The sequence below is a fragment of the Echeneis naucrates genome, chromosome 12 (assembly GCF_900963305.1).
Source record: "Echeneis naucrates chromosome 12, fEcheNa1.1, whole genome shotgun sequence".
NCBI lineage: Eukaryota > Metazoa > Chordata > Actinopteri > Carangiformes > Echeneidae > Echeneis > Echeneis naucrates.
In genome coordinates, this window is record NC_042522.1 from 17402922 (window position 1) to 17472945 (window position 70024).

At 42.5% G+C, this 70024-nt stretch overlaps 1 protein-coding gene across 4 annotated transcripts; it reads right to left on the reverse strand.

Annotated features, from left to right (window-relative positions):
• Nucleotides 1-25308: 25308 nt before the first annotated feature.
• On the reverse strand, nucleotides 25309-43519 carry olfm1b (olfactomedin 1b). 4 transcript variants are annotated; one of them, XM_029516171.1, is made up of 6 exons: nucleotides 43148-43519; nucleotides 36260-36409; nucleotides 35402-35557; nucleotides 32892-33111; nucleotides 29291-29397; nucleotides 25309-27011 (listed from the first exon to the last, which is right to left on the reverse strand). In XM_029516171.1, exons 1-6 carry the CDS (start codon nucleotides 43211-43213, stop codon nucleotides 26337-26339), a joined length of 1374 nt encoding a protein of 457 aa, XP_029372031.1. In that variant the 5' UTR covers nucleotides 43214-43519; the 3' UTR covers nucleotides 25309-26336. The 4 variants fall into 4 exon arrangements, with proteins under 4 accessions (XP_029372031.1, XP_029372032.1, XP_029372030.1 ...); XM_029516172.1 differs by having other exon boundaries at nucleotides 36260-36399; nucleotides 43144-43519; XM_029516170.1 differs by lacking the exon at nucleotides 43148-43519 and adding an exon at nucleotides 37854-38743 and having other exon boundaries at nucleotides 36260-36399.
• Between the last annotated feature and the right edge of the window lie 26505 nt (nucleotides 43520-70024).

A 70024-nucleotide genomic window follows, 5' to 3' on the forward strand; every position in this document is an offset into this window, starting at 1 on the left:
TTAATGTGCTTGTATGCATACGCACGCCTAAGTGAGTTTACATATGACTGATGATGAACACAATCTGCATTTCCACCGCAGCATCCTTTCAAATTAATATTCCAGAAGACAAATTCGATTTTCTCTTCTTCTGCCAGAATCATCGCAGGAAAGGAACATTAAAATATGGAGAAAGGCTTTAAGAGGAATCAAAAGATGTTTTAGGCTTTAAGGTTCACCCGAAAGGTAATGCAGATTATTACTCCAAGCACTGGAAAATAAGAGTTTAATTACACTTCATAAGCATGTGGTATAAAGTCCCTTTTAGACATGCATAATTCATATTCAGTCCAGAAGTTAGGGAAATAAACGATTCTGTCTCAGTGTCATTGCTGCCAGACAGCACCCATCTGTGCTTCCATGGGTAACATTACATTAGTGAGTGGTGTGGTAGTATAGGCTGGCACGTCTGTATTTGTGCAAGGGGGAGAGAGAAGGAGCAAGAGGGAACGTGCTGCCAGTGAGCATCCACAGCTCGAGTATATTTTTACAGGCTTCCCTTAATGGCAAAGATCGTCTGGATGCTTCTGGGTGTAAGACGTGTCATTAAAAGTTTCACAGGCACACTGCATAGCTGTCAGAGCCCATGCCAATTAGTGCCACTTTAGGTGTCAGTCTGGTAGAGAGGAGAGACGAAAGGCGAGGCGGCGGAGGGGAGAACCAGGAGAACCCTGCTGACTGAGCCTTGCTGCTCAGCTGAGCATCCCACAAAGCGTCGGTTCGCCTCGGTACAAATGAAGGAAGCCTTTGTCTCATCCTCATGACAAATTTCGTTCCATTCAAGTCACATGCACTTTATCTGTACATCTGAGGGAAGCCAACAACATTGCGTCGACGCCGAACAAATCCTCTCCTCTCCAGCTTTCGGCTGAATTTTCTCCCAGGCAAGTATTCGGTTTAATTGAAATGGGGCAAGAAGGCGTAACAACAACATCCAAAATTCAAGGAGGATACATACAAACACACACACACATCTGCCGTCCGTTTGATCTATTGGCCCATATTAGCTCTGACATCCTTTTCCAATGTTCTCGCATCAAAAGCACCCCGTGGACTGTTTGACCTCCTGTGCTGATGAGCAGAGTTTTGATGAGCCAGAGATTTTTATTTTCCATGCACTGTTGTTGTGCGCTAATCGCGAGCACGTGGGTGACTTCAAACCCATTTCTACAGGAGGTTATTGGTGGTAATGTGCTATAAAAGGAGGCAGAACGCCAATAAAAGGGGAGGGGAGGAGTAAACAATGTGGGTTTTAAAATATTCAGAAAAACACTCTAGCAGGAATGTTTTATCACACCTGGGGGACCCGAACTGTGTTATGGTGGGAAACAAATTCAAACAAACTTTCTTTGTTTACAATGAAAACTCCACATGGTACAATTAAGATTGTCTTGATTTGATAAAAGGGACTGAAGAGTGCCAAACAGGGTTATATTGGTATTTAAAGCAAGAGTAACAACTTATATTTACTGTGGACTTTGCGCTATATGCTGTCTATAAAATCAGATATCAAACCAATCATACAAAAGTCAAAACAAATCAGCCGTCTACTCAGAACGCTACAAATATTAAAGGCAAATATTAAGGCAACATAAATGATCTCGTTCTAAACAAATATCACCGCTCTATTCCCAGACACCGGGCGTGCAGGGGAGTAAGCTGTCCGCTCAGAAAATAGTACGAGAAAGGAACGAGAAGGCGGCTGTGGCATTAACCTACTTAGAATTTCACTGCTCAAAGGCTGCTAGCAAAAGACAAAAAGTTAAGCCCCATTTTGAATTCATTCTCTGTGACTCCATCATTGTTTCCAAATGGCTCGTCCAGGCTATCCCCTGGGTGTCCAAACAAAAAACAGGGCCAGCGTTTCCAAGTAGGTCAGTTTTCGGGGTATATTAACTTGCAAACAGCAAAAGAAACGTGTTTAGAAATTAAAACATTGTGTGAAAGTAGCTTTAGCAAGAGACGCAGCACTGACACATTCCTCATTAATGCAATGCCATCAACTCATGACAAGCTCACTAAGCCACTCGGACGTCCTGCTGCTTGTAAAGAAAGTATAGCATTGTTTCAAACGTCTGCACATAAAGAGTTAGTTCTTCTACACTTCTGCACAACGCGGTAAAATACCACAGAGTGATGCATTATGGGATTGTCCGTAGCTTTAACTTTTCATTCCTAGACCAGGGTGAGTTTTCACGTCAGTCTGTGTTGTTTCAGAGTGGACAAAGGAATAAAACAAATAAATAAATAAAACCCTGTCAACAGTAAAGATTCAGGGCTGTCACAGAAAAATGAAAATGCTAAATGTCAGAGAACAGGAGAGTTTGAGTGTGTGACTGACAGGCATTGTGCACAAATCTGGCTCTGTATTACTGCGTTTCATATTTCACTCATACCAAAGAAAAAGGCGGTCAGGATTTTTCCGTGGATCGTATGGTATCCAAGAAAAACTTTCCGTTGATGGGACGGAGGTAAAAGTGTCTAATTGATATATTAGAGGTGTTATTAAGGAAAAGGGGATTGTCTTGTTTTAAATTCAGCCTAAGTCGTTTGTTTGGATACTTGCTAAATAAGGACCTTTCCCATTAGCATCACTGTTCTTTGCGTTTCGTGCTAATTTTAGTACACTAACATGCTAATTTTGGTTGGCTCTTTGGAACTGCTTTTACTATCAAAATGTTAGCATTCAGATTGGCGACGTTAGCATTTAGGGTGAAGCACTGCTGGCCTTCATACTAGCATGGCTGCAATATCTATCAATACCTATTAATAATTGATAATTCACAATATTCAGACCAAAAAAAGTTACGATACAACTGTGTGCATGTTTGTTTTTGTATACATTGATAGCACGAAGTAGAAAGTTAAGTTTCCGAGAAATGTTTCACTAAAAGTCACTGTGTGGTGCTATCGCACAGCGGTAACAACTACACACATGCAAGTTTGAATGGAGATGGAGCTGATGAAAAGCTTCCAAAACCAAAACACCAGCAGAACCAACTGAGCATTGTCTTGGTTCCAATTATGCAGACCCTTTAAGAGATGCCACACAGACTTGTCCACAGCCTGTGTTGGTTAATTTGTAAAATACAGAAACTGCTAGTGGTCTCATTTATAATTACACTTCTTCCAGCTGTCATCCTCCCTCATAAAAGTTGAGCAAAATAATAAAAAAAATAAAATAAAAAATAAAAACACGGTGGCCTTCTGTTGCTTGTGCAGTTTTGAAGTTCTTCTCTTCAACCATTTGTCTCATTTGTACCTCTCAAACATTCTCATTTATAATGTGGGCCTTCATTAAATTTTTTGACTTCACAGGATGGTCGGACACATTTACTGACAAAATATAAATTGGTGTCAAACCTAACAAATGAGCTCCTTTGGTGTTTGGAGGAAGGCTGTACTGATGGCAGCGTCCATCATGCTAACACTTCAGTCCGGGCATAAAACATCTTAGAGACAATATTGACTTTTTTGAAAACGAATCCTCCTGATTTCGAAGCAGCCATGAGTCCCACTGTCGGAGCACATTTTCTGTAAATCCATTCATGTGTGACTTTTCCTCCCTTTGTTATGAATATAAATAAACTAACTAATGACTGCTGTTAGATTTGCTGTAAAAATCTGCATCCTCCTCAGGATACAATGAATGTCATTGTAAACATCTCGACATTAGCATTTAACTCAAGGTTACCTCTCCAAAATGCTGCACAACCTCACAGAGCTGCTTACACGTCTTCAGCGACTGAGGATTATCTTATTTTTTCACAGAAAAAAAGAAAAGAAATCTGCGGAATTAAAAGCGCGGCCACTCGTTGTTTTCTATTTTCAGCTGGACAACAGAACTGCAGCCATTCTAATGTAGCAAAAAAACAAATGGACCTCTTTAACAGCGTTTCATTCCCAGAGAGTCTAACGCGCCAGGAAGAATTGACTTCAAATATTAATAAACATGAGGACCTGCGGTTAATGGAGTGTCTTTTACAGTTTGTTTGAAGTGTGTGTGATTTGTGTGGGTTTGTATACATTTGAACATCTATCTGCTGAGGCTACGTCTCAAGCTAAATCCCACAAATCACAGCCTTGTGATGAATAATAAATCTCTGTAGCTGTTATTATTAGATGTTTTTTGGTTGTTGTTTTTTTTTCTAATTTAACAAAAAATCCCTTTATGTCAGTACAGTCAGCACACAAACCCAATCCTCCCAGTTTGCTCAGCAAACATTCTATTTAATTTGCTGTTTTAGACTCGGAGGAGGGAATGAGGAAAGAAGCATTCAGCGAAGCGCGAATAGCAGCGTTTTTTCATGCAGTGCCAGAGAGAAAGCTTCATCTAAAATTGGTTTTGTGCATATAATGATCATGGGTTTCTTGATATGACACTGATTAGTTTGGTATCTGAATGTTGTTTGCCTTCTTAGTCATCTTGCAGTTAGACTCGACTGGTGTGTTCATCAAAAAGAACATCAGCTAGCATCTTCCTCCAGCTGGTATCTGCAGAGATAAATTGATTGCTGCTCTCTCAACTTTTCTCAGAGTGGCACAAACGGCCAGACGCTGAGAGTTTCCTCTTGACCTTTCAAACTTTGTGCATTCGTGCTAGCATTAAACTGGATCCTACTCAGCGATCACCTCTGAGACCCACAGATGGGAAGTCGTCCACGGTGTCCACTGGTCACAGTGCGCTAAGGTTACTGGGACAATTCTGGACCTCTATTTAAAAACGATATGAATTATACATAATCGCCAGTTCATTACCATAAACACTGCAGAAAGTAATTATCTCCAGGCTGCTCAAGATGGAATTTAGTTATTTAAAATGTTCTTCTGTCAATTGCCTTGTTCATTATTTGTCAATGTGAATATTACCAGAGTGTAACATGAAATGGAAATTGACAACATCCTTCATCCGCCCGTAATGAAGAAACTTCTTACATCTGTCTTCATAATTCTGATTTCAGGCTGTGATGTATGTGTACACGGTGAATGCATTGTAAGGATCTAGCTCCTAGAGGGGCAGGACTATAGTCACTCTACATAAAACGTGTTTTAACCAGTGTTTGCTTAAAACTGATTTTCTGAGCGTGACTGTTTACACCAACATTAATTTTATTTTTTCTCATTGAAATAAGATGTTGCAGCACCTAATTTGGATTTCAAGGCAAGAATGTGTTAGATATGCACAAACGACCATGATGATGGATTTTGCAATAGCATTGAAGTTCAGCATTTTATGTGGGCTACATGAATCACTCTGTTTATAAGAAAATCTGAGGTTAACCTCGAATAGATAAAGAAGTCACAGAGTCACACAGTTTAGGGGAAATACTCCTATTTGGCTTCTTATTAAGCAGCGAAAAATAAGGATGAGAATATTGATGCTACTCTCTAACAGGTAGTACAGTGTAGAGATGTGCAAGCAGGAGTAAATAGGACATTCCCGTGGATGTGGCTCATGGAGGACTTACAGTAGCATTAAAAATGCATAAATAAAAACAAAAGGACGTAAACAAATGCAAAGAAGTAGGACACTCCAAAGTTTTCTCCTGAGTCCATACTGACGAGCCAACAACATTTAAAGTGCCAAAAAAACAAAACAATTCCCATTAAATGAGTGTGAGTCCCAACGCAGGGATTATTAAATAGCATCATCCCTGTAGATTTTTCTTAAAAATAGCAGATATGGAGACGTGCTTGTCGCCTTCGCTTGCGCCACCTATTGTCTGCCAAACAAAACGATTCTGTTTACTTTGCTGTGACAGAGTGAAATATGCAGCAGGCGGAGGGATTAAGATGATCCCCGTCAACAAGAAAATGTAATGATCCAGGCGTGGAAATCAAACACAGAGCAGAAATCCCCGTTTTTTCTCCCTCCGGCAACTCACACACACACACACACACACACATATATGTATATATACACCACAAATAAATGTCTTATTGCTTACAACTATTATGGACCAAAAAGCACCTGAAGCTAAATTTGCCAAACAGTGAGAGCAGCAGAGGCCGGTCAAAGGAGGCCATTTTGCTGCTGCCTGCTAACCGTCTTTGCCCTCTCAGCTCATCCTCCCCCAGACACAGTATCCTTAATAACCTCTTAGACGCTATGTAACAGCACCTCCCATGAGAAATGGCTGCCTGCTCAGCTCACGTGTGTGTGTGTGTGTGTGTGTTGGGATGGGGGGGTATCTTTGGAGCAGAGATGCATTTATCAGCACAGAAAAGAACGCTTTTCTTTTTCCCCACATGGAATTTGAAATTGTATTCGGTTTATCTGCAGAATTAATTTCACGCTTTGCATCCATCCACCTATCTGTCTGTTGGTCTGTCTGTGCACCTCAATCATCCAATTCAAGGTAAGAATAGTCGCGCTGATTAAATGCTAGGTATTGTAAACTAATCCCAGTTTTGGATACTCGTTGATCATAATGACAAAGGGAGCTGCAGCTACTTCACCACCACTTCAGATAAGAAGAGCTTCACACCCCCTGCAACCTCTCAATAATGGAGCAGGGCCCCTTAAGTGATCTTTAATGGAAGCTCTTAGGGGAGGAAGCACTCATTCATGTTCCATATTTCATCCTGCAATACCTTCGCTGCTCCAAATGGGTCAAAGAAAATGCCATCGCACACAGGCTTTTGACTCTCCAGGGAACTGCCATGGCCAGAGGGGATGAGGTTTCCGGTAATCCAGATTATATTGGGATTTTTTTTTTTCTCCCGTTTTTCCTAATCTGTATTAATCCAAAACAAGCAGTGCGTGGCGTAAGAACAAGACAGGGCATATGTGATAGTGTTGACAAATATGCCAAGACGGGCTGAGGAAAATGAGAATAGTTTGACATTTGGAAATATGTTTCAATCGCACCTCATGTTCATTCATGGGCAGTTGCTCAGCCAACTGGAATCCATTCACCCGGGTGACTCAAAAAGCTCTATGCAATTTGCGTATTATGCAAATGCTTCTCGTTGCAACCTCAACCGCAATTTCTGAAATTAATCACCACTGTTAGGGTTTAGTTAAAAGGAACTCATTGAGAATTACGACATGCTAAAATGAAGGATTGGAGCGAGGTGGGGGCCGGGGGTTCGGAGCTCCGCTAATTAGCCACCTGCAAACAAGCACACTGATCATCCTGCTATCACGTGCCGTTGTGACTTGTTTTCTCCATTAACCAGCTAGTAGAACACAGCTCAAGCCTAATGCCTGATAATAGACAAAACCGCAGCGGCTGTTCGGCCAACACGGATGCTGTCGCCAATGTCACCAGAATACAAAATATCAGAAAGGGAGACAGAAAGTACATCAAATATTGATGCGCTTTACAACAACATCTGCTGTGCGCCGTTTATGAAATATTCAGGGATACACACAGAGAGAGGGAGATGTGCTGTGGTTTGTCACGGTCTGGGAGCTCTATATTTTACAGTATATGTGCTGAGCTGTGGAACAGAGCTTGAACACAGATCTACCAAAGTCTGAGGTGGGAAGACGAGCCTGGAGGGGGAGGGAGAAGAAAGGGATGGAAAATCCTCTTATGGCACACCGAAGGGCCGGCGTAAGGGGAGAGAGCCCGCGGAAACATTAACAGTTAACTCTCAGAGGTAATTTGGGCCAAGAGTTTTGGCATTTTATCGGCCCTTTTATGTAGACTAATGACAGCAGCGTAACAGTGAGGCCAGTCTGCTGGAGGAGAAAAGGCTGTTGTGTTAAAGTCTGCCAATCTCTGCCTCACCTCAGCTGGTAAATGAGGGAGAAAGAAGAGGATCATGGGAAAGCATTATTTTCTTCCAGGAAAACATCCCACCCCCAACAACAATATCTCCATCTATCCATCTATTGTGCCCTCGCTCTCTCTCCATAAACGCCCCATTCTCTGTCTCTGCTCTCCTCCTTACACCAGCTTATTCAAAGCCCAGGCAGCACCTCATAACTGCAATCAGCCGGGTTTAACAGAACTCCCTGAGCTTGTCGACACATCCCAAGTTCAAAGAAGACAAAGGAAAGATCGGCTGTGGGAGGAGCCCTAACCCCCCCAAACCAGCTTCTATTTCCCTTGATGAGGCAGTATATTCTTATTCTCCTCCTCTTTCCTCTTGTTTTTTTTTTTTTTTTTTTTTAACACCTCCCTCACCCCCGGCAGTGATTCTCCTTCCTTCTCCTCACCAACCAGCTGATCCCTCTCGTTTTCTCTCCCTCCAATCCCTACTTGCCATCGTTGCCGGCCTACTGTAGAGCTTTAATGAGTACACTGGCAAAGCCTGTAAATTATTCAATAACTGGGAGAAGAATCTGACCCCCCCCCCTTATTCCAAAAATAGACTTTATCGTATTGGGAGTGAATCATTGTCAGCTAGAAATTGAAATGCTCATTCTTACATCCTGAGAGATACAATCAAAACGACAGCAAAGTCTGAGACACTGGGAGAGTTACTTTTGTGCTTCTGGTCATCACTATAAAATATATAAATGTTGTGACTGTGAAAATGAGCTGTAGGATGAGAAATGGAAACTCACAAAGCAATATCACATATTTATTTTACACTTAAGGCAACTACTCCATCCTCCAACATATTCAGAATTCATGTGACTTTTAAAAACTAGTATATCACTATAATACATATCCTTCACTTTTAGTGTGGCTAAAAGACAAGGCAAACAGGGAGACTGAAAAAAAAAATCTGCTCAGTTGCATTATGGGAAATGTAGGAAAACACTGATGCTCTGCACTACTTTGACCAGACCTCTTGCAGCTGCTCCAGCTTTGGGAAATGGGAAATACTAAATAACTGCAGACCTTCAAAAAACACAAGCCTCAGCATGCACATGCATTCAGAGTAGATTGTTGGTCACAGATATACAGAAACATATGTTAAGAAGAAGGAAATAATACCCTCACCACAATCAGGATACATCAGTTTTATTTAAAAATGTTTCTTTGGAGTGTTGACCAGGTGAGATGTTGTGTTGCAATACGCAATTATTTACAAGTTCTGTTATAATCTTTGTAATCTAAGATGGACGAAAGATATTTACTGGAAGAAAATTACCCTGAGAGGGAGGGTAGGCGATACCTGAGCCCTTCGTTTTGTCGCGGATAAAAGCCTTACTGCTGGAAAAGTTGTGGTCCAAGCAAGCTGGTCTAAAAATGGATCACGTAAGATAACGTATAAATGGCTTTTATGCGCTCTACAGTTTATAGGTTCTATTTATAAAGCTGTCTAAAAGGTAAATCACATTAGAATCATAAGTATAAGTCAATTAGGCCCATAGTATTAAACTTATGGCATTGATTTATGCTTCACTGCACGGGTGAATAACGCTCTGCCTCAGTTTAAAAACTTGGCTAAATGCTGCAGAGGGCTTTTGTGTGTGAACGTAACAGTACTATGTTTCCACCTCACCTTGCGTATTTTCACAATCTGGATGTCTGTTGTGTTTGTTCGTGCCAATTCCCGTCGCACATTTTTGGTCTTTTTATCGTTTATTTATCTCAACTTGCTGAAAATAGATACTGAAATTAATAATTTCTTTGCACAAAGAAAGACTCTACCCCCTAACCCCATCTGCAGCAGCTGACCTACATCGCTTCAGACCTCATCTGTGTGGCACAAGCACACCGGCCAAGGTCAGGATTCACATGCGTCGGCACTTTGGCTGCAGATAACTGGCCTCTCTGGAAGATTCCTTTCTCATTTAGATTTGAAGTCACATAACAAAGGGCTCAATTTCCAGACCTCCTGGCAGCTCACTTCTCTCCATTTCCACGTATACTGTATATACCTGCTCCTGCAACGCTATTATCCTTTTGTTTGCCTGCAGTGTTAATGGGGAAAAAAAAGATGGCTCGTATTTCACAGAAGTTAGTTCACTAGATGATGCAACCACATAGAGCTCAGTGTTAAACAAGTCCACATGCTGCACGTTATTAGTATTATTTAACGATTCTAAAGGATATTTATTTGAATTTAGTCTAGCTTTATATTGGTTGGGTGCACTTCGATGAGGTAGTTTCCTCCTCAGTGATTTAGTTATATGTGGATATCAGTCCTGGTTGATGAAGCAGCGCTTATTGTTTCATTGCTTTCTTTGAAGAACAGATTATTTGTTTGAAATATTATATTGGCAACTATTGCACCTATTTTCTGTCTAGACATACAAGGAGGAAATCACTGACCTTTTCACACCATGCCAGCAGAAACGTGATTTCCTTCACATGGCACAAGTCATTTTCCACGCCACGTTAGGCCACAGTCACATGAGTGGTTAGTTTGTCGAGGAGTATGAAGACTGAGGTCGCTGAGGCTTCACTTCCTTCAATTTCTCACTGCAGAATTACTTTTTTCCACATTTCCCACAGGTGCATCAACAGGGGAGGTGAATCGGGAGGTTGCACAAGCCACCTAAAATACAGGACCGCTGCTGACCTGCTTCCTGTCACGTCTTCACAATAAAAGCTTTTTGAATGGCTATAATGTCGAGAGCAGGAAATGTTTGCATTAGTGGCAATTTAATAAGGCGCTGCATTGGCTGAACAGCTTACAGTGTGCCTGACATCACTGAGATGCAATTACAAAGAGTAATACCAGATTACAGTCATGCATTGTTTCCTGAGTCTCCTCTGTGTGTGTTTGCGAAGGCAATTTGAATCCAGGATGTGAGCTAATGGCAGAAAACTATTATAAAGAAAGCTAATTGCTGACTGTAAATACTTCTTATGTTTATTGCAGACACAACGCTGACTCTATGTAGTATTAAAAATTAGAGGAACATGTTTTATGAACAGGACTCTAACTTTAAGCTGAATTGTCTTTCAGTAGAAACCTGGTGGGCAGTTATGTGCAGTTATGTGAAATAAATCATCTCACTGTTATGAAAAAAAAAAAAAAACTGCTTCCCTGAAAGCAGGCCACTAAAGACCACCGAAGGAATTGACATTTGAATGGGCTCAGCATTATCATCACAAGCATTCACCAGGCATAGTACGCACACACAACTCCCTCAGAACCAAACACTCCATCATATTAGGTGTCAGAAGAGGGATCAAGAGATGATGAAACAGCTTCATGTGCTGTTTAAGACACCATGCTTTTGATCACCCCCCCCCCAACACACACACACACACACACACACACACACACACACACCTTTCCCGCCTCTTTCTCCCCTGCTGCTTCTCTTTTATTTTCTAGCTGGAGTGGGGAGTAAATGTACCTCCCTGAAAATGAAACAGAACAAACAAATGAGATTGGGTGTGTGAGACTGACCTTACTATGTAATCCCCCCATGAAATATGACTTCTGATGCAGATGCGGTGTTAAAGAAGAACGGTCTGCCTCCTGGTGAGTATGGCCTGTTTTGTTGCAGGAGCAGGAAGAATGAAAATCATAATTTATGATTTTGGGATGAAATGCATGATCTGATTAATTAGTGGATATGGTGAGAACTCGGGGGGGGGGGGGGGGGGGGGGGGGGGGATGAGCTGGGAACTGAGGAGTAGTGGGATGGAGCCAGAACATGATAACAAAGAAGATAGATGACGGTGGATGTGTGCTGAAGGCGAAGGAGTATTAATATCCTGTTTTTTTTTTTCTTCACTTTGCATGAGCATTTGCACACTCACAGCTCACACGAAGGACTACATCATGCATGCTGCGCATCAATTCATGCCCGAGAAACCTCAAATAAGCAAATCTAATTTTTTCCATGTTCCCACTGTCAGCCCCTGATATTGTTTTTGTTATTTCATGCCTTTTACTTCTTTGTCAAAGCCTGCAGCTGACAGTGCCCATAATGCAACTCATCTGCTGACAGTTTGGTTCATAATTTTGTTTTAGTATAATAATCGTGCCCATCTTTTTTTTTTTTTTTCCTGCCTTATGTGACACCGGTCGAGGCGTTTTCGACTTTATACATTGGCCTCTTCCAAGAAACAAACTGTAAAGTTCCCTTATTCTATAAAGAGACCATCTCAAAGTATTCAGAAACTGTACTTTAGAACTATCTGTCAGGACTTTTGTAAAATTGTGATGTCGCAAGGAAGTATTCACTGTCCCCAAGCCAACGCTAACATGAAACCTGTTATATTTTCAGAAAACAAACTGAGGGAGTGACACTGAGATGGTTTTTGGTTCTTAAAACCACAAATGCATCTCATGGATATCAACACTCCAAATAAAGCACAGGAAAAACATTTTTTAAGTGTGGGAAAATCAACCCAGCATCCAAAACATAAACAAAAAACTTCACATTCTGAGAGCTGAAAAACGATCGCATCCTGAGCTACAGTGCCGTAGACCACAAAAACCTCGATGTTGAATAGATTCACACACAGCCGACTGGATACTGAATCACCTGAGAAGAACCAGAAGGCAGATCATGGCCGTTTGGCTTGTTTCACATCAGGTATTGTTAGGCAGGTGCTGTTCATGGTTAAGGTTCATATTTAGGATTCAGGAGGTCACACGTGTGTCTAGTTTCTAGTTCCTGCAGAAGTTTCTCCAAAGACAGGTGTTGAATTTTTTAAATGTTATCTTTCATTCATGCTGGCACCACCAATAAAATTTCCTTCACACCACTGGGTAGCAAGGTAGCTCATAACTCAACAAACAACACAAAATTTGCGAGAAAAACACAAAACTATGAGCAGGTGAGAAAAGATACTTTGTGATTTAGTCAAAATAAGCTCCTGAAGGCTTTGTGAACTTCTGACAATATTTTATGCCCAACACATGGATGGCTTCATCAAAGCGGCACAGTCATTCGTGAATATCTCACTAATATATCCAGGGAACGAATCTATTCAACAATTATTTGTGCCTTGTTGCGACAACACAATTTGATCAGCGTCACTTTCCCCACATTAACAAGTTTGCCTCCCTTTTTATTAATATCAACGTGGATCCACAAACCTTCTTCTTCTTCAAGCACAGATGAGACAGATAATCAGAACAAGCAGCCACTTTCTCTGTGTAAAGAGACGGTGATATCTCAGAAAACACAAATTGCCTCGCCATTACTCTCTGTTTGTCAGCTACTTTGTCTATTTGCCATTATGGTGTTCCAGGTTGCCCTGATGCTACAGATGACAGTGATATTGCACAGAAACTACCCAGGCTTGGGTTTGGCTTATAGAGGATTTGACTAGAACAGCTTTTTCTCAGTAGGTAGAGATAGTCGGAAAACAGAAAATATGATCTCGTATTTCCAGCCACTGGTCTCCAAAATTCAAACAATCCTTCCCCTCATATCACACAAGAAATCTCAATCCTAGCAACAAATGGGCAATTTAGATTATCCCACAGCTCTTTGATATGAATTTGCATATGAAGGCAGAGCTGGTGTCTATTAATGGGAAGATGAAATGAAGATTGCAGGATTTCGTTGTTGCTGATAAAGGTGGATGAAATAAGCAAAAAGTGGAAGTTATAATTGTTCTACTTTGCATAATTCTGATTGGTGAAAAAAAAAAAAACAACGCTCTCTTCCTGCTTTGTTTGTCTTGGTACAAGTATAACACAAACATATCTGTGCCTTTGTGTTTTAGCAGGGCAGGTATGTCGGATGTGATCCAAATCAACTTGAAACCTAATTCGATTAGAATCACTGGCAGCCTTTTGCATCTGTTTTTTTTTTTTTTTTTTTCCCGAGGATTCTCCAAGTATATTGCCTTTGGTTTAAAGTCTGATCTAGATGAGGCTGGCGCTGCCAATTTCCTGTCTGGGGTTGTTGGAGGTTTCAGCAGCTCCGATCTGTTGCACACGAATGTGCTTCTCTTGTTGAGATAAAACTAGTTTCTGGCCCCAGAAGAGCGAATGTAGATCGCCAATTACAGGTGCTGGGATGAGAGCGCAGAGGTAATACCGATATGCCGAGTTCTACTTATGGAATGGTGCTCATGAAAAGCAAAAAAAAAAACAAAAAAACTATTTCTCTTTTAGATTTGGCATTTGTGGAAGGTGGGAACTAATCAAAAAGCAACTAAATGTTAGTTATAGTGCGACCCATCAGCTTGTTTTCTCAGTGAGCCCCCCCCCCCCCCCCTTCGAGGGTTGTCTCAGTTCTTCACACATCAGTCTGCAGCTCTCCACAGTTTGCTGCTGCTTCACTTTGTCTGCCAATGTGGTTGAGCTTGATACTGCGAGCAGGCCTGCCAGATTTCCAAGAAAATAAAAACTAATCTGCAGAATCATTGCACATCTTTTTCTTTTTTTTTCTTTTTTTTTATGAGGCGTCACCTTATAGTAATATTAGAAATATACTTTTCCACTCAGAATTACAGAGAGCAGCAGTTGAAACGTATCTGCCCGTTGTCGGCCTCGGGTGTTTGTCAGGGGATTTTGGCACTGAATGCTTTGGATCAGTAACCTTGGTAGTTTTAAAAGAAAAGAAGAATCTCAAAGACGCCAGGACAGAAGGGTTTTAACCTTGAGTTTGTAAATGAGACATTTTAAGAGATTCCTAGGGCCACCCCAGCTAATTAAACGCAACCTACCACCGCGTTGCCATCATTTTCCTCCATCTACAAAGAGGTCGGCAGCAGTGGCAGCTCTCAGCCCAGGGAGCAGTGGGGGGTATCCCTTCACTTGCCTTAATTAAAGGACAAAAGTGCAGCGGCTGGAACAGGAAATTTAAAGGCAACGTATACCCCCCCCCTTTTTTTTTTTTTCTAAAATCGGGAATAAAAAGATTTTTTTTCTTTTGTTTTTTTAATTGGTAGCCCATTGTGATGTTTTCTGTTTGCATAGTTGGTGGCATCTGCATCTCTTCTTCCCATAGAGAATATAAACAATCAGATGGTGAGGGACCTAGAAATCCTCCCCGCATAATCTAAAGCCAAGAACCACACACCCAAATCATTTCAAACCAAAGGGACATTTGGGATTATCTAAACACAAAGGAGTGTTTTTCTTTTCCTGTCTTGCAGCCATATTCGCTTTATATGTGCCAGCCGCTGAGGGGATATTTGCCAGATCAGCCTTCACGGGCCAATGGAAGCACAACTCTCCAGTTTTGGGGCAAGACATGAACCTCCCCCCCCGTGTTTTCTGGGAGTTCTGCCTTACGAAAGAGATGTCCCAGCAGGGCACAGAGGGTGACATTCCTGCTTCCTCAGAGACACTAAAAACATCCTCTGTGTTTTACAGTTGGCTGTTTTTGCAATAAAATCTTAATTTCATGTTTATTTCCCAGTTTTAGAGCTGATCAGCCCTCCCACCTGTTTTTATCTTCAGCTTTAGGATCGTGTGCACAAAAAAAAACCTCACAGGAGTGATGGAGTCGAGATTAATTTACAGGTTGTTCTTGTAAAAGTAGCGTGATCTTCCATTTGGTGGCTTTCATCAATATCACCACTGGATGGCTCGGAAATGACTATTAAACTGTTTTCAGTCGCTCTGGAAATTAATTACAGGCTAAACCCTGTCCCTCCAGGACAGCACCTGGCAAGCAACCGAAGACCAGATCGCAGGAGCTGCTGCTCAGAAAAACAAAAGGGAGAGCGGCTCTGACGCATGCGGCAGGGAGCCCACAATTTTTTTTTTTTTTTTTTTAATGCAGAAAATTCTGAAACCTTCAATTTTCAGCTGAATGAAAAAATCTTACATGAAGCAAATATCAGTGTTAGCTAGCATTTGTGTTGGCAATAAGGTGATTTTGTCATCACAGAATTTATGCACATTGCAATTTTTCTTCCTTTGGTTTTGTTTTCAATCTCATGTGAGTTCCGCTCCAAAACGGCAGTCATTGAGAAAAGTCAAAGAAGGATATTTTAAATGAAAACTAATAAGAAATCTTTCACAGAGGCAGTTTTTTTTTCTATGATTGGAGGGGTGTTAATAACCAAAAGCCATATGATAGAAAATATTGATGTATTTTGATTGGCTTGTTATTCCTAAATGGGTTTGCAGTAGGCAAATAATAAAATTATATATATATATTCTATTTCCTCTTTCCTAACTATTTCCTGTGGCAGTGTCAGCTTCTTTCAGTTTGCCAACACTTAAAACCTGTGAGCAGATCTATCTTCCTGTCAGTCAAAATGCAGTTTAACGTTGAATCCCTGCTTGTTGCAGCATCCCTCACAAGTAAAAAAAAAAAATACTGCAGCGGCGGTGCGGTGGGGGCTGCAGTCTTTATGTGTATTTCCGGGTGACAGATCTCAGTTTCCTTCTCTTCATTAATGAGCCAGAAACACATATTTTCCATAACGTAAATCAAATCTTATCCTGTTTAGCACAGGGTGAAATGGGAGCCTTTGCTATGCATACTGACTTGATGAGCTCTCACAAAAGTCTCAGTGCACTTTCCTGTAGCTGGCAGAGCGCTCCCCTTCAGCCCTGGGGCTAATGAAGCCTTTGCTTGCCTCCCCACATTTTGCACATCTTTCAATTTGGGAGGCTGATCATTCCAACCGGTCTCATATCTCTGGCCAGCACTAATTCTCTTTTTTTCTTATTTGTATGCATCTGTACCCGCTCCTGCATGATCTTCTATCCGCTGCTTTTTTTTTTTTTCCCCTGAACTAACAGAGCCATAACAAATTTAAATGGCACCTTGTAAAACACCTTGTTCAACAAAGTATGAAGCGCAATGAAATCTTGAGGTGCCCACAACGGCAGAAGTAACGGAGGACACATTATTTACCCAAAAGGGGAACGATTTGGCATCCTTTAGTATCTCGTTTAGAGTCTTCTCCTTGCTTTAATTACAGCCTCTGTGGAACTGCATGTTTACAGCACAAAGCAAATTGGTCAAATGATGCAAATAAACATTAATAACACACGCTGTGTTAGTAGACATGTTTTTCGGTTGAGACAATTAGAATGACATTGTGAAGTTTATCGAATTTCTACTAAAGCCAGTGGAATGAATCATCACAGCAGACACGTTCAGGCTCATTCTGCATTGCAGCCATGCGCTGAATTCAAGAAACTGGCAGAAATTACACTTGATGTTATATATTCTGAAGTAAAGCACTGACAGCGCTGTCACACGCAAAAGAACTGAGAGTGTGATAAATTTTATGTAACATTTTCTTCCCATGGGTTTGTCATTGTATTTTAAAGCCAGTGGAGGCAGTTTAGGCCGGACCGGATGAGTTTGAAGTCCAACTTTAGCTTGTTTTCACCCGTTTTGCGCAGCTCATATGTGGTTGACAGTGAAAAGAATGGAAACAACTGACCCTTGATTTGAGACAGATGTGGACAAAAGCAGCTTCCTCGTGTCGAACTGGGGGCCATCGATGTTGCCTAATGAAACGACAGCTGTTTGGTTTGCTAACTAATCAGGCTAAAATGACTTCCATGAATTTGTTAAAAATTCTGCTTGTTGGATGAGATTAAATTTATTATTTGGCACATTTGTGCTGGAACAACTAGAGTGTACTTAATGTTATCCTTAATTTTAATAACCCATGAAACAAACTGTTAAATTAGTTAATTAAATGCGGCTTGGAATTCAAAATGACAGTTTTTTAACAGAAGTGCTTTGGACTTGGAAAGGTTAGGAAAAAAAATGCCATCTTCTGTAAACATCACAGCTTCGTGTACATTCCTTCTACATGTGAAGAAATGGCAAGCTGCGTGGCGATGACTGGAACGAACAAACTGTCACCTTCAAAAACCGAGAGCCTTTTTAAAAATGTGTCTATCTCTTGGTAATTTTCTATCGGAGCTAACACACATTCCTCCAACTGTTGTTCCATCGGGGCCTGTCATGACAAGTGTAATGACAACACGTTGTGCCTTTTAGAATTCTTCAGACAACTGAAAGCTTGACGACAAGAACTTTATGGGCCAGATAACGAGGAGGTGCAGTTTGCCAAAGAGTTTCTGAGTTTGATACAGACTTGTAAATGAAAAGGATGGCTGACATGGGAGAGTTTTGGGAGGCTCATGGCAAGACAGTAAAGAAAGCAATTCTGGATCAAATGCAAGGGGCTAAATGCAAAGTCAAGGCAAGCCAGTGAGGAGTTATAGACCTATTCTCACAGACGCAGTGGCTGCATAAAAGTCAGATCAGATCGGGGCTGATGTAAATATAAAATGAAATTCACCTGCTTCAACTGGGAGTCAGTAGTAGCAGTATTATTGTGTAATTTCTGAAGCTGTAAAATGGATAAAAAAAGGGGACAGGAGAATAAAAAGATAACATTTGTCGCTGGACCTTTGTAAGTTCTGCGTTTTCCTAAAAAAGGTGTCCTTTAGATTATATCATTTAAGTGCTTTTACAGTATATTTTATTTATTAGAATACTCTAATAAGCTATTCAGTTATATAAATCACAAAGGCAAGTGTCCTTGAAAGGTCAACAGGCCAGCCTATTAGCTGCTTGGGAATTGTACTGCAGAATTTGAATGAGGGATACCACGGCTTGCCTGTCGCAGAGGCCACGGAGGAGCGGTGGGAGCAGTGATGGAGGTCAGAGCGGAGCACGGGGATGTAGATGGAAAAAAGGACGATGAAAGAGAAAGATACAGCAGCTGCGTAGAGGTGATATGTGTGGGAAAAGTGGGTAACGAGAGAACAGGTGAGAGGGAGACGGCGGAAAATGTGAGAGCTGGCGTGTGGGACGAATGGAGAGGGTGCGAGAGAGAGAGAGAGCGCCATCCTGGAGTAAAACGGTTGGCGCTGTGCTCTCCTGTTGTATGCACCAGATGGTGTTCATTGATTATTCATTGCATGCGATGGATGTCACTGTCGCCGCACACAGCTCTGCTCCATTGTGCTCTCTGCCTCAGTGCACCTGGGGGCAGGGATGGGGGTTGGGGGAGCTGCACAGGGGCTGCAGCAGGCGGTGTGTACATGTGGTGGGACGGGGTTTTTAGACCAAATTGCAGTGTCTCTGAACGTAACATAGATACGTAGAAAAATGAATGTAGATGCCCCAGTTTATGCATGCACAGATGTATGTACACGGATCAGCAGGATTTGGAGCGGAATGTGATTGTGATTGGTTTGGGATTAGTCGTTGGTCAATGCCGATTGGTGTTCGGATCGGCGCATTAACCTGCGCTGCTCTGTGTATCTGATTTCAGTTCGACTCACTGTGCATTATGGGTCATAATGTTTCAGAATGAAGGACTGATGTTGGATTGCATTTCTAGCTGACACCAAATATGAAGACAAAATGATACGCAACCGCAGACACCGAAGAGTTCAATCTCTGACTCTCGGTCGACCCCCATCTCTCACAGATGTCAGCTGAGCCCTATCTATCTTTCTGTGATGGAATTCACGATTGCATTGTCACTCCCAATTTGCATTCTTGATGACTGAGGCGGGAAGAGATCAAATGTGGCGGGCGGGGGGGGCGACAGAGACGAGCAGCAGCATTACAGCGCTCTGAGAAAGAGTGGCTTCAGATCTTTGTGCGTGCCGTGTAACCTTTGGAGCGCAGGTCAGAAGCTGTACATGTGATTGAGGTGGAGAGGTGGAGTGCATAATAACGTGTTGATGGCGCACAGTGGGGGCAAATTGCCTGGAGGTATCGATCCGGTTACATCTAATGCTGTTATCGCTGCTTCAGGTGTCAGGTGAGTAGTCAGGATACGCTGCCAGAACTCCTGAAGAACAGCAGCTGTGTGAAATGGACAGACACAGCACTGAATTAGTTTCCAAATTGAAGATATTTGACAATAGCAAGGCATGCTACGTGAGGAGGCCCTCGCGGTATTAAAGTAATTGTGATATTGACATCTTTTGCTGCTGCCAGATAGCCACAAATCAAGGAAGACACAAAACAGCTCCACCGCCATAATGAGCCTCTCTACAGGTGAGGAGTCTGTGCGGCTCCATTTGAAGCCCGCTATCAGAGGCAGGCGATGCCTCCGAAGCAAGCGAAGGAAGGCAGACTTTTCTTTGTTGCTGCCACTCTTTGCTTGGAATCACCCATATCATTTTTGATTGTCACCCTTTGGTTTCACCCCAGGTGAACAGCAGATTTTGAATAATTCATTGTTGCGTCACAGTCTGTCCCGAAATCATCGAAATGACGGATTAGAAACTGAATCAGAACACATATGACACAACAATCGCACGCCACTCTAGTGGATCATACCTCACCACTGACTTATCTGAAGATCTGAATATTGCATCCCAGTCATTGCTTATCTGATGTTGATAAAAACAATTAAGTGCATGCATTAAAATGAAAAGAAAAAAAAAAAAAAAACCCAAACCCAAACCCCAAATTAATTATTAAGTCGAATAGAACTTTATACTACTTCAAGAATCAATTTGTGCAACCGTACGCTAAAAATGATCAGGCACAAACAACGATATCTGCGGAGGTCACATATTATTGAAAATCAGTGCAGCGAACATGTGACCAGCTAACAGGCTGGAGCTTGTTGCTCTTTGCTTCCCTGTGATGGTTGGCCAATGTCCCTGATGAGAATACTGGCACAGCTCAGACACGACCACGAGTGTGAAATCTCCCGTGTGCACAGATGGCATGCATTTTGTCACCACAGCTTGTTAGTAATACAAACCCACACACAAATACACATGCATGTGCAAGTACACATGAACAAGCACCCACCCAGGCACACACACACGAGGCCCGACCCCCTTTGGCAGGAGACCACCCATATTGTCTGAGCGAGATGCAACCATCATTGCTACATATGGCCACTTAAGTGTGAAACCAACTGTCCTATACGGTTGGTGAAGCACAGTCATGGTTAGTTACACACCAGCCCACGAGCATAAAACAACAAATATGAACACATCTCGGATCCTCAGTGAGCAGTCAGCAGTTTAAAGGTTCAAAGAAGTTCTGCAAAGTTGGAGGTGCAGTGTGGAGAATATTCACATTGAATTTATCTGCAGACAAACATTCACATCATCATAGTGAACTTGTCTCCCCATAAACAGCCTCTGGCAGTTATAACATGATGAGCATTTTTTTTTAAAGCTGTTAAATCCAGTATGTTATGAACTCACCGGTGTGGTAACGTCTTTCAGGTGCTGCTCCATGACGGCATCATACTGCAGACAAGGTTTATGGATTAACATGGAAAAATTTGGCCACAGAACTGCCAGACGGTTCCCTCGGGGGTCGGTGGAGACCAAAACAGAGCAAAAACTTGGATTAAGTTCATCATTTGAATTTTGGTGATAGCAAAACAAGCCAGCCCCTGCTACCGTTTACTACCTTTTCCTTCATCCTCCCTCCCTTTGGCACCTGTAAGAATGTAATCCATGCAGGATTTATGCCCTCCTTCACCTCCCGAAAAAAAGTGTTTAGAAAGAAACGGGATTTAAATCCTATAAAGTACGGAAATTTGTTTTGGCTTGAGCGGCAAACGCGTTGGCGTGTGTGTACACATGCACCCTTGTGAGAACAGTGAATTAAAGAGGATGCTAATTAAGGAGACATTTTGTTACAGAACAGGTGTTTGAATTGCTGACAAGGACACAACTGTAAATTGAAACTAGTGCATTGAGATTTGCAAAGGGGGGCATGTGAGTTCTTTTTATTATCTTTTTTTTTTATTGTGCCATAATTAAAATGAATTGTCTTTATCGCTGTTGTTTTTCTCTCTCAGTCCAATTTTTTATTGTTCTATTGATTTATTATTGGCTGTTATTCCAACACACAATGGACCTGTAACAGCTTTATCTCGGAGACGGCTCCCAGCCACAATGAAAATCTTAAGATGGAGACTATTTCTTTTTTTCGGTCCCTTGCCACCGTGATGAATTTGAATGAAAAATTTTTTTCAACGGAACAGTAGCAAAAAAGAGATTGCATCTGAGAAGCGGTCGGTACGTTTCATCTCGCATTAAATTTAAAAAGGTTCACAGTAATTGCTTGAGTGCAGAGCAGGTCCGAGGTCTTGGAAATGTTATTACTGCTGGGCTTCTTTTGACAGTTAGGGATTGATCAGGTTTTCATAACTTGAATGAAACTCAAACTATATGGCGAGCTGCAGAATTTTGCGGAGACACAGTGCGGAGACAGTGAATGCACAACTGTTCTTAAATAGTACTAACAAATTAAATAAAATCACACTGCTTATTCAGATTATTGGGATAGTTTAGTAATATTGCAGTAGGATCAGCGAAATCAGCACAATGGAAAGGAAACATCAAGATAAACACTTGCCTCCTTTGTCCAAACGCAGGCTGCGCAATGCATCCCTGGTCAGGATTTTATTGTCGGGATGATAATGTGTTTGCGTGTGCCTGAATGTGCACGCACACTCAGAGTAACAAGTAGCAAAATGTGGTCGATTAGTTTAATCACAGACAGATTTGGCAGGAAAGAGCCTGTACTTTCAGGGAGCTGTCTGAGTAGCAACAACGATTACACTGATGAAACGAATCCCACATTGAGAGACACACACACAATCTGCATAAACAATATCCAAAGCAGGCTCTCCAAAAGGGGCCTCAGTATCTCACCTTGTTTTTCAGTAAACTATGGAAGCATGTTTACAATTTTAAGCAACACAAGCTCACTCTGTAACTAAATGAAATACACAGACACATACAACCTTCCCCAATCCCAAATCATTTTTGTCATTGGTCAAAATGAGTGACATTGTTGAGATTGCTAACATTAAATATACAGACTTTTCTGGGTGATAGATCAGCTATGAAATCAAGGTGTTTACATTTTAGACAGTTAAACGTTAAATGTGTATTCGCTATTTTGAGCACCTGTTTGTTATTTATTTAGTGACAATTCTTGCTTCCTGAGGAGCTTCTGTTTTCTCGGACTAATGGAGGTTTATTTGCAAACTTATGTCGGCGTTTGACACAAAAATTAACACTGATGTGAGTTTCTGATTCTAAGATTTCAGGTTTACTCATCCTTTGTATCCGTACATCATAATCACCGCAATATTCCTTCAGATTTGTTTAACTTAACTTTAACTAGACGCGCCCTATAATAAGGTCAAGCAAGTGTCTTTTTTTATTGTTGTCCCCCAGCCATGTTATACAAAATTTTACATAAATTTGCAAAAAGCAGCAGCACAAGTGAATCACTTTACGTCGAATATCAGTTAACTTTAATGGTGCGACTGACAGCTCGACTTTTCAGTTACGTAACTCAACCCTCAAATCTACAAAAGCATTCATAGGGGAGCTGAGAGAGTAATCTGACAAGCTCAGAGCGTAAGATGTAAAGGAATATTATGCAATGGGCACTAGAAGGAGTCTCCAATTGTGACAAACTGTTAAAGCATTTTGGAGAGCAACGGAAAGTCACTGCAGTGCAACACAACTTTCACAGGTCTGTTGTTTGCACGTACACACTGGCTCTCTATCAGTGATAAGTGGATTTGTCCTTGGGGGGATGATGCACCTTACAGCTGACTGAAGCAAGGTCAAACTGCTCACTGCATCCGTCCTTTACTTCCAGAAGTGCTGCTGCAGTGGTCGTGGCATTTAGACGGCAAGGTACATGGAAGATAGTCTGCTGCACCTCTTAAGATCTGGAATAAACAAAGCACTGATGCAGAAATGAAAAGAGAGAGCTGACATGCTAAATGATGAAATGAAATGCAACTGTCAGGTTCACAAGCCAATGCATTCACACTGATGCCAGGGTGGGAGGGGGGCTAAGAATGGAGGGGGCACTGGTATGCCTCACCATGAGCCAATTACAGTTTAAAGATGTAAATATATTCAGCTTCTGACTGACAGCTCATCGTGTCAGATGCTGCAGATCTTCCATAGAACACATTTCTATCTATCTCTCTCTTTGTCTCTGATGTCTGTCTGTCCGTCTCCTAAATCCGATCTCTAACTCTCTCTGGGGTGCAAAGCAGCTTGTGTTGTCCAAGTGCTCGGCGTGAAAATAGAAGCAATCATTTATTCATTGATTGAAACATCAGAAGACTAAGATGCAGTGGGAGCAACAAAGAGCAGGAAAGATAAGACTAGCTGAAGGATGAAGAAGATAGAGAAGGGCGGCGGCGGCGATGGCGGTGGTGTTGGTGGTCGGAGTAAGTGGAAGAGAGCGGAGATGAAAGACAACTGTTGAGTGAACAAAAAGTGGGCAGATTGGCTTTGGTGAGAAATACGTCACAACATGCAAATAAAAAGAAATGTCAATTGAAAAGAATCCACTGTAGACTATTCCTGTTGATGACAACGTACACTTTTCAGCAACCGATCTTCAAGTTCTCAGTATCAAGCGACTTTTCAGATTATTGTGAGAAATAAACGCCGCCGTATCGCCTAAACTCGCTCACACTGTGTCAGCCACTGGCAGTTTCAAACAAACAGACATTACAGATTTTTTTTAAAATGCTACGCTAACCAGTTTGATACAATAGAGAAGACCAGTAATCAGGTCTGACAGAGATTCAGACCTTTTTAACACAACATGAATAATAGCAGAGTGCTTTAGTTTTCAAATATGTCTCTTCTGGACAGGAGCTTTAAAGCTAGCTGATAGTTTGCTAATGGGCGTAGCGGTTTTTGTGGTATTTCTTCACTCAAAAGATACACAACCTCATTTTAAGCCTCTAAAAGCTTCATCTCTCCCCACAACTCGACAAAAGACCAGAGTGGCCACAGGATGAAGAGCATTTAGCTGCGATGTTAAAAGCGTTGTCCGTATCAGCAAGTGTGCCGACGCGTGGCAGCTCGCGGCTTTGGGAGGCAACAAATTGTGTGTCAGATTTCTCTGTTTTATTGACACGAATCATTAACTATCTCATCTCAGATACAACACATGTCCAGCAAAGCGCAAAAAGAGTGGAAAGCTTTTGTCCTCGGCGAGGGGTATACATTTAGACAGCATTATCCTTCACTAGCAGTGGGGGGGTGGGGGGGGTACATGACATGAGACAGATAATCCTCAAAACAAACAAACAAACAAAAAAAAACAAGGGCAAGAAGTCTCCTCACTACAGGCGCGCCGTATGAACCGAAGATAGGAGGGCCGGGATCCCAGGATACAAGACTTGATTCTGTTTGTTCTGTTTGTTTTTTCTTTTTTCTTTTTTTTCCAGAGAGATGCGAGTTAGATGTGAGAGATAGATTCCTCCCACGTAGTCCAAATAAACAAATACAGAGAGGCCAAAGTGGTGCCAACAGTTACTGTGTTACAAGAACATTTGAGAAATGAAATGATTACTCCAAAAAAAAAAAAAAAGGAAATAAACAAAGCAGGAACCAAAAAAGATAGAAAAGCACGGGGGGGGGGGGGGATGGAGAAAAAAATGAAATATCTTTGTAAACACCTCAAATCCCCAAGGTGTTGTACCTTGTTCCCCCTCTCACCCTAACCTTCCTTCGTTTTTCTTTTTTTTTTTTTTTATAGTGTCATACAGCAAAAGACATTCATAAGAGCATACCGGAGTGATAGAAAACACTCATGCAAAAGAAAGTCTTCTTCACACATAGTCACTAACACAGGAAAATCTTCTCAAAAAAAAAAACAGCGCTGCCAACAGTCAGTGCCTTCAGGTCTTTTAGTGGATGTTGTTATTGTTGTTTTGCTGCTTCTCTACAGACTTTAGATTTGCTACTGTACTCGATAAAAACAATATGACAGACCGCACCCGTCAGGTTCGCAAGTCTTCCGACTAGATTGACCTCCCACTTCTCTGCCTTGTCCACGGGACCTCGAAGGGGCCGGGGGGGTCCGACAGTTTATTACCAACAGTCTTTGTCTCGGGGCCCCCCCTTCCCCTCCCTCCCAAAATTCACCTGGGAGGATTTCTGCAGACGAACTAGAGCCACAAGACTGAGCTCATGGTGATATTCCATTATATATATATGTATTTTTATATTTATATATATATATATAAGGCGTGATCTTTTTTTGGCATCTGTTCTTATTCTTTTACATCTGATATTCTGATATATAGTCTACTTTTACAATCTTTTTCTATGCGGCAAACAAAGAGTTTCATTCCAAAATAAAATACCTCTAACTAAAGGATGACAGCTATCAAAATAAAATCTACTTTAACTTTTAATTCAATTTTGAATTTATTAAGTTTTCTTTTTTTATTTTTTATTTACAAGTTGGTCTGGATTTGATTGTGATTTTGTGACATGGTTGGTCCTTTGACAAATATATCACATTTTGGAATGAAACCCTTCACTTTTCAATTTCTTTTTTTTTTTTTTTTTCAGTGTTGTGTATATGCACATTCAATCTTTGCATTCACTGCTGATTCAGTTTCTCAGTAAAAGTTATTTGATTTGATTATAAATCGAATGGTCTCGCCATTGAGTCTTTTTCTTTCACGGATATATTTTTGTATACGAGGCGATCTCTACACAGACAATATGTATTTTTGTATCTAATCCGTTTTCTGTGGTTACAGTTCTTCGGAGCGGATAACGTGGAACAAAGTGACGTTGTAGAGGACCTGATGGCCATTGTTCCAAGCATACAGGGCACGGTCACGAGGGTTGTAGTCCAGCATGGAGATATGCGAATACTTATTTTGGAAGGCAATGTCAATGTACTCGTAGGTGGAGGAATTGGTGGAGTAGGCGTAGTAGACCTTGGTGCCTCCAGAATAGCCGTTGGTGACGTAGAGCGTGCCACAGATCATAAAGGACTCGCCCGCACTCCTTTTGGGGTGGTTGGTGGTCCAGCTCTTGATGATCTGCAGCGTGTTGGGGTTGAGCTTGCTGATGACGATGTTGCCGGCATTCTGGTTGGTGGCGTAGACGGCCCACAAGCCTCCCTCGTCCGCCATTAGGTCAATGTCAGAGTGGCCGCCCCAGGCATAGTGATACGCATTATTGAAGCCAGCGTAGTCGAGTTGCCGGGACTTGCTGATGGAGGAGGTACGGAAGTCGAACTTGATGATGACGTGGCTCTGGAATTTGTTGAAGTATATGGATCCGTTGTAGACCACCTGACCCGTTCCCGACCACGGGTGGGGCAGGCGGTGGGAGGTGAAGTTGTCCGACGTCATGAAGTCCTGCATCGACTTGTACTCCCGCACGAAACGATTGTTGTGGTAACCATCCATGTACCAGACCTAAACACGACGACAAGAGGAAGAAAGAAAGGAGTGTCAGGAAACTACAGAGCGGCGCCTCAGCTTGATACCCCATCATCATCATCCGTCAGCGAGCCTTAGCGAATATCAAAATCTTGCTGCCGATCACTAACGGAATAAATCAAATCACAACGTCAACAAGCATCCCAATTAAGTTAGTGCTGAGACTTCCTCGAGGAGCAGTCAGGGCTGAGAGCTGGCAGCCTCTGCATACAAACAGTGAAGATGACAGCCGCAGGGTGGCATGAGCCGGTCCCCGCGGGGATAATGCCCATCATTCCAGATAAAAGGTCTGCCTCGGCTGCTTCGACCCAGCTTCCTGTTGACCCCCGTGGTGGCAGGCATAGAGCTCTCATCCAACACTTCCTCTGTCTCAGTGGGGCTGAGAAACCTGAAGCCCTTCCCCTACCTGCCTCCACGTGCTCCTTAGATTGATTTCACATCAAGGAAGTGGGTTTCCACAGGCCGAGGAAAAAAAGAAACTGAGGGGAGGAAACCGGGAGATGAAAAGGAGTAAAGCAGAAATGTCTGCTCAAGTCAATTAGACTCACCTTCCTTTTTTGTTTTTGATAATGCAGCACATCTTTTATCTGCTCTCTTCAAAATGTATTAGTTTCTACAAAAAATATATTTCATATTGGGTTTACTGTATGCGATACTGTTCTTCCTTACGTCTGTGAATTTTTTAACATAAACCTTTAAAACAGCCTGCGTTGTCATGGCAATTAGACAAGATGCAATTTTACGGCGTGCTGCCAGTTCCTCAAATTTTTTTCATCTTTTAAATCCTTTTTCCTCCCATGTGACATTGAGAGTTCTGTCTCTTATAAAAGTGTCTCATAAAGCGGGTGGACGAAGAATATGTTCATGCTTGGCAGACAAATAAACTTTCTTTATTGCCTCCCTCCCTTCCCCCTTTTCTTCCAACCTTCCTTCCTCTTTCCCTCCCTTGTCCGTTGGGCAGCTTACCATTGAAAAGCTATAGATTTGCATTTGCTTTGAATGTGTTTTCTGTGATGAAAGTACTTGATTTATTGAGTGGCAATGGGGAAAAAAATCCGCCAATAAGAGAAAAGCAACTGTTGGAGGTGACCTTGATCAAAGGTGAAGGTCGTCATAACTTTCCAGCCACACAAAGAATTTATGGCGAGCATCATTGGGGGCATCGGTATTCAACATTCACAGCCTAATGAAATATATTCTCACGTGATGCATGAATTGCGGTAACATTTCCTTCACCACCATAACCATTCTAACTGTAACGTAACAAACACACACAGACACACATACACAGTGCTAAGGTGAAGAAATGCATTCACTCATACGCAATGACAAGAAACCAAATGAGAAAAAAAAAAAGCAAGGAGGAAGGCAGTACTCCAAATGCACACCATTTAATTGCTGCCTGTTTGGATTTTTTGTTTTGTTTTTTTTTTCTTACAAAAAGGAAGTTTGATAAAAGCAGGCAGAAGTCATCAAATTGCTCCATCTAATCAAATATTTAAAAGCCTCTCAGATCACCTTCAACGGGGTGAATGGGTACCTTTATGGGAACGCTTTGACATTTTGGGAAATTTGCCTATTAGCTTTGTTCGTAAGGGAATCGATATCACTCTCATCTCTGTCCATCAGAAGAGCTGCAGCCTGCAGCCAGTTAGAAACAGGAGGGGGAGCACAGCTAGCTGGTCTGCCTCTGCCCCACAATGTCAAAGCCCACATCAAAGCTCATTCGTTGTGGTTTTATGGATGTTAATGGAGCATTTTATTTCCTGAGCTGGAGCAGTGACTTCCTGGAGTTTTGTCACCACTGAGGTTAAAGGAAACCTCCATTTATGGTTCGGTTTTTGCCCAGATTAAACAAGCGAGATGTAACATGCTATTAAGAGGCACTTTTTGGAAGCTACAGCAGGGTTGAAATGGGAGGTAAATGGTTTTTGCTGCAGCGTCACATTTTTCTCATTTATTCAAGTCAGTTTATTCCCCAAAATGTCAACTATTGCGACAGAACAACATGACTTTTTCATTTTACAAAAGAAAATCAAATGTTAAAGGCACACACAGGAAACACTGCCCCAAATTAAATAAGAGTCAAATCATTTAAATCTGAATTTCAGATCAAAAAGCAAATGAAGAGTAAAAATCTGAGCAAATATTCATACAGACAGTCAATACTCAGCCACACAAGGAAATGAATTCCACTTCCCATTAGAGGTGAGTGCCATCCACACAGTGTGGCTAATGTGTGCGTCAGTACGTACCCGTGTGTCTCCTTCAGGCGCCAGAGGGTCAGTCATCCAGGAACCAAACCTGGACCCGGATGTCTTGATGGTGATGGGATCACTGATGCCTGTCAGTTTCCCGCACGCTGCAAAGAAAGAAGCGAAATGGGAACATTCGAAGCGGTGCCCACCACAGCGTTAGGACTGATTCACCATCTATTACAGGCGGCTTCATTTTCATTTACGATTTTTAATCCAAATGAGCTCGCCTGAAGGATCGGGGAGTGGATGTCCAGCTTGCTGCCAAGCCTTCTGCCTTTGTATTTGTATTCGTTTGTGCGTGCTACTGCGTGTAGCTTGTAATCTGTTGTGGTGTTAATCAGCGTTGAGGTGGATTTGACAAAACTAACACTGAGCTCTGCGTCCCCTCGAGACGGAGAGCTGGTCACAGGAAAGCCCCCCCTTTCTCTAATGAGCACACACAGAAACAAGACTTTTTGTACCAAGTAACACCACTTGTGAACGCTGCAGCACGGTCCAGTCGTTTGGACGCGGGCCAGTTTTCAGAGGATATTTCTACACGACAAAGGTCAATTGGCTGATTCTGACGAGCTAATTTTTTCTCAATGAATGTAATGAATCGTTTTGAAATGTTAATTGCAAGAGTGAGACCGTGACGATGGCTCATTTTAGGTTTTCATTAGCATCTTTCTGCATGCATTAACCCCCCCTGTCCCCCTCCATCGCAACGCTCCTTTACCCTCTTCATTTATCTGCTCCATCATCTCTCTTGTTCTTCATTGTCATTTTAGTTTACAGTCATAAAATAACAGATTGGGCTTTTGGTTTCCTCCACTCTGTTTCCTGTCTCACTCTATCTTCATCTGTCTCATAAAACATCCTGGCCTCCCACCTTCCACCAAAAGTCATGCCTTCTTTTGTCTGTTCTGTCTCTGTGTGCGACTTATGTCGTGCCTGTGAGTACGTGTGGGCATCACACCTCAGCGGCAGCTGAGACACAAACACATGGCCACATGAGCAGCATCTACTATTTCTAGTGGAGGTTGAGTCCCTTACATAACCCCCGAAGGGATTAGAGGCCTCCGTAATACGTAGCCCATTGATTTATTTATTTCTTTTCTCTAATCACGCCTCTATCTTTAGATGACTACGACAACCTCAGGCTGCCAGGGGACCTTCTGGTGGATCTGCAGTCTGGAGAGCCACACACAGGGTCTAATCTCCTTTTGGCCTGAATTTGCACGGCCTGGTGCAGAGGACAGAAGAATTGGAAAACCTAATGGGCGCTGGAGTGGATATTACAAAAACACATCAACTTCTAATAAAAAATGTGAGGATTTGGATAGAGAATAAACATTCAGTTGCTGGGAAAGAGAAATGTTTGTCTTTAAAGGATAACTTTGATGTAATTCAATGTGGGTTTTATTTTTGTAGTTCTTTGCTTGGACTTTTAAAGGGTACTGATAACACTTGCTGATCAAAGTAAGTTCTGGAAAGGCTGCAACAACACTGATTGATCCCCAAAAGTCATAATTCTTCGCTTTATTTTATCAAGAATCTTTTTATATTCCTTTTCTGAGGCTTCACAACCTTGTTAGGTTTTCATCTGTTTGTTAATGAACCCACGGTGACTCCATATTCCCAGATGTTAGCATTTAACTTGAATACATGGCTATGGCTGTTATTTCATGGCATATAGTTCAGCCAATAATAAAACAGTCATTCCTTAAAAATAAAAGGAGGGAGTAGGCGAGCTCCTTTGCAGAGAGAGACCTATCGATTCCAAGCCATGTGAACACAGCTCACTATATTACCTCGCAGGTGGTGTTATTCTCCACAGAGGAAATAAAAGGTGAGAACAATGGCAGGAGAGCGGGTAGCAGAGGGCTTTATGTGCAGTTATGACCTTCTTGCTCCATTCATCAGCATTTTGTTGTGAAGGGGCCAAGATTTGCCTAAAGCTCTCTGTGCCTCCACATTGCTGGAGCATGACACAAGGTGATTTATTTATTTGATTATTGCCCAGCAAGCTGGCATGTCCTCTTGATCGATGGCCATTGTGTCGCAGCAGCCGCCGGCTGTTAGTCTCCTCAGCACGAAACAGCTTGAAGGACAGCTCTGCTGGGACCCTGGTTACTCCTTCGCTTTCACTTCATCACTCTTCCTCTCTCCTTCTTCTTCTTCCTCTTGCCACCTTGTCTCAACTTCTCTCCTGTTGCTCTATCTATTATTCAGCACTTAAATTTCCTCATCCCCTCTCTATTTTTCTCTTATTTTTCTCCTGTTGTTGTTCTGCTGATGCTAATATGATGACTGACCTTCGCAAGTTTAATCTCAATAACGGGGGGGGGGGTGCTGGAGAGTGTTTGCTCGCACTATGCATGAATGCCTCCGCAGTCGTCTGAAGATGAAAGGAATAGACACCCTCTGTTCTGACTTAGCTGGTCCCTTAGTGGGTGACCTCGCCTTTATCTTGTCTGATCTCTCTCTCTCACACACAGACACACACGCTGTAGAAACTCCTGCAGTTTCCTGCTTGAAAATCTTAGACTTATCTGACCATATGTGAAGAAAGGCATGCGCATTGAACTTGGAGCCAAGATGTTGACCAGACTCATGAGAGGTGGCCAGAGAAAATAATGGTGTATGGTTAGACAAAGCAAAGGAATATTCTTACTTGGTAGCTAAGATGAACCTCCTGCTTTTTTTACTCCCGCTCTTCAATTTAAATGCAATCACTGATGTGTTCAAAACCAAAGAACAGCAGGGATTGTAGCCAAAAACATTTCCCAATTTCTTCCTGTCAGGTCGCACAGTGAATAATTTCGAACAGGGACAGAATATACCTGTGATTTGTGGCGTGCAAGTGTCTGTGCTTTTGTGATATATCTTAGTCACCGTAGTGTGGGTGTGCATCCATTAGCGCTGTGGGCCCATGACAGAAGTGTGAAGTTACTGAGGCAGAGGCTAAAAGCAAAACTGGGAAGGAATGGAAACGTGCAGGCCGAGTAAGTCGGGCTCTTCCTGAGATTTTGTGGGTCACTATCTTAGACTCACACAAAATTCTCTCTTTAAAAAAAAAAAAAAGTTTACTTGAATCAAACTAATAAAAGAAAAGAATAAATGTAGATGTTTTGCAACTTTACAATCGTTATGCTATTTTTTTAATTAATTCTAAAAATTTTGAAGGAATTAGGTTGACATTTATTAAAACATTATTATGCAAATGATGTGAGCACATCCTCAAATATGAGGCACTAGAGCCAAGGAAAGGTTTGGCCTTCTGATTAGAACCATACTGTCTATTGTATTTGGATTGGTGGACAGTGTCAACAACTGTCCAGCTTCAGCTCTAGGTTTTCGTTTCTTTTCAGGCAGAAGGTGCAGAAGATATAGAAGTTGTCTCCAGCTCTGAGACTCATTGATGGAGTTCATCAGTTTACCAACGGAAATCAGCAGCAAATCTGGTAAATGGCAGATCGCTGCAGCCGCACGTGATGTTTCTGTATCATGTGAATATGCCTCAGGTTCTCTTTCTGGCCCGACAGTCATACTGGATGTCAGTGGGAGTGTTTGTGCATGCGTGTGACAGTGTGTGCCAACAACTTTCTGTGCCTACCTAATTTTTGCATGCATGCTCGGAGTCTCTCCTCAAGATTTGACACTCTGTTGTGGAGCTCCTCGTAGTCATAGGCCCCCATCTCCTCCTGAAGTTCGCTTAGAACTGACGTCAGATTCTGGACCTCCTCCTTAAACTGCAATACCAATTTGGCATCGGCTTTGTACTCCTCCAACACTGGTATCAACGGTCTAAGCTCCTCCATTTTCGCTTTTATGGCCTGAAAGGATTAGAATAAGCTCGGTTGAGTGTCATGCGTGACAAAAGGAGTCCTGCTGTCCATAAAAGAAAAAGAGGAGAAATAAAAAATAAAAAAAAATAAAAAAAATAAAACACCTGTCTGACCTGGCTACTCTGACTCTATCCTGCCTCTTCACTGACATGAAAACCCCCTGTTTGTGTCCATGTTCAGTGTTTGTGTGTGTGAACAGCTGTGTTCTGTCTGTGCAGGTGTGTGTCTCTGAGCAAACAAACCCAGAAAATATTCTCCGCCCGCTGGACGAGCAGAGCAGGTGGCTCCGTCCTGGCAGTGACCAGCCGTTTAAAAAGCAAGCCCTCGGTACACCGACAACAATTGGGAAAGCTCTTTATTGGTCATCATCGTTTAAAATGCAACATCGTATTAAGGGTTACATGCTTTTACATGTCACACACAACAAAGTGTCTCGAATTTTACGTCTATAGTTTTACGTATAGATTTGTTGAGTAACCAAATATGCATAGACAAAAGCCAAGGAAAATAAAATGAATAACAGCAATTGATAATAATAATAATAATAATAATAATAATAATAATATAAGAAGAATGATGATAAGAATGATATTAATAATAGTAATAGTAATAATAATAATAATAATAATAAATGTATTTACTGTTTAAAAAAGCTTTTAGATGGAAAACTTTAACAGCAGTAACATGCAGGAAGAGATCAGTGGTGGGTTGGTTTGGGAGAGGGGTGGGGTTTCTTAGTCTTAATGGTGCTAAAGATAAATTAACTGTTTGACGCCCAAATGCTCTCAGTACTGTGGCCCAGTTCAGGGGAATCTGGAATTGACCTGCCTCTTCTTCCCTGTGGCTCTCTTTACATGTCTTAAAGTTAGCCCTGCAAGCAAGAAAACGACAAACTGTTGACAGGGGCTGGAGCTTGCTAACCTATCTAACAGACACACAAACAAACGCACGCACACTTAGTTTATATGCACTTGACACAAGTCACAGAATATTGCAAGCATGCACACGGACTCGTGAAAGCTTTTTTTTTTCTTTTTTAGCATGCAACAATGACAGCGGCACACAAACGTTATGGTGCAGGTTAAATGATGCAGACACAGAAGATGATTGTAGCTCCGAGTGCGAAGAGGGATGAATACAATGGATTTGTGTAAGTAACTAAACCGCAGTGGACTGCAGCTCTTCAAATAAAATCCACAATCTCATCCATTTTTCTTTGAGAAAATTTAAATCAGAGTAATGACAGCTCCACTTTGGGGAAACCTTACAAAAGAGGTTTAAAGGGAAACTTCTTTAGAAGTGGTTAAGCGTTGAATGTGTAGTCGTTTTGACAATATTCCTTATTTCCATCTGCTCAGTTATGGGAATTGTCTGCACGTTTACTGTTTGAATCTTATCAAAAGGTAGCTTTTAAATGTTCTGACACTACTGAGCATAGGTAACTGATTGAGGTAAGAATGCACGTGCCCAAAATAAATGGTGGAAAGACTTAGAAAAGTGCTTTATTTTGTTTGGACAGTAAACTTCTACGAGATAAGTAGCTCTTGTATTAATCTGCCCAATTAAGAAATTGTGATGGAAACTGAAAACAAAAAACAAAACTTATGCTCACTCAAGGTGGATTATTTCCCAAAAGAGAAACTTCTCCCGGATTAAGGTCACATGACATCCAAAAACCTCGCAGAACTCCCTGATGCGTGGCTGCTAGCAGGTAGTAGTGCAGCAGGTGACCTTGGCGCATTCAACTACCGAACGAATGGCTGCTGCCGCAATCGCCATCCCAGCAATTGGCAAATGAGTTGCCATGTTAAACCACGAGAAGCGGAAACCCAGCTCTATTAGCACAACATCTTTCAATGGAAGCAAATTTATAAATATAATTTGTTGACTTTGATGAAAAAACTAATTACCAGTATTTTGCACAAAACTGCATCAGAAATGCAACAACTGCCAACTCGTCACCATCCCATGGCCACTTCTTTTAAAAGGTCTGATTAAATCTTTAATTCCATTTACAGGTTCCATCACATGGTTTTAAAAATTGAGTTAGTGTGAAATGATAACATGAATTTGTGCTGTAGCTCCAATGATTTAGCCTGTTTAACTTATGCACTGTGGATTTCCTGTTATGCAGTGTGGAGGGGAGTAGCAGCCATCTCCACGGTGAGAACACAAACACGAAATGGGTAAGGGTAAGTGAATAATGGGCTTACAGAGCAGCTATGAATATTTGGACGGGATGGCGGCCGGATCAATGGCTTGAAATGTGGCTCCATACCTTGTATTGCTTGGCGATGTTCTGCTTGTGGTTCTCCTCCACCTGCCTGAACTTGGTTTCTAGACCACGGAGCTGAACCTCCATCTTTTCCACATACTGCAGGTCCCTCTGGGTCCGCTGGTCCAGCACCTGGATGGACTGGGTCATGTTCTGGACCTGGAAAGCCACATTCGGTCAGATAATTATGCAAATCCACCCCCCCTTCCCCTCAAGTTGATGCCAGAGCAATGAGGAATAGATGCAGAGAAAATTCAACAGGCTCTCCATATGTTGCTTTGGCTTGGCATCCTTCTTTAAGTGATTCACAAACTGACATTGGGCCAACTAGTCCGGGGACTCAGACACTTGGTGTAAGTGTGGAATGCATATTGTTAAGAGATTTGGTTCCACAAACCCTAAACTTGGCTTGTCCTCTGTTTATTCATGAGAATTATTGCTGTCTGTATTTTTGCATCATTTCTGGGTCAATCTCCGTCTTCAAATTAAAAGGCCTTTGTCAAATATGTGCTCAGATATTCCTTTCATGTGAATGGGGTAGTCCCAGCTCCCAGTCCCTGGGTGTTGAGCTGGGTTGCATCATTAGACGTGATGCTTTGGATCTGTGCAGCACAATAGAAAGTCATGGAGTGAAGCGTATAGCTGCCTCCCATGATGCCTCTTGGGTTTCCAGGGAGCTCATTAGAGCATGATTCCCATTTTTGTCCAACAGGCAGAGGTGACTGGAAGACAAACACCAGTAAGCATGGAAGTCTCTGCTTTAGTGTATGAGGTGGATAAAAGGAGCGAGGACGGCCACTCTGGGCGCCGTACGACTGATTCCAGGGGTCACGAGTTGCTGAGGAGTTAAGCGGTAATTACCTTCTCTAACAGCTGCCTCAGTTGTTTGGTGCGAGCATCCCGTGAACACATGGACTGCTGGGGCGCCACCACAGTGCAGACACACCTTCCCTCGCTATCCTGGGCTGAACTGTACACCTGCCACGATTCCTCTGGGTTTGCTGGCAACACCTGAGGACAGAGAAGTGGACAGACGGGGGAAATAAAAAAAAAAAAAAAAAAAAAAAAAAAGGGGACAGTTGAATGGTGGAGCAAATACGGTGCATCTGCCAATGCAGAGAAATGAAAAAAAAAAAAAAAAAACAAACAAACACCAAAGCTTTTTCACATTGAGTGTCCAGCGTGGCGATCCCACACACCGCCAGGCTCCACCATCATACTGCGCACACAAAAGGGACGATACTGCCGATCAGATGCACAGATACTCCTACAATTCAACGGGCTGGGTGTGTGAGAAAGCTCTTGAGAGTGAAGCTTGAAGAGTCTGATGTCAAGAAGAGAGGATTTTTTTTTTCTTTACCTCCGAGACACGCCTCCAAAAGAGTAACCTGCTGATTGGATAAGACTACATGGCTTTTGACTAAGACATTCATCAGGGCATCAGCAATAAAATGATCAAGCACAGACCTGCTGATTTATTCAATTAGAGGGGGGGGGGGGGGGGGGGAGAGAGAGAAAGGGGGGGCAGCTTGACTTCACACAATCCAAAAGGAGGAGTCACAGAAAGCCGCCTCCTGGCTGTTTCCTACCAAAGGATGTTAGTGACAAGACAAAGAAGAGCATCCATCAGGCAGCAGAGTGCATCTGGTCAGTGTGAGACTGATCACTGACCCCCCAAAAAAAAAAAAAAAAAAAAAGACATTTAAAAAAAAAATATATATAAAGCTCAACTCTCAAAGCAACAATAAATCCAGAGATGCCAGTTCACTGCAACTTCTTCTAACAGGCTACTACCCATTTATTTATTTGCTCGCCTTCAACATCCATTGTTCTGAATGTCAGAGCTTGACAGAGCCAGAGATCCGCCAGGAGTCTGTCAGAAACAAAGAGACGCTTCACTTCGACTCTGTGACAGACGCTCTCTCTTTCATACAGGACTGAGGACTCCCGCTGCTTCGTGTGGATAAAAATAACTCACATTTCTCACACCAATCCCCATTTTTGTTTTTTTTTTTTAATCCAACAGCTGGATCTCTTATTTATAAGTGCCAGAAATATAACTTTCCACTTAGCGCGGGCTGCAGACGGAGCCAGCAGCCCAGTGGCAGCTGGAGCCACATCAGACACAAGAGGAACATTTCTATGATTCCTCTCCAAGTCTTTTTTTTTTTTTATATTTTTTATTATTTTTTATTTATTTATCACTTTTCTTTGCGCCTCTGCGCAACCAAAGCGCATCACGTTGACAGGATTTCTCCTCTTAAGTGTGAATCAAATAATCCTATTGCTGCCTATTTCTGGCTTGTACTTAATTAGGTTGCAACAGTCAGCATGAAAAAAAAAAAAAAAAAAAAAACGGGGGGGAGGGGGGCATAACAAAAAAAAAAAAAAAAGAAAAAGAAAAAGAAAAAGAAAAACGTCAACCAGCCGCAGGAAATTAGCGAAAGTTGCGCACTTACTCCAGTGCTCCGGTCTGGATATCCTCCCTGCGCCGCCGTCAGCTTGGTGGTGTTGAGCCCCACCAGAGAGGGGAGGGTCTGCGACATCCAGTTGGTGATCATCGCCATGGTGCTGAGCACGACGCCGATCTTCAGCAAAGGCACCGACATCTTTGCGCTCTGCTCGCTCGGACTTTATTCAAGCCGTCTTCATTCTACGGACTCCGGCGCGAAGCGAGGGAGGCGAGTCTCGGTGCCCAGAGCGGCGACGGCGGCGGCGGCGGCGGCGGCTGGCTGTCTCACCCGGGACTCCGGCTCGGACGCTCTTTTTTTGGACATCTCCGGTGAACGAGTCGGACGCGGTGAAGACGACCGTGGGGAGGTAGGAATAATAATAATTAAAAAAAATAAATAAATAAAAGAAATTGTAAGTGCAGGAGAGAGGACCTTCCTGTCGCTGAAGGTGGAAGCTTTCAGACGCGTCCTCCGGACGGCTCCTCTGCCCCGCGTTGTCCCGCACACACTGCCGCCTCTCCGGCGCACCGTTACTATTTCGTTCACGCCCGACGGTCCGCCTCCCGCCTCGGTGCGCTCTGTGATTAAGTGCCACTGACTGCACGCGCAGGCTGCTCCAAATGGATGAGAGGAGGAGAAGGAGGAGGTACCACGGATCTATCTATATCGCCAGACGCAGTGATGTCAGCCAGGTTGGGGTCCGTTCATGGTGATATCTGGAACTGCGCCTGTGTCGCCCCGTAGCCGCCCGACACCGAGTGTCCCCTGAGGGAATGACAATGAGCCCGAGGTCGGCCGACAGTCATGCTGAGTTATTATTTATCGTGGCAGTGGCAGTTCTTTCTCCAGAGGTTCAAGAAGGAGAAGAAGGAGGAGAAGGAGAAGCTGCAAACCTCCTCGGATCGCTCATGGTAACACTGGCCTTTCATTTAGACTTAAATCGAGTCTGCATGTCAAAACACACGAAACCCTTGTGCAAAATGTCGCAATGCCATGGCACCAGGCCGTTTGGACCGTTTGATGGTTTGTTGATGGGATGCTGGAGGAGCTCAGTTCAAACCGAGAACCAGCGTTTTAATTCGTGACACTCTGGCGCCATCTTGTAGCTGATTTTGGCGTTGCTGGGGAAAAAATAATAATAATAAAAAAAAAAAAAAAAAAAAAACAGAGGGAGGGCTTTCACGGTGAAAGGAAGGAGGCAGATAACACACTGGATACAACTTTCAAAATAAAACAGAAACTGCTCGTCGATTTTGATTGACATTTCATGTGTTTGCAGGGACTTCGCTAGTTATGGGGCCTCAAATCGATGCAGGTGAATTAATTAAATCGGTGCATCTTTATGTTTCACTCTGGCACTGCTAGGAGAGCTTATTTAACTGGAAAAATAGACAAAAGTTCAGCAATAATTCATTTGTCCAGAGCCTAAGTGCCCATCGGCCTGTGGGCTAAACTGCTGCACTGCATCATACATGAAGCCCCCAGAATAGCAAGAGTGGCCCCGGCCCCACAGTTATTTCTGTCAGCTCCATAATGCATTTTTCTGGTTACCTCAAAAGTAGAGGGAAAGTTAGGGCACACTGCAGCTCCACATTTCTCTGTTTAAAAAAAAAAAAAAAAAAAAAAAAAAAGCACAACTCCCTCCTTTTCCTTATTTCCTTCCCATCTCTTTTATCTCATCGACTTTTTTACGGCCTTTGAGGCGAAAGCTCACCGTGTGATGCTTCCAGAGGTTACTGTGGAGGAATTAGCAGGGGTCAAGCTAATGGCTGCAATCTGCTCGGCTCTGCTCTGCTCTATGGTCTTCTGTAATGCGGAACAGCACAGCAGCCTGTGGTGACATATAGCTTTCCTAATGGATACGACTGTTTCTCTAAGCTTTACGACGCCAAGCCCATTCACTTCCAGCATGAGTGTAAGGAAAACCTCAGAAGTTCAGGCCCCACTTCTTCATATACAAGGCGCTCAGTATTTAAGGCAGCAGCACCAGGAGGGACGCCACAGGTGAGCTCGTAAAGAACTGACTGACTCGGTGAACAAATCAATTAGTCGCTCAGTCACCAGCTGATGAGCCAGTCTATTTATCAGGGAGATTAATAGAGTGGTTTGGATGTTGAAACAATGCCCTCATTAGAATGACACTATGATTGCATGAGGATGAAGGAAGTGGGGATTTCTAATTGTCTACAAGAGTTCAAATGTGTACATGTAATTAAAAAAAAAAAAAACACCTGCACAGCAATCAGTTAGACCAATGTAATACTACACAAACAGAGCGGCGTTGATTAGATTAAATGCTCATCTTTTGAGAACGTGGCTTGCAGTGGCTGTGCTGTATAAGTTTGGATTTAATGTTATTTTCACTGGGCAACATGAGCCCCAAATTACGACTTATAAGTGCAGACAGACATCTTTAAAACAAGAAAAATCCAACAAATGAGTGACTAAAGAGTCATAAAAGTTGTGTTTCAGGCTGGGCTGATACACAGTTATGCAGTTTAGCAAACAGGTGTTTAGATGGTCTACAAATACAGTAGGCTCGTGCTCAAAGTAGTGGGAGAGGGGGGGAGAGGAAAAAAAAAAAAAAACTTTTCCTGCCTGCAAGTGCTCTACAAAAGGCATATCTCCACCTACTCCACTTCTGCTCACTTTCTCTCTCCCCCTATTGCCTCAACACTCAACCAACCATACTGAATAATAAATAGCTTCAACCAGCTGCCAATCACACCACGCATATTGCAATTCAGCTCAACTCTATCTCAGTTTCACACATAAAACCAGACTGACTCTTAGTTTCATGCATTAAAAACTCCTTCACTGTTTCCAAATGTTCCCTTTCTGCACTCACTTATAATTTAATTTTGAGGAGCAAAGATGTGGACGTCTGGGGAAAAGTAGATTTAGTTGTTTCATTTGAATTCATTAATTTTAAATGTAAAAAGTAGAAAAGTCTACATATTGATTTAATAAGAAAATGATACGCTTTACGGTGCATGCACAGAAATCTAAATCCCTGACATGAGCAGATGTTATAATATCTCTTTACTTGACAGTCGTTTGTAGGATTAGCTATGGTATGTAGGTTGCATGGTGTCAAAGGGGCGGCTATAGCAGTGCCATCTGTTTTGTCAGGTGTCGGAGAGACGTTTTAGGATGTGGGCCTGCAGCCATGGGGGAGCCACTAGGGTGAGGAACAGATGCCGCTCTGGCTGCTTACTATTCTTCCCTGTGTGAACACCAGGCAGTCGCCAAATCCTCCGGCCAAGGGGACAGAGGTGAACAGATCTGGGCAGAATTGAAGAGGAGAGACTGCTGCTAATCAGGCGTCTTCCTCCACCCTTGGCCAGATGTTAAGACAAGAGCTGCAGCTGCTCTATGCTGTTTCAATCTTGAGACTAGTGAGGCGAGGTGTTTAATGTGGTCATTAAGAGAGCGTTATTGTACAGAATCAAAGGTTGGGACCACACCGCTGGGTTGGCGTTCTCCTAATGAGTAATCTGGCAATAATATAAAAAAAAAAAAAAAAAAATAGCACTTTCTCTCTCAGCGTACACCTCTCACTTTTTTTATTTCTGCCTCAGTGAAGGGATGCTGAGCGGCCTGGCCGTCCTACAGTGAAATGTGTTGCAGGTTTCTCAAGCAGAGGCAATATAAATAGAGCTTGTCAGTGCATCTTGTGTTTCTGTTCTCCGGGAAGAGAGTAGACAGGCAAGCTATGGACTAGTATCGACTTACCTTCAGGCTGATCACACACACGCTCTCAGGCCATCAGACTGTCACTGAAACATGGGCCCCGGCTCGCACCATGCAGGACACTGAGCGAGTGGCATGAAGTCCACAGTGTAACACACTCCGCTCTCCCCCTCCCCTCTGACGGATGGCTTCCATCAATCAGTGCAAATAGCCACATTGTTCAAGTGTGTCAGCATTTTTTTGTGCACTCTGCTGCTTGTGCTGCAAGTCAAGTTCACGTCGCAGGCTACACATTTGATGGTTCGGTGCAGGGGAGATAAAACAACAGCAGTTCTAACTGTGTGTAGGCTTACAGCTTTGATCAATTTACAAATCAAATTCCACATGAATGTCAACGCCAAGCTGTTGCTCCATGAATAAAAAATGTGCCGCTCACAGCGAAACAGACGTTTCTCATAAATTTGGGGGAAAATCAATTGCTGGCATTTTCCTGTGGAGGCCATATTATATCAATATTGTTCCAACATTAGCTATCAGGGCCAGCAGAGTTTGCTGCAACCTGCCTCCACCACACATTTTATTGAGTTTGTCACTTGCAGAGTATATCACGGATACACCGGGAGTGGAGATTACTTTATTGATAGTACCTCAGTGGCACATTTGATTTTTTTTTTGTCTCTCCAATTACCAACCACAAATGGATTCACGCGGCATTGAAGCCTATGAAAAATGACTCTGTGCTCAGCAAAGGGCAATTAAATCATCAAATTCTTCAGCCCATTGGTGGCAAGTCCCTGCAATAAATTATTCTAATCCTTTACACCCCTCCCCATCCATAAAAACAACAACTTAATGCAACACTACCTATTGCATGGACTGCTCCAAATGGCTTTTTACATGGCAGGAAGTAATTCCCACTGAGGAATCTCTGAGATGCATTTTACTGAGCAGTTATGTTTACTGCTGAGCTTTGTGGCTTTACCTTGCTGGACTAAATGTTCTCTTCCCCTCTCACGGGCAACAGTAAGTCACAGTGTGGTCACTGAGCATGCTCAAAAAAAAAAAAAAAAATAAAAACACACCTTCTCTGAGACACTGCGTTTGATCGCTGAGCCCTGAGGAGCAGCGGCCCCAACACTGTGCCACAACACAATGGCCTCTGAGAAAGCAACACACAACATATTTCATTATGCAGATAATGATTCTGACCATTTACCCACAAGAAGGGGGGGGGGGGGGGGGTTGTGATGGATCTTGCAGCATCCTCTCTCTCTCTCTCTCCCTCCCTCTCCCCCACCACCTCCCCCATATATCTAACCGGTGTGACAGCCCCGGTGGTGGAGAGACTGAGTGGGGCTCTTGAGGATCTATCCGCGCCCGTCAAGCACAATGTATTCACATCATGTAATCCGACCCGTTAATCTGTTTAAACAGGGAGGGCTAATTCACCGGGGCTCTTTATACGAGGTAACCCGGTAATCTCTAAACGGATCTGGAAGCCAATTATTTGCGCGTTCTGGCTTCAAAACCACGCGCGCGCGCGCACACACAACGGGTTGAAAATGGCGTTGAAAAGGTTGAAAAAAATGTCATAAAAACCTACTTGGGTGAGTTCTGTGCCCATGAAGATGAGGAGAATCAGAGTCAGGAGCTTGCTCGCAGGCTGCATCTCTTGCCTCCGGTGTGTGTGGACCAGCAGGTCTCACATGCAGATCGAGTCCCTTCGCGTCCCCACCGCACAGCAGTCAGTCCTCCTCCTCCTCCTCCTCCTCCTCGCTCCGGGCTCTCTCTTCTCTCGCCTTCAAAGTCTGCTCCTCGCTCCTTCCTCTTCTTTATTTTATTTTATTTTTTATTTTTTTTAATACGACGATCGTGTGTTGTTATCCTGTCCCCTCAGCAGCTCCGTTACACAAAGCGACGGATCTGCTTCACGGAATCGTCTCCGTGCATATTCATCTCATATCTGGAGCCGATCTTCCGCCCCTCGGTTTCCCCCCCACCACCACCACCACCACCACCCGGTCTTCTCTCTCTCTCTCTCTCTCTCTCTCTCTCCTCTTCTTCTTCTTAATCGCTGTGTCGTACCGGGATGGACATCGGACTGAAGATGAGCAGACAGTGCCGGTTATAAAGCTTCTCTCCTGATAAAAGTTTCGCTCCCCGCCTGAAGCCGCCGCGAAGCTCTCCGTGAGGGGGGTGAAAAAAAAAATGAGGCGGACGGCGCTGTCCGTGGTGCTGAGAGCGGAAGTTACATCGACGAGAGAGGGAGATTTAAATTGGCAGAAGTTCAGGAGGGGGGATATGTCACAAAAGGAAGAAGAAGAGAAAAACAACAACAACAACAAAAAACAAAAACAAAAACGTAGCTAAGTCAGCTTCAATCTATTCTTTCGATGGAGGCGAACAGTTTAAGTTCTGGCTGCATTAAATTTGAGGATAAAGCAGTTTGGCATACTGCAAATTTTATATCACAGTTTTAATGCCTTAGACTTTAAATTAACACTTTCAGTCCAGCTAACGGTATTAACATCATGACAGTGTTGCCCAGGAAACACCTATAATGTGAAATATTAACACTCTAAATTAATGATAACACTAAACAAAGTGCTAAAAGTTCACTCCTTTGAGACACTCATGGAGTAACCAGTCAGCACGGCACCAATGTAAAGTTAACATCTAATTTTATTTAATAATTAAAAAAAAATACACTAAGGTTTGACTAATATAGTGTACATTACGCTCTATAATTAATACTATTACAGGTAAAATTTAACACCTATTAATATCACCATTACCCAACCCATGTGCATTAATCACTTCAGAAAGTACTGCAGTGAGACATTTTTCTAACTTTCATGTGCAAGTGTTAAAATCAGATGCAATATAATACAACCTGAAGCTGAAATGAGCGTGACTGTAGATGTAAAGCCAAAAATGTGCATGATTTAAATTGCAATTAAAATAACTCGTCAATTTTCTTGACAGTCTGATAACAAAACAAATCCCCACCACTGTGGATGATTTAAGAAAACAGAGAAATAAGAAAACATTTCAAACTGTTTAGTTCAACAGGGCATATCTTATATATTCCTTTTATCCTTCTTTTTTTTTTTAGCCTTGAATGCCATACCTTTGTAACCTGTCAGACAGACGCACTGAAAAACGCAGAATAATCTGGAAGTGTACCGAGAAGGTTCCAGTCTTAAATTTCACGAGTGCCGGTAGACCTGAATTTAAAGAAAAACCTGGAAACTGAGGAAACTGTACATTTTTTTACATTGTTAAACTGCACAACTCCTTCACAGCTGAAAAACTTTATAAATACCCAACAGCCAACATCTCTCACCGGCAGGATGACAATTTTTCGAAGGGGACTCGTCATATCAGCCGGACGGAGAAGCGTCGTGCACCAAACGCAAACATGTTGAAATGTAAACGTGTCGAACATTGAGGGATACACACCAGTCTGCGTTTTTTAATGCGCCATCAGAAAGAAAATGGCGACTCCTTACTTTCCGGTACCTGTCTGGCCGTGGAAGACCCGGATGTAAGGAAGTTGCGTTCTCGGCCTTGGATACCGTAAAGACTGAAGTATAACGCCAACATTAACCTTAGAAATGCGCAATGAAACACCAAAACTTCCAAAGTGTCCCAAGTAGCTACATTTTATTTATGAGCATGAGTCACAAATAAAAGCGCCATCTATCAAAGACAATAGAGAGAGTGGCGTGTTTAAAAAAATGTTCCAGCCAAGGATTAGCTGATTAAAGGAAACAACAACACTAGATCAATACAGGTGATTTGTTGACCATTTTGCCCATTTACGCTACTTCTGCAACCTTCATTGTCATCTGTTTGTGAGCTGGCTTTTGAAGACTCAAGTTTGCGACTCTGCGGTCACCATCTTTTGAGGAAAAAGTGCCGCTAAGGCGGAGTGAGGGCTGGAATCTGAGCTGCTCTGAATCGATTGTCAGGATTCACCTCCTCTTCTCTAAGTGCAGCCGTAATTTAAACAATGACATCATGTTCTCTTAAAAAAGGCTTGCAACTACAAACTGAGACCATTAGTTATTAGGGGAATGTTTGCTGAGGTATATATCAGGTGAGAACTAAAGCCAATTTCTCAATGACATTTTTTATTCAATGGAATTAGAACCTTTTGCACTGGCTTCTCCTTTCAGCCCAGGAGTCCATATCCATGTTTTCTATGTTGCTAACGTTCAAAAAGGACTGAGACTTCAGACTCCAGTAAAGCTGCATGTGCAGGGATTTGAGTTTAAATTTTTGCTTCTGCTGGTGATGTAACTGGTGTGTGGTAGCAGTATGCTTTATGCCCAGAGCTACAGTATTTGCTACTTTAATACTCAGGCTCTCTGTGTGGCCAGGACTGTACTTATCTCATCGTGAATGTCAAAAATAGATTCTTAATTCAGTTTCCATGAAATGAAGCCGTTGCCTCTGCCTTCCTGTAATGGTCTGGACATCACCACACACCAACAGCTCCCTTTTAGTGGCCTAAAGTTGCATAAATCAAGTCTGTAATGGAACTGGGATAAGATCACATCTGTATTTTTTTTTTTTTATGTGGTCCTTCTGTTGTCTGTGGGCAGATTAAGGCAGTTTGTCCATGTACCTTAGGGAAGTAAGCCAATATACGGTCAGAGGGAAAAAAATGACTGATCAGATTTTTATTGTACGAGCAGGATTTGAAAATTTCAAGATAATGAGAATGGCAACGCCAGCCTCCTCTGCAGCTCCCATGATGCTTTCCATCACAGTCACAAATTTTAGGCATGTGCACATGCGCGTAAACTGCATGTGTTTTAGCATGCTACTGGCAGCCTGAGCGACTGGGTTTCAGTTCACTCAATGAGGATTTGATTACGAGGGCAGGGAAATGAGATCTGTGAGTAATGAAGGTGGAATGCTGCAGACATTAACAGCAGCATTTGCTTGTCGGCAGTAACGTCTCCCTGATTGGTGGTACACAACTGACTCATTGGACAGCAGGGGGACACATCTTACTGACACCTTGGCCAATATTAAAGTTTGTCTGCAAGGCCCGAAGCCACAAAGCGGAGCAGACTCATTAATCACTGCCAATGTCATGTTAGCTATTAAAAGAGATATTTGTAAGTGTTTCTTTCAGTACATTGCCAGTTTTCTCATTCACACCCTGTCTAGAAGACGTGCAAGTTCAGCATCAAACTTAATGCCTTTACTTAATAAGGGTGAACAGCGTAAAGCCCATCTTTCCTTTGCCTGAAGGTAGCATCCTACCCAGCTAACCCCAGCCCATATCAGCCCACCACTTTCTGATGGCGATACATTGTAATCTTTAATTGGTCCTGAAAACTCAGCACTGATCAGATAGAATATTATAAAGACAGCTCTTACTAAGCCACACTGGGATCCAACTGCAGCAAGAATTGTGTGAGGATTTTGAATTTGCCACTGACCTGCAGCAGGTGCTCACTGAGGGGTTCTGAACGTGCTGGGTCCCTCCAGGGAGGGGAACCGGGCAGGTCAGGAGCAGGCACGGAGCAGAGAACAGGTGAGCTCAGGATCAGAAGGCTGCTCAGTTTTCCAGGTCAGAGGCCGGCACAGTCAGTAACGAGGGAATCAGCCTTGAAAGTCTCACACGAGGGCGAAGAACAATCTGGCAAAGAGTGAGTGAGTGAGCAGAAGAAGCTTATATACTGAGCTGGTGATCAGGACCAGCTGTGAGAATCCAACCAGGACTGTGACAAATTCAGTGGATTAATTAAGAGAAAACATTCAAAAAGCCCCTTTAAGAGGCAGTGTAGATGCATGTTTATATATATATATTATGGGGCTTGTGTGTGAAAGAAGACACCCAGCTTCCTCTAATTAGTGGATTCCAGTATATTTTTATCTTTGCAAAAGGAGAAGGTGAAGACGTTATAATGTGTCTCCTCACAGTCTAGTCTACTCATGCAAGTATTAATAGGATCACGGTGAGGGCAGTGGTGAAGAAGTGATGAATGTAAAAACTTTCAAAACATTCGTAAAGTCAACACGGGGAACAGGAAATGATGGAGCACCACTGTGATTTAGAGTTGGAGGAAAACGCTGGTCAAACAGTGCATAACCGGGCCCTGATTTTGATTTAATGTGGCTGCTCTTCTGTGGATTTTTCTCCTCACGATTCATTTCCTGTCCATTGAGCTCAAAATGCAAATTCTTGGATTGCCTTGTTTGCATGCAGATGTATGGAAAATATCTTCCTCACACGCACATGGGAGGGTATAGTCACTCTGAGTAAAATGCACATTACATTACCTCTCCAAGAAGTTGCATTGACTTTGCGAGACGATTGAGGGTGATTGCTCGTCTCCCTCACCCCCTGACTCTTACCTTTCTCACCCTTCACTTCTCATTGTACTTGCAGCATTAAATAAAAGGCGAGGATTTTGGCATGTTATCCAAGTTCCACAGGAAAAAACTGATTAACCTTCCGAAATTTTTTTCCTCATTTGAGAAAGGCCTAGTTCTTTCATCAGCTGAGTTCTTTTCTTCTCCCTCAAATTTAGATTTTTGCGAGCAGAGTACATGTGTGCATGCAAAAGAGAGTGGGAGCGGGAGACGGAGAGAAACCAAGCAAAAGAGCTCCAGTTTAAATTTAGGTCTTAATAGAATTTGTGTCTTTCCTCTCAGGCATGCAGCCATTACTTCCCCCTTTCATCACTTTCTCTCCGTGAGCTCTCTGCAGACCTGATGCTACAGATAGCTATTAAAGATATATTCCACGTTCCTGTTATGTCTCAGTAATGCTCCGTTCATTTAGAGTGATGCAGACCCGGTCTGGACAGGTCCAGGACCTTGATCCATTCTCTGCTCACAGGGAGAGCTTCTTAAAAGGGTTAGGGCTGTGTTTTAATATCCTCCAGAGTGTTGATCTCGAGTCAGTTCTTTAATGCATTGGATAATCACTCAATCAGTATTCCGCCTTCAGACCTTGGGAGGGGGAAAGGAAAAAGTGTTCTTTGGAGAATAAGAAAGAAAGAAGAACAGGATGGAGGAGGAGAAGGAAGAGGAAATAGAGAAGAGGGAAAGAGAGCATGAGTGACATCAAGCACTGTTTGGACTTGAATGCTGAATCTGGATTTCTGTAAAATAAAAATAAAAAGTTGGGTTTTTGTTCTGATGAATAATTTTTCATTCATTTGTCTCCATCTGAGTGGATAGTTTAGTGTCAGCTGCCAGATGTTAACCACAGTTTTAGGCCTGCCGCGATACAGCCAGCCATCCGATCCAGTGACTGCTCTACATGATTGTATACCAGCTAAAGGATATTAGACTGTGTTTACAGTCTTGTGTGCAACCAACGAGCGAAAAGTTTCCCATATGCTGCTCCCCTACTGCAGGATGGAAATGTGACTGCCGCTCGAGCAATTCAAGAGCGGCTCCGTCGATGTCGAGATGAAGTCAAACACATTATATGGCCTCTTCAATTGCCACATCCAAAAATCATTAAAGCTTTATGGGAAGTTCAGAATTACAGGGTACGAATTAGATTATTAACATCCAACCTCCCAGACTTGACCTTGTTCATTACGGAATTGGATGGATGGACTAGTAATATCTCACTCGGCACAGCGGTGAACTTTAAATAGTTTTAGACATTTCCACAAATGGCCATTCGTTAAACCCCTTCCCCGTCCCAGATATTGCTAAGCAACCAGAAGGCAGTTTGGCTCAGGCAGTCTGTTGAGCGTCAGATCTCTCTTCATGCTGACTGTTACCTTGGACATGTTACCTTGTTACCTTGGAAGTACTGTTACAGCCTTGAATCGTTTACGCAGCCTTAAAGGCAATTTTTTTCTTCGGGGGCGGGGACAAATCAGACAAGGTTTTTCAACCTTGTAGATAATTCAATCATAATTATCTGGCTGGCAGTTTTATCTGGTAAAAGTGGGTTAGGGTTAGAAAGGAGAGGCACGCTTTGTGTGAAATCAAGGATGCACTGATTCAAGAATAATTTCAAGGGGAAAAAGCTTTGCATTTATACAAAGCTTCATGTGTGGCAGGACTAACGGTCAATTTTCTGTCCCCCTGCTGTTGAATCTTTTGCACGTATCCAGGTATGTAGGAAGGTGACAAACATTTGCTACATGCCTCCTCCTCTGGAGGTGGTGTTGGCTGCTGTAAGCGCTCTTTAAATGACAGTTTGTTACAGTAAAAGCAACCACGTCTATACGCCCTGGGGTGCGGGGGGCTGCAGGCCAGCCCTCAGGCCCCGCATTGCATTCACCGACCAAACACTCTGATTTAACTAATGCAGACATTTACAGCAAAAAAAGAGGCTCTTTTATTTCGGACTCTCTTTAGGACAGTTTGATGATAACATCTTTACAGCTGAATGACTCCATTTGTTTAGCAGGTTTCAGTGAGTCTTGTTGATCTATTTGTTGTCCATTCAGTTAGTTGTTGCCCAGTGTATTTCTCCTTTCATATGTTATGTATCCTTTCCATTCATTTCTTTATTCCCTACACCCAATATTTTGGCTGAAACATCCTCATCCTCGGTCAGACGGTGCAATTGTTCTCCATGTTTCTCTGCCTCCGAATGGGCTGCAGTGCTGTTAGTGTGTGTTGTTGCTCGGGGGGCTTATGTTAGCTATTATGCTTGTGTGCAAGTATGTGAGCAGTAATGCATGTGTGCGTTTGCGTGTGTGTGCGTGTGAGAGAATGACATCCCCGGCGGACCCCTCTGCGACAGACATCTATGCATCATGATGCATCAGATATATACAAAATTGATGACCAGAGGTTATGTAGGTCAGGCCGGGATGATGCTTCAGACATGCACAGAGGGACGTTGACCGACAATGGAAGGCTGGGAGAGGCTAAACAGACTGAGGCCATCATGGATAAACAGAGAAGGGGGAAAAAAACAGTCAGGAAAAGGGCAGCAGGACACGGACTGATGGACGAGCAAACAACACAATGCAGAGAACACAGTCAGGGAGAGCGATTGGGGGAGCTCAGCCATACTTGATGTTAGTATTTCTGTCATACGGTACCATCCTTTGTTTGCTCATCACACCCAGCTACTCTGTGTGGTTCTTGTATTCATGTCAGAGATAATTACAGGAGGATGCCATCAGTTGCCAGATCAGTAGTTAGAGGACGGAGCTGCTGCATCCCAGCAATGTGCTTTCCACCCTACTAGGTTGCCAGATCTGTGAATGTCTTAATTACGCTGTGTGAGCTCGCAGCAACGCCTCACCTTCTGCGTGTCCTCAAATTGCAGCGTCGCTAGGCTACGCATATCTTCAGCGTTTGCCTTGAAGGTCAACACAGCCTGCTTCAGCATTTAAATGCTTGTTACTGTTATGTGGAATACAGTTAAAGAATCATTTGATGGTGTCACTTTTGACTGTATGTTTTACGATTTCTGTAAATACTCTTACTACTTAATGTGATGGGTCAGGCTAAGTATTTGTACAGAGACAATGGACCAATATTTACGTAGCTGTGAAAATGTTTCATGTAGTAACAATTTTCAGTTTCCATCAGGACTACGGAGTGGTTGGACATTTTTCACACTAGCATTTTGGTTTGGGAGTGAATAATAAGAGAGCCGTTTTTACCAAAGCCTCAATCTCACTGCTCCTGAAAGTGTTTCCCCATTTTATTTTATTTTATTTATTTATTTTTTTCAATAAAAACGCTTGAATAGCCCCTCCGCTGGATCCCTGACCAACACCAAGCTGCAGAGAGGACGTGAGGACATCCTCTTTGTGGAACTTGGTGTGAAACTGAAACTGCAGAAACTGACTGAATTACAAAGAGGATAGTGGTCTGTGCTGCCACATCTCATGAGAGTGTGGAGCTTTCTGCTTCACTATCCAACTCAGAATGCAGTTTTCTTTTTTTCTTTTTTTTTTTAGAACAATTGGTCCAGCGATTAGTAATTACAATGGTGCCTATGGGCTGAACGAATCGCTAATTGATTCATTGATTCACTTTACCAGTTGGAGTAAATAAACTCAAAATCCTGCTGTTTGTATCCTAAAGGGGAGGAAAACATGAGAAATGTTGTACTTTGCCTGTTTTTACTCGATACATGACAAGGTGCCAGCTAAGCGTTGATTCAAGACCGCTCCTGCCATATTTCCTCAACAGTATCAGAAATGTGTTTTATCTTTTCTGGACCTTCCCGGTAACACAAGATTTAATCTCAGTCAATTATACCTCAGCAGTTATCATTGTCTAGAAACTGGATTTGGTATCCTGACACTGTGCTGATGTTCCATACATAAATTGTTGAGTTGTACATTACGAGAAAAATTGGTTGAGCAGCGCACGCACACAAGAAAACGAACAGCAAGATGAGTAGACAAGAAATGTGACTTAGCATTCAAAGTTGGTCCTGAGAAACTTTGCCAAGCTGCTCGCGAGTGATTTATGAGGACAAATGCATGCGATTTGTTCTTGAGAGCATAAAAGTGCCCGCTCGGTTTCATAGTGATTTGAGTGCGATTCAGGGTTCCTACATGGACATTATGCACAACCATTGTCGGGTTCAGTTAAATGCTATTTCAAAAACCATCAAAGGAAGCACTCGGATTACAGTCATGCATTTGTGACATCACAGTGCGAGTGTTACAACTTCAAAGTGGCGACTGCAAGATCCACTGGCTTTAACGCCAGGGTGCCAAAGAACCCAAAAGAAAAGGGGGAAAAAAAAAAAACGTTTGTGTTGAAATAAAGACGAGCTCATAAATCGGACGGCATTGAATAGCCGCAGTGTGTTGTATGAGGATAATCTCTCTGACATCCAGCAGAGTTCTGGCTTTTATGTGCTCGCTCTTGTTCCTATTTGTGGGGTGTTATTTGACGGATGATGTCATCTGTACCTGTAGGGGGCGGACACCTGTGCCGTCCGGATGCACCTCTGAATATAACGTGCAGTTCTCGTAGAGGTACCTTGTCAGAGAGACATTCATAGTTTTTGAAGTCATTTGTGCTGTTTGAATGGATTGAAGTGTATTAAAAAAGTGCTCCTAATAGTTTGTCCACCTCTCCTGACATTTAATTATTCGTTTATCTTCTACCTCTTAGCTGTTTCTGGGTCACGGGGGGTGCTGGAGCCAATTCCAGCTCGCATTGGCTGAAGGCGGGGTCACTCTGGACAGATCTCCAGTCCATCACAGGGCCAACACACAGAGACAGACAGAGACCAAAAACCACTCACATTCACAGTTTAGAGTCACCATTTAACCCACCAGGAAACACACACAAACACCGGAAGAACCTGGAGACTCCACACAGAAAGGCCCCAGACCGGGAACTGAGCCCGTGACCTTCTTAATGTGGGGCAACAGTGCTAACCACTGTGGCACCGTGCCCTCTCCTGCCAGTGCATCTTTAATCAAGATTAGACGCTGTGCCAAAACTGTAGTATTCTCTTTCTTTTACATCTGTCTCTTGCTCTCGTTCTCTGTGTGTGACATAGTTTTCATCTTTTTGTGCTGTATCTGGAGGCTGCCAAGGCAGGGGAATTCATCATCCTAATACACCGTGTATAAGCACTTGTTAAAAACCCCACACACTGCATTTTTTCGATATTCATTATGGTTGTAATATTATTGCTTTGGGCGCCTATGGAGACATTTGCAGTCGGTCAAAGAGCATCATTGAAAAGCATGAAATCAAGCGGTATCTTGTGGAAAAAAAGGTTGGGCTATTCAGGAAGACTGTTTTGGCTGGAGGAGACACACACACACACACACCAGGTTCAAATATATGATCTTATTTGCACAAGTTTGCATGCATTTCAGATGAATGTGTAGTACATTACAACTAAAACAATATGCAGTAAAATGACTCAAGCTACTATTGGCAAAATGATGCATGCAAATCCAATACACACAAAGGGATGTGGGTACGCACTTCCAGACACACAATCCCACTGCAAACAAATAACTTGTTTTTGCTGCCATATATTTAGCGACACGTATATATTTAAATGTTCATATATTCATGTTCATATATCCATGTGGACCACATTCTTCATTTTATTCCACGTTATATACACATTCATCAAGTTGCAAAGCACATCATAACACACAAGTGGATTATGGCTGCACACAAAGTTACACAGCCAGCAGATTGCATATCTAAATGTAATTTCCTTTGATTTGAATTGATCATCTTTGTGCCTGTGTTAGCTTTGTCAGTGCAACCCCCCCACCCCCAGGCAACGCAATCGCTCTGGTTTCATGTGAGTGCTATTTAAAAAAATAAATAAATAAAAATCATCCAGGCGGACAAACCACCTTCACTCCCGAAACGAAGTGTATTTTTGTTTCGAGATGCGTTAAAGGTTTTATCATGAGTCAGATGTGCAGAGATAGGTTCCATCCTTTCATTTGTTTTTACATTTTCACGTGTCACGGGGGGGCTGGAGCCAATCTCCTCTAACACAGGGTGACAGACGAGGCATCATTGAGCTAGATATTGTATTTTCCTGCATATTGTATTGTTAATGTGTATTGGTTTGTCACAACATATATTCAATAATGCTGATGATAGGGTGTGCTATATTTACTGCACCGTCAGTGTGATTATTAATTCATTACACTGACTGATCTATATAATAATTATTTTCAGGACAGTATGCAAGAGAGCGTGAATTATGAATTACGTGCGCTTGTCAACTAATGTTTTGCTGAATGCCCTCAGCTGGCACACCATTATTTTTCAATGACAGTGGTGTAATCACAGAGTCACCACAGAGTCAGCGGGCGAATGATGGAAAGTGACATTCTGAGTTTGTGGCACAGTAATGAATTCCGAGTTTAACGCAAACTGTGATTTGTGGGTTTCTCAAAAGAAATACCTGCAAGTGCTGTCTTTCAATAGGTCGCCCCAGACAAAGCGCCTCACGTTTTCATTGCGGTTCATCCCGACCTGAGGCTTTAATTAGATCTGTGATCCTTCAGGCCCGACCTGCGAGTATGTTGTGATGCTAATCAAGCAAAATGTCAACACGCAGCTTCGATTTCAAATAGACAGACGAGCTGCCTTGTTCCCCATTTATGAACGCCTCATTTAGGCTCGTACCTGCACTGAGGGAATGCTCCATTTAGTCGGTCCATCATTGCAGTGCAACAGATTAATGTTGATCATCTGTCCAAAGACTCATGATCATTTTGAGGGTAAAAATCAATGGGAGCTCAGTCTCCCAGGTCTCCCCCTTTTAGTATGGCCATTGATTTCTTCCCCTCTGGGGGCTCGGTATTTAGAGGCAGCCGCATGAACCAATTACACCTGTGTAGCAGCAGGCATCCATCTTGCAACTGGGCATGCACAGAGGTGCACTGACCCCTGTCCTTCTCTCAAACGTCCACACAAACAATGTGATTGAGCGATGGAGACAGTTCAGTTGGGACACAATCAGTCCTACCCACCGAAGACAGACTACATGTGCACACATGTTAGCTAGCAAACGAGCCGCTGTTCGACATTTAAAATATTTCTGCAAGAGTATGAATTAGTGTTGAGCAAACAGTCACAAGAGGAGCGCCTTATTTGCACAAAGAAAATGTGATATTTTGACCAATTTGTCATCCTCCTACATTTCACCCCTAATGTCCTCTGCACATCGGCACACAGACTTGCTGTAATTAACTAAATCATTTGATTGCATACTGTTTCCTCAGCCAGCGTGAATTGTAAAAGCTTTGCAAATAAATAAATGCAGGGATCTCGATTCAGCAAAAACGCAGCACGCCAGCAGATATATTCTGATTTAGCTTGAGGCGTTATGAGTACTCTATCAAGTCATTCCCTTTGTATTATTTCAGGAGGCTGCACAGTGAACAGAGTAAATCAACACAACCCTGTAGAGCTGCCTTCTGACATGACATTTTTTTCAGTTTACAAGAGGAATTTGAGGGTTTCTTCGTCATATCAACGCCATCTGTGAACACAGCTCTCGCCTGAGTTAGATTTGTGTTGACAGATTCACACCCTGTAAGAGCTGATGTGCAGCTGCAATGGAACAGGTCGATGTCTCAAATATCTGTTGCATCATCAGCTGGACGCTGAGTAAACAAGCCCCATTTTATTTTGCCAAAAAAAAAACAAAAAAAAAAAACACGCTATTCTCTTTTGCATGTGATTGTGTATTTAATGTGTGCAAAACGATTTTGATTTGCAGCCTTGAGGTGCAACTCTAACCAACTCCAAACACATATAATATTAAACTGCACCAACACTTCCCTGAATGAATCTGACACCAGACGCTCAGCCTCCTCAGTTTCTTCGAGCTGGCAGGGAGGGAGGAAAGGAGGAAGGAAGGAAGGGGGGTAAAATTGTCAGTGTGATGATGAGCAGGCCGGGCACTGTCGACTGCTCTTTTTGAAATAGAATTTCTAATGTAATCTGAACAAGCATCCACAGGCTACAACGGGATTCCTTTCTGTGTTTGATTTAGTTGCAATGGTATGAGGAAAGATAGCGGTTGCAAATTAATTTTCGCCCCAATAGAGCAGAGGTTCCGTCCAAACACAAGCTTTCCCCTCCCCATTTATTCCAGACATAGCCAGGCTGACGCTATGAATGAGTAATTTTCTTCACATTGAGCATTGACAGCGCTTATGAATCTGTAGACAGTGAGAGCTCCTTTTTTTTTTTGTTTTTTTTTGATGAGACAAAAAAAAAAGCACGCTTTTTGATTCAGACTCTGCAGAAAAGAGAAGATGCAACAACTTCAACAACAATCAAAATAACTTCTATTTTCTTCCGCAGGTCCGATTTCATTATTTGAAATAATCCTTCACAATTCGTGCATTCATGGCTTTATACAGCTTATTGGACAGAATTATCATTTGAAAAAAAAAAAAAAAACTAGTAGAACTTTTAAAGTAATGAAACTGTGATTTCAAACAGATAGAGAAAAGAAAAGCAGGCTCCTCATTACCAGTAATGACGGGACAATTTCAAGCTTGTTAGCATCTGAGAACTCTCTCAGTCTCTGGCTGAATAATTTTAACAAGATTGTTACACATATTATAAAAATATATTCTAAAACCAAGTGGCAACATACTGTGATGACACATCGCTTTGTGAGCTTCTCGTTTGACTCTCATTGCCAACTTAATTTGAGGAGAAGGTGGAGCTGTGAGTGGAATGAGGGGAAGAACTGTTCTGCTCTGGACTCTGGAAGTTACGACATCAGAATAAATGATTTTTGTCTCATTCATCATACACACTTTCATTAATTATTTTATGGTTTGGTTTTTTTTTTTGTAATGAATAGGCACAAAAATATGAACATCTGCAAAGTGCTTTTTCATGACAGTCCTAATGCTTGAGGGAGGAGTCTATTACGTGTAAATATGTAATTTATAACCACAAAACATGCATTTCTTTCGACACGCCTCCCATTCCTCCAGTTTTTGCTCCTTTACTTTCTCCAGCACACACACACACACACACACACACACACACACATATACCAACATCTAGAAGACGCTGCTGCTTTTTATAAACCAGGTAATGGGATATTTGGTGAGAGGAGGAGAGAGAAGACGGAGGTTTGCCAGCAGGGGGACTGGATCGCCTCTTCTCTGCCTCAGGGTTGCTTGAGATTTGTTCTCAGCTGTAGATGATGCAGCTCTGTAGTCTGGGAAGCTTGGTGTTCCCCCCCGACAGGAAGATGTGTTGTCCCCATTAGGCAGTATTGCCTGCTAATACGGCGCTCAGCTTGCTGATAGGGGCACGTTGTGTTCCACAGGCAAAGAGTTCACACAGAACGCTGCCTGGGATTGAAGACATTCAAGTTCCTGCTTTTCTGTCCAGTGGCTGCACATTATTAACCCCCCCAACCTCCGATGTAATGTTGTGTTTCAGTAGCGGTCTGACATCACCACCCTCTGAGTCCGTCTGGCTCGCTCACTGACTCCATCAACAGCAAAAAATAATAAAGAAAGGGTGAGTTGTTTTAGTCTGGGGGTTTGGGTAAGGTTCCAGCCAGTATATGGGAAAAGACAGTGATGATACAAAAATACCAATTCAGGTTTATTGAATACAGCTTTGAGAAAACCTCGCGGCCTGCAGTACTTTGCCTTTTGACACCGCTGATCCGTTTCCTGTTACTGTCCACAAGATATAAAGAGTAGCTAAAGCAAGCCAATTAGAGATCGCACCTTTCAGAGTGCACGAAAACTTTTATAAGTCTTGACTCTCGGTGTTGACCAGGGTTTGAGAAGGACTGGCTCAGGAGTAAATATGCTGCAGTTTGTCTCGTGGCAAGGCAGGAAATGTACTCAGAGAGGGATGCTGAAGTAACACCTCAAACAGCCTTCACTCGGCCGTCCACCATACCCAGTTTATTCTCTGGACTCAGCAAAGCATCTTCACAACATCAGCAGCTTGGGCAAGTTAACTTCTGAAACTGACAGAGAAGCTTTCTTCTCAGTTTTCATTAATTTATTTATTTATTGAGCTGTAGCTGCCACGTTTTTCCAGGTCGCAGGAATGGAGTTCACTGTATCTCAGCTGTTTTCTGTTTACCTCGAATCTCCCAAAATTTGTCCATTCACTTCATGAGGAAAACCGCAATCTAATTAGTGAGAAAAAAAAAAAGAAAGAGAAAAGAAAAACTGAAACTTTTTTTTTTTTCCTGAGTTGCCTTTTCATTTTTTCCTCCTTATAAATCTATATGGAGCTGAATTATTAAACTCCTATTAGTATCTCAGTATCGATGTCTGGGAATTATACCTAATGGCATAAGTGACCAGCACATACAGCAGTAGCAGAAAATCAGAGTGAGTGTGGGAATAGAAAATGTGTGAGAAAATTGATGGTTGCTGTGAAAAAATAATAAAAAATAAATAAAAACAGATAGGGAAAGTAAACAAAGAGTTGGACAAAAGCAAAGAATGTGCAGCAGAAGAGGGGATTTAAATTCTGCAGAGCAATAAATGTTTGCTGAGAGACAAAATAAGAGTTAGAGAAAGAGTGGAGAAAGGATGGGGAGGACTGCAGAGAGATAATGAGGGAGGGGGATGACTGGAGTAGATGCCCCCCCCAACGACTCTCAAGTACACAAACACACACAGATGATGCCACCTTCCAGACAAAGTTGACAGAAATGGTGATGACATCCAAAGAGAACTCATAACAACTCATAACAATAAAATCTAAAAATAAGCTTCTCTGTGTCAAGTTAAAGAACAACAACAACGACAATAATAGTAATAATAATAATAATCATTCCCATATTCACTCGTGCATTGACTTCAATCAGTGTTATATTCCGTTGTTTTATCATCCTACAGAGGAGCGAAACTGAGCTCCCATCAGTCTGGACATCGTGTAAAATATGTCGTCTTCCATCTTAAGGTGCGATAACATTGTCAAGCAGGAAGCCTTTTTAAAGTTGGTGTTGTGTGGAAGGAAGCTCAGAGATTCACCATTTCAAATTCAGGAACAATGCTGTCAATTAGTTTTCACTTCGGCCAACTGTGGTCGTAATTAATGTCACACAGACTGGTCGCACTATTGCTGAGATTTTCTCTTTTTTTAAACTTATACTTCTGTTCGACTTGTTCTCCCCTTAGCTGTGATATCCAGGATTTTTTTCACCTGCTGTTCATTAACGTTGTTGGCTTGTCATTTGGCGCTACTGCCGCAGTTACATGTTGTGGCTGAAAAGCTGCGAAGGATATATAAACTAAAACAATAAGCTAAAACAGGCAGATACTCATACGAAAACATGAGCTAAGGTGCAGAAAAACACGACGAAAAAACAAAAAGTGTTTCAATGACCTAAGAAAGACAGGCCTGAGCAAAAGACACTGGAGGACTAGGAACAGACAAACTGACGAAGACCGAAGGAAAGAGGGAGACTGTAATATACAAAAAGGCAGCCAAGGGCAACTGAACCCAGGTGAGACACAAGGGGCAGGGCAGATAAGTAAGCTTCAGGGAAAGAGGACAAAGAGAGGAAGTGAAAAAACAAGACGCCCAGCAAATTCGATCAGCAAACTTAAAGAGCCCCAAATGATTTAATAAGTCCGAATATAAACTGTCTGCCAAAGATTCGCAGGCTCATCACAGCTGATAGGTCAGGTAGTGAGTCTCCATGTGGATTTGTCATCAAGTTCATGTTCATGAACGTCCCAACGAGGACGCTATTAAAGACTTCCCAACAGATAAAATAAAGTTAAGAAAAAAAAAAAAATGGAAAAGGCTTAATCTGTGTTCTCTGTGATGGATTACTTATTAAAATAGTAAAATTAAAAATGGCTTCCAAGGTAATGAAGTTTCGTGAAGGGTGTGAAATGAAACCAATAGTTGCAAACAAAGGCTGCCTGGAAGGAATGAAATCAATCTGCAAACGTCTGATGTGCTTAGGAAAACAGTTGAAAGTAGTGTGAAATGTGTGATGTGTAATTATTGGCCTTAAGCATACAAACATGCCGGAATGGTCCTTTAATTGGCGCCTTCAAACGGTAAACAAACCCAGCGGACGTCTGGTCTTATCTCTTCTCTCCCCCCCCCCCTCCTTGCATTGTTGTTTTTTCTGTGTCCAAGTCAGCATCTCTAATTAGAAGAGGGATTAGATAGCAGGGATAATGTGCTATCACCAGCTTCTGTCTGCCCATGCTTTTCTTAGCCCAGCTCATCATCTTGGATTGCGGAGGAGCGGGGAGACGGATCTAAGTCTTGATGGATTATCACTGGCCCTGAAAAACCAGGGAGCTTTAGCTTGGGTACAGCTGATACCAGTCCACATGTGGGGCGGTGTGAAAGCTCTCAAACTCCATCAACGCAGGAAGTCCAACAGCTCAGGGGTCCGTGATGCTCGGAGGTGGAGGACCTGACGGATGGTGAGCAAAGCGTGATGGTCGCTGAATTTGAAAATCTCCTTCTCATCTTTGTATCATGGCAAAATAAACATCCCGCGGACAGGAACTGTGACTCACTGCCGGTGCTGTGACTGTGGCCCCCCCGCCACAGCTGTTTTGGTAACGTCTGATGTGCCAATGTCTCATGTTCGGTTGTGGGTTTCATGGAGTGACTTTAATCCTTATGAAACATTGGGTTTCTTGGCCACACGCCTAAGGAAACACAGAGTGTGTGTGTGTGGTGTACTGCCTCTCTGTTTGTGCCATCCTGCTACAATTCTGCCATCTGTCCAAGCTGAGAATCAGGTGCTGAATGCTTTGTGACTTGGCTTCCAGCTAATTCCGTGTTCCCCGTCTTCATTCTCTCTCCGAGGCCAGTTTACACCTAAATGCCCCCGATTGAAACGACAAGGATACTGGCTCTGGAGCTGCACGGGTCCTATTTGCATGGTGGAACTAAGGAGTGTGTCATAATGGCAATGTTACCTCCACCATCACTACTGAACTAAAACTAGAATGTTTTGTAGTCTGCTTGCTTCCATTTTTATTTGGATTATGCTGCCCCCCCCACACACCAATCCTGGAATAGGAAAACAAATCGAAACACAAAGAAATGAAAGGTGGGTGCTCAGTTGGGACTCAGCCAGCTGTTCAGCTATTAAATAATTAACACAGTAATCGTGATCATAAAGATCGTAAAGCCTACTTTGCCTGAGCGTCTCGGTGCCAAGTGTTTCTCCTTTTATGTCCCGACCCATCCTGTACTGGACACTCTCCGTTTTATCGCAGCACAACATCATTAATAATGCATCGACTCGCAGAACCAAGTAGGGCGCAATACAGGGAGCTGTTTCTGTGTCAAACCAAATACAATGAATTTTCTTTGTGTCTACAGCAAAAGCAAAACAAAACAAAAAACGAACAAACACGGCAGCTCTTAGACGGCCTACCGCCGCCAGTTTCACTGAGATATCAGAAATGGCAACCAAGAATAAAAACAAAAAAGGTCACCGAGAAGCGCAGTGAGGGAAGAGAATCTGTCTTATCTACATAGTGACAGGGAGTCACACCTACGAAGCTCAGCTAATGTCGCCTACATGTCCCGTCATGTTACACAGCAGCTCAGCTGTGCTCACTGCTCTCCGTAGTGAGTGATACACCACCTCTCCACTGATCTGTCACATTAAATGACACCACACGGCCCCGCTCTCAATCCCTCTCGATCCAATTTCCTTCTTATGCAACCCTGGGGTATCTGACTGCCGTGCCACTAATTCCCACAGTCCCGTGCAAATCACTTCGCCCCCTTTCATCTTCCCATTGACTTTGGTGTTAATGTGGGGATGCCGGTGCATTGCATCAGGCGCCGTGGACATGAGTGAGGAGAAATGGTAAATTAGAGAAAGGAGGAGGCAACAGTAGGGGATGAAAGGGAGAAAAGAAGCGGCTCAACGGAGACAGATGGCTGAAAGACAAGGCTATTTTTACAGAACAGGACATACTTCTTCTGCTCTTATTAAAACAACAAAAAAAAAAAAACAAACACACTGTCCTCCAAGGGCAGAAGCCAATGAGTCACCCCCCCACTGTTTATACGTTAGCTGTCTGAGTGAGACAGATTGTCCACAAGCTATTTATCATTTATCCGGCACATGCAAGTTTTATTACCTTTATACAAACAGACTGTATGTGGTTGTTGTTGAGATTTAGATTGATGCACATTTTCCTGACAATATTACTCATAGATGGCAGAAGACTCTTCTGAAGGTTCTTCAACACTTCAAGCTTATGCATATTTTAAAACATTGTTTGTTTTAAAAGTAGTTTGACATGATGCGACCGCAGTGGATAAAGACTCGGGATCCGGAAAGTGGTGCAAATGGCTTCAAGTGTCTTAATCTTTGTGATGAGTTTATGGTCCTAATTGCGAGTTTCAAGTGCGAATCAATACGCCATGCTGTTCATTAAGCTTCCGGACCTTTTCAGAGAAAAACTGGACCAATTTAGCAGGATATGCATCAGGGCGGGGCAACATCTAAAATACCTCCAGGCTTCTAAACAGCAGTTCAGACCAACGGATGACGTCACGGCCGGTCGGATGCTGCAGCTAGTTTTAAGACCAGAAGCTGCAGGAGGAGCACCTCCAACATCTATGAATATAATAACTCATCCATATTATTGTTGGTTCTCAAAAAGAAAAGTATAAACTGTTGAAATTTTGCACTGGGACCATATGCTAGCACACAATTTGCCCTGAGACAATCTAATAAATGTAATAACTCCTCCCATACTCCGCTGATTGCTGCTTTGGAGGCTTGTTGCTGAGGCCAGACCTCAGGATAGGCTGTGGTGATGCCTCAGAGCCTGCTGTAAAATCTTCTGACGGTCACTGCGTTCACTGTCAGAGCTCAAACTGTGTTTAATTTCATCCTGTCAGCAGCTGCACCACCACGAGGGCTGTAGCTACCAGCTACTGCAGGAGACGTGGTTCCCATAATGATCCCCCCAACCCCCGCCCCCCTGCTGCCACTGCACCACCACCCCTGACTGCTGCAGGTTGTTACTCCCATCAAAGCCAATACAGAATACCCCCCCCCCACAGACTAAAGATGGACACGAGATTGCAGAGGAGGCCTGACAACTGTGACTGAACATGATGCCGAGATTAGTTTGTGAATTATGACACTGAGACAGGTGGAGGTGGAATCCTGAAAATTGGGATCAGGATCTTTTATGGTGAAGTGGAGAGTTGTCATATTTCTTCAGGTATCAGGCGGTCGGCTAATTTGTCCCGAAGCAAGGCCACAGTAAAATGAATATTCACAGTGGACACGTGCCTCAGAGGCCATGCATCGCATTTCACTCCGTCTGAAACTTCCAATTCTCACTTTACACAGTGCTCAGTAAAGACCTTCTCTACTTCATATTGAATCATGTTTGTGTTTTCGAGGCGGCTGGTGAGACATCACACTGAGTTTTCAGCTGTCAGAGCTGTTGCTGCATGATGCTCTAGTTGCCAACTGCACACCTGCGCTGGCATACAGTAAGCATCGACACGTCAGACAGGCATGGCTGCACCTTTCTCAAACGCACACACACACACAAAAATGACAACTACGGAGAGGTGGAGAGAAGCATCTGGATATTGGGGACAGTCTGCTGTTTCACAAACAAGAAGGTGATTGTGGTCTTACTCAATTAGTTAAGGAGACAAAACATGCTCGTGAGACTTTTATACTGAAAATGTGAAGGAAGTTAGGATTTGTGAGTTTGGGTGTGATTTCTGGGGGAAAGGAAAGAAAATTTTCTGCTGATTTATCAATTATGGAATACATTTATTCGCCAAGACTGCAAATTGTGTGAGAGAGAAAGTCATGTGACCAAATTCAATGTAACGCAAAGAGATGCGACTCCAGCTCTGACAGGACTGAAGTACTTTTATCTTCCATCCCTGGAAAACCAGCACATTGATATTTTAATTATCTGACACTGAAAAAGAAACATTCTGCCTAAATTAAACAAAGTATGTCGCGGGATTATTTTTCAAATCACAATTAATAATATAAAAAACCTTCCAAAGTCCTGATTTATTCACCGCAATGAAACTTTTCTGTTTGTTGCACTTGTCTTGACTTGTATAGCTTCCAAAAAATGGATTAAACAGCTTGTCACAACATTCTGTTGCCTTGATGAATGTTATAAATCATGTTGATCAGCATGTGTGCCTCTGCTTTTGCCATATTGTCCTGAAAAAAGACAGCTGTTGATGATGTGCCACGCATATCGGTGCCCGTGTTGATGCTAAATTTGTCTTGTTTTGTTTGGTGACTGATCACTTTAGGAACTATAAATTGATTTACAGATTAAATAAAATCATCAAAATAAAAGGATGAAAACTAATAATCTTGTCTGCACAGGGACCCCTTCAAAAGAGGCATCAGTGATTATTATGGTGCCTCACTAATGATCAGTAGTCGACTCGATATCAGCAGGAAGTCAAGCTTATTCTTCGTGAGCACTGCTCTCTGTACGGCTCATGCTTTGCTGCCAAATCTGGACTTCCATGGACAGACTCTGAAATTGAATTTTAGGGCTCGAGGATAATAGATTTGCTTTTTGTTCGGATCATGTTCTGGCTTCCGTGAACTGTGACCTCCAGTGCACTCGGAGGATTTTGTGAAGTGAAGTCTGAGGCTCTGGAAGACTTCATCAGTAATACAAGCGTTGTACTGGACTGTTGTGGTGAGGAGAGCGGTTAGTTTCCAAAAATGATCAGCTGTACGCTTACATCTATCAGTGGGCCTACTACAAATCGCCAAATTAGTCTCCCCCTCATAGAGCGTCTTTGTCCCCCCTCAGAGGTTAGAACTCAGCACCAAGAAGCAAGAGAAAGAAAGAAAGAAAATGAGTCAGTCCCCTTGAAAGCTTTCATTTAGAGCTTCTCTGGCCATGTCCAACTGAGAGGAGGCCAAAGCTGGAGGGTTCAGGTAAATGTCGGCACTAAGCAGCGTGCCGATGAAACATGGATTCTCAAAGTCTCTGGAACTCACCGGAAGGATGAAACCATTAGTCTAAAATCTCCAGAGGGTGTTCCACTGCGTACAAATCTGATGACAGGGAAGTCTAAAAAGCAGATTATTCACCTACTTAAAACATTGGGTGAGCCCTCGTGCTCTGTGGATTAAAGCTTCATCAGCCCCCCCCCCCACACTGACAAGGAAATGTTTTATCATGGGGTAAAAATATGATTACTCGGGGCAACTTTGCATTGATTTGTGGTGAACCTTCTCCTTCAAGGGCACAAGCCTTTTAATACGTTTCACAGGGCAAGACTGGATGATAATTACTTAATTGTAGCATCTAGGTTCATCTAGGCCTTCCCTATATCTGTCTGTTTATAGACACGCATAGGGAGTTAAAAATGGATGGATGCGTCAAGAACGGTCCAAGAGGGAGACATTTGTTCTCTTGCAACTGCCACATTAAAGTAGAATAGGTGTCTGCAACAGATAAATTTTGAAATAAAAGGACACGGCAGCGATGATATGCACTCGCCAGTGTTCATGTCCTAATTAGCGAGCTCATTATATTCATATGTTCTTACTCCCTCCTTTAAAACGAAAGCTTCTCCGACTCTGGGATTTGCTGAAAGCCTTTGAAGGGGGAACAGGTAATCACCAAAATGATGCCGAAATTGAGGGTGGTTGAGGTGAAGTGGATGCACTGCAGAAGCACCCTACAAACACTCATCACAGGGGTGTCACAGCTTGACAGTAAGTGACGGTGTAAGATTACGTGAGGTTGGATTATTCTTTGAAAACTTAATGCTTCCTGATGCCTGCCAGAGCCCCATTAAAGATGCATCGCCCAAGTTTATTTGATCCAGCTCGATTTTGATGATGAAACATCTTTGTTGTACTTCTAACACCGTGTGCTTGGTATTTTCTAATCTGGCTGTCGTTTCGGGTTACAGTTAATGACACCTACGCAGACAAAAGCAACGTGAAGTCGGCTCTTAACTGACTGGATTGGGGGAGCAAGAGACAAGCTGCCGAGGCACAACAGGTAGAGATGTCATCGGGCTTTTTGAGGACCATTTTAAGGATGATGCTTTCATTTCCTGTGCGTTATGAAACATCCTTGGTTACACAAAATTACATTAATTATAACACAGGTGAACCACGTCACCTCAGCAAAGAGAAAGAGGGAAATCAGGATAGTTGAAGGGCTGAAATTGGTATTTTTCTTTTTTTTTTTTCTTCCTCCAGTACAATGAGTTTTTAAAGAGGATATTGCAATGTGGTTTTGAGTGTTTCAAACACAAAGAGAGCCGGCGGTCCGGGCTGCTGCTGGTGCCACGGGAAACGAGCGATGACAGCAGCGAGCGGTGTCAACCTAATGCCATTAGATGAATTATTCCCCCCATCAGTCAGTCTGGACTTGGACAGCGAAAAGCACAAGCTCAACACACAACTGTCTGTTCTCACCAAGCCTCTGTATGGCCAACTGCTGGTCGTTCAAATACATCAACACAATTAGAGAGACTTAAGGTAGATTCATTTCAATTTTAAACAATTAGCTTTATTTTATTTTATTTTTTTTTTAATTGCATAAAAAGGTGAAATTTTTATGAGCCATGACACGAATGCAGTTTCTTAGCCGAGTTTCAACAGCAACTTTTACTAAACCCTCCTTCAAAACTATAAACAACCCTCTCAGTAGATGATGATAATGGTGGTTATTGGGTGGTGTGGCCATTAGCTGTAGGACTAATTGCCAGGGGTGGACACAGCGTGTGCAATGATTTTTGATCAGTAAGAATGATGTGTTTATTTTCAGAGGTGCGATTCTGCCTGTTGCACTTGTTCTTTCCAATAATAATGAAATAGCCGACTGTCCACAAATCAGGATGCTTAATCATCCAGTGAAAAGTTGTCTTTGTTATAAAAAAAGAAAAAAGAAAAGAAAAGCAACAACACAAAAACCACCAAAACATGGTGCTCATTTTGTTCCAGTAATATGCAGATTACAATAGAAATGTTATGGATATCTCAGTCTAATATAATAAAAGCCACAAAGCTTATAATCATTTTTTGAGGGTTGTTTTTTTTTTTTTTCTTAACCAAATTGAAAATAAATAAATGATTCAATGGATCTTTTGATTTTTGTTGCCAAAGAAATTTTTAAAATCTAATGTTAAAATACCGTCAGTGATACAACCTCGTAATTAGGATTCTTGTAAGACTGACTGTCTAGACTGCAAAGAGTCTCCTGCAGGCTAAAGAGGCTTTGTTGCTTTGGTTCTTCTGCAATACTGTCTCGTCTTGATGTTTAATCAGAGGAAGCTTCTTGACCTGCTGGAAAGGTGTTGATGTTGAAATGACAGTGATGAATTACTTCCATGTGCTGTGACCTCAGGTGGTACATTCACACTTTGATAATTTAATCTTCCCTGCTTTTTAAACCTATCACCATCCCAGGTGACTAATCAGTATAAAAAAATCTAGTCCGTTAGTTGGCCCAGACATTTTCTTTTAACACACGCTCAGTTGTCTGGAACAAAAAGCCAAAAATGAGCAAAAAAAAAAAAAGCAGCTGAATGTGACTTAAGATGCAGTTAGATACACGAGGATGAACTCATGGCCGGACTACAAATGATTTCAGTGACCATTTGTAAAGTCTGAAGTATCACAGGAAGTTGTTACGGCCAACGTAAGGAGAGGCGTGACACCAGGTAAAACAGAAAAGGTTAAACTATTCATTTACCAAAACAAAAACAGACACACAGGTGCCGTGTGTGAAGGCACAACAACGTGTGCCGCATAAGGAGCTACCTATATAGATCCAGCACACATCTTAGCACAGGTGTCCTCAATCAGTCATCAGTGAGAGGCCGCGATAACACACACACACAGACACACAAATCAGACTAATGGGGTCCAGGCTAGTCCCAGTGCAGAACCAGTTGCAGTGATTCTAGCTGTCAGGTGGAGAAAGCTACAAAGCCCTCACACTGTGATATATGGAATACATACACAATGTGTGTGTAAGGCATTGTGATACATAAAGCCATTATTGTCATCATGTGCGTACACACACGCCGGGGTGGGTACGTGCAAGCCTATCAACTCTAATTCATGCGCACGTTCTAGCAGCAGAATTTGCATCTGCAAATGGCCGAGGCCGGATTCTATTTTGTCATTTCAAGAATGATTTAACATGAAATGAAAGCAGCAGAGAAGGATGTGAGCTTGTGCTGCAGCATCATGAAATATTCAGCTGAGTGCACAGACACCGAAATGATTTTATCACCTGATTCATTTGAATCTGTTAGGCATACTCTGATGGGGAGCCGAGCGATGTGGACTCCAATCCCGATGAAATAGGGAAGAAATGATGACCACATCAAACATGTTCTTAATATCTTTCCTCACATAGACCATACAATAGATGATACTTTTATCTGTGCAGCATTTGTTGACAGACATACTTCTTGCATCGATTGCTCTTTAGGGTTAGCAGATAGAAAAAAATTTCTTCCTATTAAACAGAATTTTAAAAATTGAAATGCACTCTGCTTCACACTGAGCACAGGAAACGGGACAATATAAGATACCAACTCCAAAAAGCTTTGCTCAAAATGGCGTCTATAACCTTTTGATGACCTCGGTGCCCAAAATGTTAACTCTGTCCAGGTTCCTGCTGCCAACTTATGCAAAAGGAGAGATGTGCAGTATCTGTGAGGGGAGGAGAGCTGTTACAGAGATTTATCTCCTGATTAAATCTGAAACCAAATACTACTTTGGTTTCTGTGTTCATTGACCCCCCCTCCCTTTTGTTGTAATCTCCATAATGAACAAAGCACTACGTGTATTAGCTGCAGCAGAATCTGAAGGCGATTGTGCGGTCGGGGTCAGGTTTTCTGTTCATTTCACTGCATTCACAAAATACATAAATTGCAAGCAAATCATGATCGCAGTCACAGAAAACACGTACTTGCTGGTGCCAATTAGCCGTTTAAGTATAATTTGTAATTTCAGGGTTGACCTGCTGATGGAAGAACACATGAGATCGTTTCGTTCGAAGTTTCCATAATTGGAAAACTATTTAAGCCCATTTGAATCATTGAATCATACCAAGAACTGCCCCACACGAACACTATGTTGAATAATGAATTATTCACCATGTCCTTGTTTGTCTTGCTTGACTGACATCAAGGGGGAAAAAAGCTGCCCTCACACTGCGTCTCAGAGTGGTAATTAATGCTGTTAATTTGTGCCCGTCCTTGGCTGCTGTTTGGGTCCTGTATCACACAGGTCTCTTTGACCCCCGTCTCTCTATAGGGGACCGACAAAGCGTGGACGAGAGCCCTGAGGCTTCAAACCTGATACGGTGCGATCCTGAAAATAGAACAGAGCTACTGTCTGTGATTGAAGGGATGAAAAAAAAAAAAAAAAAAAGTCCAGGGCCATATGCTCTTCCTTCTGGCCCCAAAACAAGATGATCTAATTAAATCAAGTGCTAAGTTCTACACGAGTGGGACAAAGCTTCTCCTGCTGAGAGAAGGTTCAAAGTCATATTGTTTGATTTTTTTTTTTCCCCTCTTTGGCCCAGAATTCAACACATCAGTTCTACAGCAAGACTTTCTATAAAGCACTCTCACCTGAAACGACTCACTTTACAGTAGAAACTTGAATCTTTTTCATTTTATATGTAAATGGACTTTTTTTTTTTTTTTCATCCTTTTTCACCCACAGGGCTCTCAACTCTTCCCAAGAATTGAATTTAGCAACGTCCCAGATGTTTGTATCTCTGATGATGGTAGCTGAGAGGAGATGCACGGGACGACAGCACTAATTCATTCTCCGCATGCTAATGATAGCTGCTGACACTTATTTGAATATTATTCTGAATATGAAGCAAACTCATGTGTTATTTACCTGCATTTCTGCAGGGAAAACATCACCGGCTGTGTGTGGTGCATTTACACATCAAACATCTCCCCTTGCTTCCCCATCACGGCTTTGCTTTTTTTTTTTTTTTTTTTTTTTTTGTCTTCTAGTTTCAATCTTCTCCTGTCTGTTCTTATC

Excerpts from the sequence above, each read along its gene's own strand:
- olfm1b (XM_029516169.1), bottom strand. The coding sequence starts at position 38,007 with ATGTCGGTGCCTTTGCTGAAGATCGGCGTCGTGCTCAGCACCATGGCG. Across the intron at positions 35,558-36,259 it reads TGAGGCAGCTGTTAGAGAAG|GTCCAGAACATGACCCAGTC; the intron begins GTAATTACCGCT and ends GTGGCTTTCCAG. Across the intron at positions 29,398-32,891 it reads AGCATGCATGCAAAAATTAG|CGTGCGGGAAACTGACAGGC; the intron begins GTAGGCACAGAA and ends CTTTCTTTGCAG.